Source organism: Amaranthus tricolor, chromosome 15 (assembly GCF_026212465.1).
Source record: "Amaranthus tricolor cultivar Red isolate AtriRed21 chromosome 15, ASM2621246v1, whole genome shotgun sequence".
In the NCBI taxonomy this organism is placed as follows: domain Eukaryota; kingdom Viridiplantae; phylum Streptophyta; class Magnoliopsida; order Caryophyllales; family Amaranthaceae; genus Amaranthus; species Amaranthus tricolor.
In genome coordinates this window covers 10,236,088-10,300,294 of record NC_080061.1, presented here as the reverse complement: position 1 = coordinate 10,300,294, position 64,207 = coordinate 10,236,088, and the positions used below count along the sequence as shown (strand labels likewise).

The 64,207-nt window shown below is 33.3% G+C and overlaps 2 protein-coding genes across 11 annotated transcripts in view; one reads left to right on the top strand and one right to left on the bottom strand.

Moving 5' to 3' along the window:
- Positions 1 to 4,030: 4,030 nt before the first annotated feature.
- On the bottom strand, positions 4,031 to 16,794 carry LOC130801952 (APO protein 2, chloroplastic). Of its 6 annotated transcripts, none has more exons than XM_057665926.1 (8): positions 16,584 to 16,780; positions 13,050 to 13,112; positions 11,975 to 12,093; positions 9,037 to 9,389; positions 7,364 to 8,225; positions 6,518 to 6,604; positions 5,645 to 5,759; positions 4,031 to 4,261 (listed from the first exon to the last, which is right to left on the bottom strand). In XM_057665926.1, the coding sequence occupies exons 2-5, from the start codon at positions 13,096 to 13,098 to the stop codon at positions 7,394 to 7,396; spliced, it is 1,353 nt and encodes a 450-aa protein (XP_057521909.1). In that variant the 5' UTR covers positions 13,099 to 13,112; positions 16,584 to 16,780; the 3' UTR covers positions 4,031 to 4,261; positions 5,645 to 5,759; positions 6,518 to 6,604; positions 7,364 to 7,393. The 6 variants fall into 6 exon arrangements, with proteins under 6 accessions (XP_057521909.1, XP_057521912.1, XP_057521910.1 ...); XM_057665929.1 differs by lacking the exon at positions 4,031 to 4,261 and adding an exon at positions 9,390 to 9,481 and having other exon boundaries at positions 5,392 to 5,759; positions 9,037 to 9,261; positions 16,584 to 16,781; XM_057665927.1 differs by lacking the exon at positions 4,031 to 4,261 and adding an exon at positions 15,186 to 15,417 and having other exon boundaries at positions 5,392 to 5,759.
- Positions 16,795 to 53,668: 36,874 nt separating this feature from the next.
- Positions 53,669 to 64,207, top strand: part of LOC130801951 (crossover junction endonuclease MUS81) — a 28,611-nt gene continuing 18,072 nt past the window's right edge. For 4 of the 5 annotated variants that reach the window (XR_009039685.1, XM_057665919.1, XM_057665920.1 and 1 more), the window contains exons 1-5: positions 53,669 to 53,977; positions 61,315 to 61,403; positions 61,594 to 61,672; positions 61,964 to 62,050; positions 62,258 to 62,383. Coding sequence is in view for 4 of the 5 variants with exons in the window: in XM_057665919.1 (XP_057521902.1) it covers positions 53,781 to 53,977; positions 61,315 to 61,403; positions 61,594 to 61,672; positions 61,964 to 62,050; positions 62,258 to 62,383 (578 nt within the window). In the remaining variant the exon portion in view is untranslated. The remainder of the gene's footprint in view (positions 53,978 to 61,314; positions 61,404 to 61,593; positions 61,673 to 61,963; positions 62,051 to 62,257; positions 62,384 to 64,207) is intronic. The other variant, XM_057665921.1, reaches the window with a different exon arrangement.

The following is a 64,207-nucleotide window of genomic DNA, read 5'->3' as shown; positions in this document are numbered from 1 at the left end:
GCAAATAAAAGTATACACATGCCTTGAGATAAGTTATACGTCTAACTTCATCAAAGACCTGACATCAAGGAGGAGATCGCAATGACAGCAAAACAAATACTATGTAAAATGACATCTCTTTGAGATATTTCATCAAACACTTCCTATGCATGACTTTGCTCCATTTTTCTTTGGTAAAGTATATGACTCCATTAATAATTTTCAAGCAAGAAATTAAAGATTAAAAAGTTTAAAAGGATGAAAGAAAGTATATGACTCCATTATCATTTCTTATAAGCCTTCCTATGTGGTCCATGCTTAAATCAATTTTGTTTTCCTCCCTTCCTACCATGAACATTATTTTTCTCTAACCCATAAATATTCCAAATATATCAAATTTTATTCCTATTAGTATTTTTATTTATTATCATCTCCCAAAACATATTTTGGTTTTATTAGTTCTAAAATCTTGGTTGGGTGATATAAAAACAGAAGTTTTTGTGGTCAAAAATGTATATTTTTATGTGTGCATGATAATTACAAGTTTGTTGTATACGAATGTTTTTTTATCATCATCATCAACTCAATATTCCGGTCAAAAATAGGACTTGTGTGAGGGAGGGTGACAGACAATTCGCCCGTACTCTCTTCAAAGAAAGGCCAGATGACTGTAGTCAATATTACCTCTAAAAAGTGAGAACTCTACATAGAGAGAAATATGAGTGACATTGTTGCCTCAAAGATAAAACTATATGCAGTATAACAATCATGGTTATTAGAATCTCGATCTTAATTAATGATTTTACGTCTTACGATCCAAAAATAGTCAACCTATCTAGATCATAGGTAATATCTTAATGTTGGTAGAATTATATAATCATACTTAGCTTAAGAATTTAGGTTGCAGGTTATGATCCAACTATCCAACAAATCGATTCTACATGGGTCTAAAAGGTTAGTTTTATTCGTAAAAAAGTTCATATAATCCTTATTTATTCACTTATGCATAAATATATATATATATATATATATATATATATATATATATATATATATATATATATATATATATATATATATATATCAAAAAAATTATGTCAATACCACTATAAAATTCAAGTTTTTTTCTGATTGGCAGTCATAAAATAATTATTAGAATATTTTATTTCAAAACATGAAGTTAAATAAGTTTTTATATATACCATAAAACTTATAAAAAAAACAAATATAATTAATAATTTATTATCCAAAGCACACTAATATATATTTGTAGGATCACACGATCTTACGATTCAATTCTATTGATTTCGAGCCTATCTCCACAATAATTCTAACGGTAGAAATGGATCCTAACAACCTTGATAACAATATTAGCAAAACTATTAAAACAATACAATAAATATGTTGAGTAAATAAATTAACAAAAAGGAGCATGTAAAAGCAACTAGACACTTAAAATATTTAAGATATATATACTTGTATATATGAAATACACACATACAAGTTTCTATTCTATTTTGTTTTTAATTATGCAAATATATGATTCTATTATTAATTTGGATGAGAAATCTATATGTTGTAGTGTGGCCGTCTGGCGATGTTGCGTCCTTGTTTGTACATCGAATTTGGTTATCATTTGTTTTTATTTGAGGTTTTTTTTTTTATCATTGACTATATTTAATTTTTTTGGTTTTAAATTATAAAATTTTCGTTCATTAGTTCTTTATTTTGCATTTATCATTCACTATATAAGCATTTAAGTGAGCCTTTTTTTAGGAATGATGCTTCTTGCTTTACTCCAGTTCGACTCTTTTTTCACTTGTTGCCCTTATTTCATCCCGGCTTGGATTCATGCTTCCTCCAAGCCTTCAGGGATTAGTTGGCATTTCTCTAACATGCTTTAAGGCTCGAGAATAGTGGATCAATCTGTAAAAATAAGGAACAAACATGTACTCTACAAACGGCATATATCCAACCAAAAGCAATTGAAATGCAAAAAAAATGAAGAATAATCAATCAATGTTTAGCTTAAATAATTGGTAATAACAAGGGCAATCAGTAAATAGTTTAAATTAATGCGCCTAATGTGGAACTCATAGTTTAAAACTTGCAACTTTAGGAATATTTCATTTGTGAACAACAATTAAATAAGCTAAAACTTGCATAAGCATAATTATAATGCAATATTTAAAGCAAAAATAAAACACAAAACAAATTATAAAGTATGGTCCAATCTAATCCTAAATATTACATAGGATTACAATAAAATTCATATTTGAGCTTTTACTCGGATCTTTAACTATCTTTGGGTATTACTTTTTGATCTCCATCTACTTTCGACCACCATAATGGAGTTAGTCTTCTTTGAATATATATATATATATATATATATATATATATATATATATATATATATATATATATATATATATATATATATATATATATATATATATATATAGTTACAATAAAACGCATTCAATTGTCATTAACCACAAGTGCTCGTTCGAGCACTATGTAAACACCCAGTCTTTGGTCACTATTTTGTTTTCTTTGATACTTTATCACAATGACAAAAATCATTATTATGATAAAATGGTTAAAAGAATAGTTAGAATCATTATGATAATATTGTTGAAAAATTACTCATATTTGCATTAAAAAGTATGTAATAATAGTACTTAATTACCAACCTAATTTTCTTTCATTAAAAGTACAAAATATTTCAAAATACTCTATCTATTTTATAGAAAATACTATAATTTTATACCTATTATCCTATTACATATAATTACATTTTTAATTTAAAATTTATTTTATTTGTAATTTTTATACTCATCTGCGTGCATTGCAAAGATTCTATGCTAGTTGCTAATAGTTTTAGTGGTTTTTTTAGCAACGTCACACACTTGATTCTACAACAACTAGAATTCTTAACTCCTAAGAATTAATTTTCTTTGTCAAATTCGCAAGAATTTACAAAATTATTTGTTTGACATCAAGTAACGTTGAATTTGTATATATAATACTAATTACCAAGGAGTGGACAAAATAATTATTAAAATATATAAAATTCAAATTTATATGGTTTTAGGACTTGTTTGATTAATATAGAAATACACTAGTTCACTTGACGAATCATTGAAATAAATAAGATTAATTAGCATTTTAATTTCAAGTATAAGATTGGGATAAACTTATGTCCCAAAATAAGCTTCCGTACGTCCAAGCCTAGTCTCGGATAAGTCGCTGTTAGTAACAGCGACTTAAGGGAAAAAAAAAATAATAAAAAGTTGAAAGTCGCTGTTAGTAACAGCGACTTATAGCTTTATTTTTTTTTTTTTTAAATTTAAAAACTAAACTAGCCGTTGTTAATTAGAAAAATAGCCGTTAGAATGTGAAAATAGCGTTGTAATGTTGTTGTATAAATAGGTCCATCATTTCTTATACTTCATTTTATCCATTCTAGATCATTCTTATTCTTTTCCATCAATTGTTAAAGTTAACATAAGGTATTTTGTTAGTTTTATTATTGTAAATGTAAACATTATTTTTGAAAGTTCACTAACGTTAATATATTATTTTGGGTTTCTTGGGTAGGGAAGGGCGTATGAGAAGGAGCAGAAGGAATTATATTCATAAATACGTTTGTTTCCACTACGTTCACATCTTCGTTCCCTAGGGATACCTCTTCTACATATAACTCTAAAGAAGGACTAGGGGTAGACCTTGAATACTCCCACATTGCATCTATAGCCTCCTCATCCTCAACCGGAAAAGCTAACAAATCTCCACTCAGATTGTATTTAAAACTTAAATTAATAGTACTTCTTGTAGTGTCAATGCCAATCCTAGAGCATATAAAATGTTTAAATTCATTCAAATCCATGTATGAGTTGCATGTAAACAGTTTACGTTTTCCCCCAACATACTTAACATTATTACTAGTTGATCGAATTGAACCATTCCAAAAGCATACAACGGTGACACGAAATGAAGCCATTTCTACAACAACACATAAAAAATCAACATCACCATCAACTTCATAAATATATGTCCACTATACGTTTTACATTCAACTAATAATTCTGGAACAAACTTTTAAAAGTGAGGATCAATGTAAATAACAACTACATTTGACATAATCGTAGAGCTCAAGTGTAAATGCCCACTACACATGACATACATTTTAAATTCACCACCAAATGAAAAAATTTATAATAAAAACGAACCTCAATTAGCTGTAGATCAAGAAGAATTACGTAATTGGAAGCTTGTCAACCTACATTAATGTGAAAATTGATTAAAACACAACAAACCCTAATTTTTCGAATATTGAAAAAAAAACCAAAAAAAATTACCTTAGATCGATCTAAGAAGACTACAGCACTAATTACTGGTACAAACTTGAAACTTGATGACCTTAGTTGAAGGAATGAAGATCCTTACAAGGTTGGAATGAAGAAGGAGAAAGTAGAGAATTGCGGGAGAAAAGTAAATCGCGAAATGAAGTGAGGAAGAAGAAGGATTCTGGAAAATTATAAAGCTATAAGTCGCTGTTACTAACAGCGACTTTCAACTTTTTATTTATTTTTTTTTTCCCTTAAGTCGCTGTTACTAACAGCGACTTACCCGAGGCTAGGCTTGGACGTACGGAAGCTTATTTTGGGACATAAGTTTATCCCAATCTTATACTTGGAATTAAAATGCTAATTAATCTTATTTATTTCAATCTTTCTTCACTTGACAGAAAAATTACTTTTTATGGGAATAAGTTCCTTTGTAAAACGTTGGATAAAATAACAATTAACACAAGAATTTCAAGTTACCAAGGGTACCATAATAAATAAATTCCTATTAATTGTAGGAATCAACTTGGCTTGAAATTTTAAATTCCTATGTTAGTTGCTAACTTAACACAATTTATTTTGATAATTTCTTAAAAGTTTAAATTCCTAAACTATTTGCGGCCTGTTTAGTTGTTGATATCAAATGATGGTAAAGAAAGTAGTATAACATTTCATGAAATGTACCGTGTTATTCTCATGATAATGAAACTTTAATTATAAAAATATTTTTTTATTCACAATTTTCTATTACCACCTAATACTACATTTTTATATGATAATACAATAGAATAATTTTATAAAGAAAAAGAGATGATATAACTGTTTAACAGTAAATTAATTTAACTTGTCAAAAAATTTTCCTATAAATATTATCATAGTTTTCTGTTAGCCTTACCACAATGGCACCATTTAATAAATATTTCCAAACATAACATTAGTTTTAACTACCTTTTAGTTTATACTTTCTCCATTCCATTATACTTGCTATATTTGACTTTTTACGCAATTCAATGTGTTATTTTTTTAATCATTTATATATTAAACTATCCATATCTAAAGATTATAAAAAGTTAATATTATAAAAACATGTCATAAGACGATTCAAACAAGATTCCACTTGACTATATTTTTATTTACACATTAAAAAAAATTGATGTAATCAAACTGACTTACAAGATGCTTTTACAAGCCAAAATTTGACACATACTACTATGATTCTTGGAAAATTAAGATAATTGAAATTGTATTCATTTTGGTTGAAGGATAACCGATAAGCACAAAATTTTAAATAAAGAAGTCCATGAAATCTAAGGTACCTCCAATATCTTCCATCGTCTGATTCTGTATAACTCGATGATGATTCATCGAAAGACGAGTGATCTTCTAAGTCGCTCCACGACATTTTCTTTTCATGACGCACAAGCAAATAGTCTAAAAAACAAAACCGAAAACTTGGTTAAAGAGTTCATAAATATTGTTACTTGTAAGTTGTACTGATAGTTTTTGGAGCAAAGGAGACGAACAAGTCAAAAATAAAAAAAAAAATTACATTCTACCTCAGAATATATTTTTTTAATCATTTAACTCAATCCTTAAATTTAAAGTTGTGCACTAAGTCCATATAGACTAATCAATCTTCTGTAACATTTGTTAAACAATCACTTAAAAATTACTTCCCCAAACTTATTAAGACTAAACTTAACTTACTAAGACTTGACTGAGGTTAGTAACTATTTAGTGAAAGTGCGAGTAAAAAATGTTTTAGCACTGAACAACCGCAGCTTATTCTAACATAGATAAGGCTGTGAACAAGTCCTTGGATAGTCAAGTAACTATTTCTAATTAGGGGGGCAAGAGAGGGAGGGGAATTCATTTTTCTCTAGTGAGTATCAAACCCTTTTCGCAAGAGTGGAAGGGAAACTAGGTTGATTCATGATTCTCGACTAATAAGGCAGTTAGCCAGTTATAAGGATAGCACAAGCAAGCCCTTAATAAACAGTTCCTGTTAAATTAGTCTGGTTTTGAGCGATCCCAAACACAAGGAAACTACGCACAAGGTAAATAATTTTCTTTCCAAATATGACGTTAAGTATAACATTTACAGTGCTATTGACTACTACTAGCAAGTAGCAACATTGCCTAGTAAAGCAAGTAGATGAGCAAAGGGAAAAGGACAGCTTGTACCATACCATTGTAGGAAATTTGGATATAACTGATGCAGACACCTTCACTTTAATTATTTCATCATCTCGGAATATTCTCAATCTTTTACTCTTCTGCAATATTAGAAACAACCTAACAATGAGAGCAAATAATTTGGGCATCAGCAAAATTTGTACTTGTAAAACTTGGTCATCAGCTTTATATTGTCTCTACTTATGTCACATGTGCTAAACTAACACATGGACCCAATATATTTGAGACATTCATTTGGAACGGTTTCTTTCTCTTCCACTCTTTTCATTAAAGTAAGAATAGCAAAATTACTTTCAATTTTGTCCTATCTATTCAGCAACAAACCGAAAACAAGTAGAAGAAAAAAACCTGCACTTCATTAGCAATTAGAATGACTATGAAAGCCAGCACCACATGTCATTTGAGGATGTTTACTAGTAACTAATCACTCTTGAAGTTTGCAAAGCGATAACCCTTTTTTTTTATTTATCTCGTTTCTCTAATTCGGTTTAATTAACATATTCAAAGTTCAATGGAATTGTTGTTTTTCAATAACACGGTTTGGATAGAGAGAAATGGTGAGAAAGGAGAGAGATTTAGAAGGATGGATGATACAAATTTTTTAAAAAATACAATCTCTCCTGTAGTGGAAAGATTCAGAGGGAAAACACTCATTTTCCTTTCCCTTCCCTTCCCTTCCCTTCTAAACAAACAAGATGCACTCTCCTTCCTTATCCCTTCCCTTCCGTTCCCTTCCCCTTCCCTGCCTTTCTTTTCTCTCCTAATTTTCTATCCAAACATAGTGTAAGGGAGCACTAGATAAGCAAGTTCTTGATAATATTCAGACATCTAAATGTTACCTTTTTGGTTTTTGAGATTGCAATTTCACTTTAGATCACCTTTTCAGCTTCCTCAATGCTTCCAGGAATTCCTATATCCAATCTCATGGTTGGTGCATATAGTTCAGGAATTGCAGCTCCAGCTTGTACACACAATTCTACCACGGCAGGTGCCTGACCATAAAAGCTACGAAGTTCTCTCTTCATTGGACGACCATTGATATCAGGAACATGCCACACATATCTTGGGGGTATCAAGTCATCAAGAACTGCCCTCTGCCAGCCATGCTGCCCATTTCGTTGCTGATGCTTGTGAGCTCCACAGTTCTGCGCCTTGTGCCCGGAAGAACCCACATGCACCTCAGGGCAATACCCACAAACCCTAACTGGGTACATTTTCATCAACTTGTTGGCTCCTTGTCTCATCCTGTCCCATGCTTGGAGAGTTTCTTCAGCAAGTAAGACAATTTCCTCTGTACTAGATGCTGGTACTATTTCTGATTCAGGTATTTCTGATAAAATTGGAAGTGTGGGGCTTTCTGGATCAGGATCTGGCAGCTCACTTTCATCTGCATCAATAAATTCATTTTTCCCAATACGAATAATGGCTTTCCTCCGTCTCTTTGCAGGGTATTCCGGAAGATTAACTCCAGCTTGAATGCAAAGCTCAACTACAGCAGGAATTCGGGGAATCGAAAATCTTTCGTCATGAGCAATACGTTTCCTCAGACGATCATACAAATGATAAGCATCCGGCTCGACCAAAATGTCTTCCACCACAGCAGCTCCCCAGTCGTGAAGACCATGCCGACTCGATGTTCCTGGGCCCCTACAAGACTTGAATGGGTGCCCTACAGGTCCCACATGGATCTCATTGCAGTACCTGCTCGACCAAGAACAATTAATTACAAAATAACAAACATCACTTCGATTCATTGAACAGAACATGATTTCATAAGATACTCCTTTTATTTTCTTTTTATGGGCAGTGAAGAAGGTGGGCACAGTTTGCATTCAGATTCTATCTCAGCAAATGCTTAACCAACCAAGAAACCTATATAGCCTAGTTCAACTGATGCAGAACAAATAGTTGTACTATAGCTCGATCTTAACATTCAACAAGCAACTGTTAGTTTCTCTGTTTCTGTACAACTGCAGAAGTACAAAATCCAAGTAAAACCATAAGTTAAGATAAGTTTTCAAACTTTTTTGTCAGGAAACCATCAGGTGTTAAGACTAAGAATTAAAGATATGTATTATATCTAAATAAAGACAACCAGATGACGAACATCAGAATTTTTTCTAGAATGTATCATGGAAGTGCAAGCAACAGTGAATAGATGGTGTTCATGAACTCTTATCAAGTTGGACTCCTAAAGATGTCAAGGAAAATCAAGGGTTACAGTTGAACCACTGAAAATAACAGTCCAAAAGCATATCAGATTGACATCACTAGACAAAATTTAGCAGCGTGAGCAGATACTTATAGATACTAAATTATAAAGTAAAGAAATATTTGCAAATTACGATCTTAAAGTTTAGACATTTTGTGAATAGTCTCAATATTTTTTTTTTACAAATTATGACCACCAAAGTATCGATGTCTACGGCGTTCAGGCCAAATCACAGGATTCCGACCATTTTAAGGTTCGTAAATTATTCTAAACTAAATAAAGTTTAAAAAGATATCTTACTTGCAAGCATGGACGTTGACAACCTTCAAAAGCTTTTTCAGATTGTTTATCAATAATATCCTCGCATTTAGGACATCATAAGCAACTGGTATCAGGCTCTTAACCAACAATCCATTTCTAGGTGGTGGCACAGGTCTCCTACGCTGGCCTCTGCTATTTTTTAATCTTTCTCTGGCTGCTCGCCTCAGCTCTACTATAGGTACTGGAAAAGGTTTCTTTTCCTTCCTAGAGTAATATTTTGGCAAATCCGCATTTTGGGGATAATCATTGTTAACAACCAAAGGAGAAGTACGACTAGAAGTTTGCGGCAAAACTCTATATTTCAACAAAAACTTGGATAGATTACCACATACCTACAGATAAGATAAGACATTACACAATGGTTAGCCCAGAAATCTGCAGCTAGCTTCGTGTAATGGATACTAGTAGACATTCGAATTTCAGACTGCAAAGCAAGAGTGCCACAATATTAATATAAAGATTACTGTAGTAAAGACTGCCCCGGGTTGTTCTAATGATTACAGCTACCAATCATAGGTTATGATAGAATGAAAACAAGGTAATGATACATATAACAATTACAATAAAACACTGCCTCGGGTTGTTTTTAAGTGTAATACAATCATTAGAGCATGGTAATTATCAAAGCAAGAGTGCCACGATATCGAAATCTGCCACAATGGGATCAATCGAAGAAGCAAAGAAATGAATTACAATAAAAAGATACCGAAAAATCTGCCATTCATGTTCTAGCATCCTCCTTTGTACCTTAAAATAAATCCAAAACCTAAACCATAGAACAAGGCGTGACGGCCTCTGTAAATAAAAGTCCATGCTGTATCGACATAAATCAGACACAGGCCAAAAACAAGAGAAATCAAATTAAGGGAGAAAACAAACATTAAAAGGCAGCTTTTCTCTCCAAAAATTCTGTTCCCAGGGGCAAAATTGAGACACTAGTAGAAACTCGAGCATCCACACACATTTTGACTCAAACCAATTTGCTATACAGCAAGATATCTGATTTCTGAGACAAATGCCACGACCTTTTTCCCAGGAAGAATCATATCTAGATACCACATTCCTAAACCCTAAACCTCATTCAGCCATTTGACAACACATTCAGGTTCAACTCACAAGACAATCTTTCACATCACTGACAACACTCCACAAAAAATGTCTTATTCAATCTTATGTAACAAATCAAAAACTGTGGATATCAGCATACTAGTTGGTTCCGAGTAGCTGAAGAAGATAATTAGAAGGTGAGAGAGAGATAGAGAACAAAAAAAAAGTTATAAAAAGAAAACAGGACACGGAGGAGGGTCATCAGATTATTGTTGAGTATTTTGAATGAGAGATAGAGAACACTTTTTCCTTGGTAATCCATGGAAGCATGGTTTTCACCTTGCTTCTTGTATTGGTAAATTAATCATTGATATTATGTAATTCCTGTATTATTCAATCACTATGATAATCATCTTTGTTTATATTACATCCTTCGTCAGTTCATTACATCTTACTTGTAGAAGCAACAATTACTTAAGAGGCAGAGATAATAGTGAAGGTAATCAGTTCACCAACAGAACTAAGAACCTCCCATCCACTGTCTCCTTAAATTCCGCTACATAATTGGATCTCAAAAACATTTCCGAACTCTGAATTCATCATAGAGTAGAGCCAAACTAAGACCATAAGAAAACAACTTTCAACTCAAAACCCAAGACCAAACCAAAAAGGAGAATAGCTAATTTTTGCTAGAGACGTTTAGAGTAGATACTGATCTTCAAATCTGAAACCACCTCAAAGATCTAAAAGAAACCTTTTGAGATTGTCAAAGTCAGCTTCCTTAAATTAAAATAGGATTATCAACATTGTGAATGGGACACCATGACTTCGCTCCTCACTGGAAAGAGAATAACCCTCAATTAAACTGTAGAAAACTCTCCTATCCAACAATCTCCTAGAACATCAAAACTGAAGTGAAAGGAAAGGCCTACTAGGTGAAATCCTTGAGTGGAAGTGAACCAAATTTCTAAGGATACCATTCAATTTTTTTAAACAAATATCATTACGCTTCCATCAAACCAGATATATCTTTTTTAAGAACATCAATAAAATCCCAACTCACACTATAAAAAGGCTACTCAAAAACTAGCTCGAAAACCACCCCAAAAATTACTTTCTGTTGCGCCTCATCTGAAGTCTCGTTTCAGAAAGTGGGTACCTAACTTCCAATGAATGATCTCTCCAATGCCACATCTTCCTTGAGACCATCTTGATCAGAAATCAGAGGTCAACAACATAAAAACTTTGATTTTGTGATCAGAATGGCAAAACTTACGTAACCTATCACCATTTAAAAAACCCCCACGCCCCACCCCCACCCCACCCCCTGAATCAAAACTGCATACTAAACAGAAGCCAAGCTTAAGAAGTGACCCCTCGTCATGGACTAGAGGATTTGATATCTCCACAACAATTTACGCTTACCAGCATACAGATAAATTTTTCTTTTCAATGTGAGTGAGGCTACAGACAATGTTACCAAAATTGCTACTCCCACCAGCATAATATGAGACAAGAGAATTAAGGTCAAGTTGCCCTTTTTGGGCAGATTGTGAATTCAAAAGGCGAATTACTCGCTCCGTCCCACTCAATTTGTGCCATTTTTATTTTAGTCTGTCCCAATGATTTTTTCTCATTTCTAGTTTGGAACATGACCCCACCACTTTAACCCACCATAACCAAGTCTTTGATTTTTGTGCCATTTGCAAATAGGGAAAAATGACTTGCATGAAGGAATAGGTAACGATTCTAGATAACAGGCTATGGCAATTCCATCCAATAAAACAGTGAAGAGATATGGGTCAACGGGATTTGTTATGCAAGCATAGGAGTAAGCATAACACATATAACCAAAAAGGGTAAATCGTACCTTCAAATGGTCAATAAATCCAAATTTAGAGTAGACATTGAGCTTCACAAACTCTGATTTTCTGATATAAGAAACATTGGGTAGAGTATGCAAAAGGCATGCTTGTAAACAAGAAGTCCCTGTCAAACCAAACGGATCTTTACAATGCACGAAATATTCACTGAATAAAAAGCTGCGATATTGCCAATTTCAATATGAAGGTAGAAGCTAGATTAGAAAATACAGGCACATAAAGATCTTTTTATCTAGTGGTGGATCCAAACATTATATTGAGTAGGTTCAAAAAGTCAAAAGTCAATAAAAAAAGTCAATATTGTATAAATGAAAATTTTGTACTTAGTAACGTACACAATTTCATTTGTAAATTTATATCCAACTGCCATAAATAAATAAGATGAATATATAAAGCTTAGAAATAGCAAACAGTTGTTCGCCTAAGAATTACTAGTATAAGTTTGGGCCAAATTTTTTCTAAAAATAATAGCAATTTATATTTGCTTATAAACCATAAGCTATCTCATACAAAAAAACATAGCTTATTATACATTTTCACTCATTCAAATTGATTAATATACTAATTTCAATTTTGGATACTTTTTATGTCAACTAGTTTAAATACAAAAGCCTTAATTTATTTTTCTTTTACTATACATAGAAAATACATAAATTTATAAAGAGATCGAGGAGTCAAGTGGGGTCAAATGACCCCATAAGACAATAGGTGCCTCCACCCCTATCCTTATCCAAGGATGTGATGAAACAAGCAACGACAACCATATAAACTACTAAAATAGCTAAAAAGCTCAAGTTGTAAGGACGAAAATGAGATATAGAACAAAAACTAAAGTTGAATGTAAGATGAAAACAAGATAATAGTGCGTGATCTAATGAAGGTTTTATGCTTGGCAAGGGACTTGGAAGACTGAGATGCAGGTTGAGGAGTAAAGCACGATGAATTTGACACTCCTCAAAGTATTTTTTTACAAACTTGGGAAGCATTATGGAGAATAAGTAAATGAATCAGTGTGATTTTGATCCATCATAAGTTCAAAAATAATAAAAAGTAAACAGGTACCTCCAATAACCCGAGTCACCAAACTTGGCTGGAGAGTCCCCAAAGGCATCACCAGAGAATGCACTGTGTTAAAACAATTACCATAAAAGTAAGAGGAAAGGCTTTGCAATAGAAGGACAACATTTATCATAGTATACAACCATTTCCATCAGCATAAAAACTTAATTCAAAATTAACTTTGTTAGTCAAGTACTGTTACATTCCAAGATATGTGTAAACACAAAATCAAGAGATAAAGACAAAGCTACTAGTTCAAAGTAAAAGCTTTTTACTAGAGGTGGTTTAGCTCTTAACAATAGTGATTGATAGACAATAATGGCTGCATGTCCAACACACTTCTAATTCATCAACAAATTCCTACACATGTTAGGAGGCTCCACTAGGTTGTAGACTAAAAGATAATAAACTTCAGCTGTACATTTTCTCACTTTGATACAATTACAATCATGAACGAGCGTTACTTTTATTTATTTTTCATTCAACGGCCAATTTCACATTAAAGTTCTAAAAAAAGTCACGTATCACATGATGTAGTAAATCAGACAACTAATTGATTCACCAAAATGCACACACTTTTTGAATTCTTCTCTCACTAACAAATGAGACATTGCTACCCTAAAACTCCCTTATAAATGAAACTTCATGGAAGAAGTCAACAACTTGTTTTTCTAAACCCCTCAATCCCATTCTATAGCGAAAAAAGAGCACCGACATTATAAGGTATTCAAGAATAGATTGTTTGGCGTCAATACCAACCGATATTATAGTGGAGACATTCACAAAGCCGAAGATAGTTGAACCCTCTAGAGCATACAAACTCCCGTTCATCTTCCCCTTCATCACAACTGACCCTCTAATGACTTTCATCACTCCATCTTGACAACTAATCCTACAACCATTCTTGTCCAAGGTACCCAATGAGATCAAATTTTTCTTTAACCCAGGAACATGCCTAGCATCGACCAAAGTCCTCACCATACCATCTAACATCTTCATTTGAACACTCACAACACCAACAACCTTGCAAGTTGCATTGTTGGATGTCATATGGAAGTCTTTGTTGGATGTCATATGGAAGGAACACCCGGAGTTTGCAATAGTTGCAAGTCTTGTTCTTGTTCGGTACTCTAGACTTGGACCTACTTTTTCCCTTGTTACCATTACCATATGTAGAACCCTTTTCATTAGTTCTACCCCTCACAAACAAGCCATCATTTGAGGTGCTAGACGATTTACTTGACAATTGGGTATCAATCACGTCCCTTTGAGTCAATGCATTTTTTACATCATCACTACTCAAATTATCTCCACCATAGAGCAAGGTTTCCCTAAAATGCTTGTAAGATTGTGGCAATGAACACAACAAATATATAGTCAAATTTTCATCATCAAGTTTTACATCAATATTTTGTGAATCCATGATGATATAATAAAATTCATAAAGGTGAGGTTTTAAGGGTTTACCTTCCTCCAAACGAAGATCGTAGAGTCTACTATTCAAAAGTAGCAGGTCAGTTACACTCTTGCCAAGTAAAGAGACTCCAACTTCTCCCATATCCCCTTAGAGGTGACCTCCTTCAAAACTTCTCTCTAAACTTCATTTGAAAGAGAAAGTTGAATAGCCGACAATACCTTTGTATCCATCTCTTCCCATTTTCCTTCACTCAATCCAATGGGTTTCTTCTCTTCACTATCAAGAGCCTTATGCACCCCATTTTGTATCAACATTGCTTTCATTTTGACTTGCCACAAACCAAAATTTACACTCCTATCGAACTTTTCAATGTCTAGCTTCATTGAAGACATGTTTCAACAAGTTTACACTCTCAAACACTCCCAAACACCACCAAATACCTTAGGCTTTGATACCAATTGAAATAAGAAGCGCTATAGGGATAAAGATTCAATCTTTATCCCTACAACACCCAAGAACAATGGTAGGGGTGTAATGTGTAAAGAAACAAACACTTATATGAACTAGGATGAAAAACAATAAGAAATAATGCAATAAACAAAGACAGAAAGATTTACGAGGTTCACCCAATGTAGGCTACGTCCTCGATGGTGGTTAGCTTAATTGTATTAAAGAGAATTACAATGGAGTTCTCAAAGAACTCTAAAGATGGAGAGTATTACAATCGGTCGAGCAAGCTGAGGTCTTGGTCGAGCAGCTTGGTCAAACTGCTACTGATCTTCAGAAGTCTTGTTGCTATTGTTGCTGCCTGCTCTAGACTTCACTTGGAGTCTTCTCATTTCCCATACTAACATATCATGGCTCATCACATACACACACACTAACCACGCATTGAAAATCATCCCAATCACATGTCATTGGTGCACTCAAAGTCACACCAACTCCAACATCTTTCTAATAATGGAAATGGGGACGACAAGGGTTTAGAAGTTGATTTTCGTAAACAAGGAACTAATATTTGCAGATATTGTAAAAGTAGGAATTGATTTGATAAAACAGAAAAAAAATTAAATTAAATTAAATTAAATTAAATTAAATTAAAATTATGTGTAATGATCAAACTAAATGGCTTAGTTTTTTTTTTGAAATGCTGAATGGCTTAGTTAAAACACAAAGTAACTCATTATCTATTAAAAAAACAGTTACTCTTGTGAGCAATCGTCTCTCGGTGAGACGACCGCAAAATAAGGAGATCATATGCTAGTAATTGTATTAGTAGGCTTTTTAGCCCATGTATGAAAAGCATCTCACGAAGAGACTATTTTTCACAAGAATTTGTGTAAAAAAATAAGGGTGAAAGTTCGGTCTACAGTTTGGACTTTTATCAAAACCTAATCAGACCATATTTAATTCGATTTTCAATTTTTCAGTCCAAATCCAAACCTAATCTATTTTTAAACCGAACTGCAATTTAATATATCAAACCGAACCCAAACCGCCTAGACCGAATTTGTAAGCGAAAATGTTGTAGACCGAATTTTCGCTTCGAACCGAATCAAGTAAAGGTCAAATTTTTTGTTTTTGAATTATTTTTGATTAAACTAAAGGGTAACACTAAAGAGTAAAGAGTAACACTGAACAAGAACAAAAAATCAAAAACAAATAATACTGAACAACAGTAACACTGAACAAAGAATCAAAACCAAATAAGGTACTGATTTTTTGTTTATGAATTTGCTTCGATTGTGCTTCAATTAAAGGTCTGAATTTCATCATGATTATCTTGCTTCAATCAAACTAAAGAGTAACACCAAACAAGAACAATAAACAAAAAAACATAGATAAAACTATCATCTCAATTATATGTTTTTCATTTGTTTTCCAATTACACTAAAGAGAAATACAAAACAAGAACAAATAATCGAAAAAACAGAAAACAACACTGATTAACCTAAAAAAATTAAAAAAAAACGTTGAAAGAATGAAAATTACTAAATGAGAACAAAAACAAGATCAAAACAATGAAGATGAAACATAAGAACAAAGAAAAACTAAATGAAAAACTTAATTTCAATCGAAGAAAACAAACTAAACAACAAATAAAAAATCAATGGACTAACCTTGAAGAGTAGATGGACTACCAAAGTTGAAGATGAAGATGAAGAAAATACAAGATGAATGAGGAAGGATACGGGCTTCCGGCGCTAGAATTATGCGGAATATTGAATAAGGTTAGGGTCTTAGGGAAGAGAGAATGAAAGGGGATCAGGGGATGAAGACAGGAATGAGTAGGGGAATACGGCGTTGGGTGAGAAATAATTAGCACAATTTCTTATTTGGGACCGTCTCTACAAGGGACTTTTCGAGTTTGGGTCGGCGTAAATTTTAAATTTAAAAACAAAAATTATCAATGATACTTTAAGTTTTTGCATTTTATTAATAGTATTTTTAAGTTTTTTTAATTATTAATAATATTTTTTGTTATTGAGCGTTTTACAACCGTAAATGATGTCCCCTCGGGTTAAGAATTGGGGCCTCACAATCAGTAGCTAATATGCATTTTTCTCATGTCTTTTTTAGTTCGTGGTTTGATATTTTGGTGTCTTAGGCGTAGAGGAACCATACCAATCCATCCCGAACTTGGTGGTTGAACTCTACTGCGGTGACAATAACTTCCTTTTTTTAGTTTTAATTTTAACAAAAACCAACGAGTCACACACTAAGCATAGCAATTATATCAAAAGGCAAATTTTATTTTTATTAAACATTATGGGATTAAAAATTGGAATTGACTGAATGGAAAAAAGAATCAAAAAGAGTTGTCATTTTTTTGTTCCATCGTTCCATCGAAACCTTTTTTAATTTTTTCGTCCAAAACCGTTAACTTTTCTTTTACTTTTTTATGTTTTAAATATGTTGGGTTATTCCCTCCCACTTGGAGGAAGGCCCAATTAATATATTAATTATGGGTTTAATAATAATGGGCTAATAATTATAATATTATTTATTAATTAAAAGAAAAAAAAAAGTGGAAAACTATAAATACCAAGAATAGGGCAGCAGCATATTGGCATTGCAATTAAAACACATATACACGCACAAATCAGAAACTGCGGCAGAGAAAGAAAAAGGTGCGACGCGAGTTTTTCGGCGATCCGATCGAAGGCCATTCGTACTCTGTTTTTCGTCAAATTTTGACATGGTGTTCCTGTCTACCCAACCTACATATTCAACGGTTGGATTGTCGTTTTGTGCATTGTAAGTGGGTAATTTGTATTTTGCCCTAATTTTACCCTAATTGTTATTTTACCACTTTTAAGTGATGTTTTAGGGTTGTTTGGTGTTTGTATTACCTCTAGTATTGTCTAGAGAGGATTTTGGTTGTACCCATTAATTTTATTGGTGATTAGTGGAAGAGTGTGGTACCACTTACGGTCCCGTGGTTTTTTCCCGCATTGGGTTTTCCACGTAAATATCGTGTGTGTGCTTTATATTCGCATTTTTACTTGATTGTGCTTGATTGTGGGATTATTATTGTTTGTTTGATTGGATTGGTTATTTTTGCTCATCTAACAACACAAAGGGAGAAAGTGTGTGTATTATATCGCCACTTTTCTCAACATAGTGGTATCAAGAGCTTGGTTTATATTTTCTTGGATGATACTCTTGTGTTGGTTTATGATGGATGATAAATCTAGTATGCACGGTATGATTTATTTGGACTCTGCCAATTACGCTGTGTGGAAAACTAAGATGGAAGATATTCTTTATGTGAAAGATTTGTATGAACCAATCTTAAATGAGTCTATGCCCACTGGTCAAGATAGAAGTAAATGGAAAATTTTGAATCGGAAAGCGGTAGGAACCATTAGACAATTTGTCGATGTTAGTGTGCTCCAACATATTTCCAATGACACGAATGCTTATGAATTGTGGATGAAACTTGAGGCTATGTATGAGAGGAAGAACACCTTAAGTAAAGCGTCATTGATGAGAAAATTGGTAAAGTTAGAATTTCACGATGGTAATAGCATGGTAGTACATTTAAATGATTTTCAAGGTTTGATTAATCAATTGTCTGCAGTGAAAATGTCCTTAGATGATGAGTTGCAGGCACTATTACTACTTTCCTCATTGCCAGAGAGTTGGGACACACTATTTGTATCACTTAGCAATTCTACTCCTGATGGTAAGTTGACAATGGAGAGTGTCAAAGCTAGTCTACTGAATGAAGAGACTAGGAGAAAGGAGATGGGTTCCTCCAATCATTCTGAAGCTCATTATGTTGCACAAGAGTCTAATAGGGGAAGAAGCAAAAATCGACCTTCTCGAGGTAGAGACAATTCCAGAGACAAGTCTAAATCCAAGGGTAGAATTATTTGTCATTACTGCGACAAGCCGGGACATATTAAGAGGTTCTGCAGAAAGATGAAAAGAGACAAGTCAAAAGATAGAAAGGGTGATTCATCTGAGTCGAAGTCTGAAGAGAAAAATACTACAGCTCTAGCAATCAGTGATGATGATTTGCTCTTCATTGGTGATAAAGAGTGTTTGAATGTAGCTGGTGATGACTGCAATTGGGTGATTGATTCGGGTGCTTCGTATCATCTTACTTCGCATCAAGACTATTTCTCGTCCTACACTAGTGGTGATTTTGGTAGTGTTATAATGGGGAATGATGGGTCATCCAAGGTTGTCGGCAAAGGCACTATTTACTTGGAGAGTTCCACCGGTTGTAAGCTGATTTTGAGAAATGTTAGACACGTTCCTGATATCAGATTGAATCTCATTTCTATGGGTAGACTTGATGAAGAGGGTTACTTCAGCCACTTCAATGATGGTAAGTGGAAGCTCTGCAAGGGGAATCTCATAGCAGCCCGAGGTAAGAAGCAAGGTTCTCTTTATATGATGCAAGCGAAGGTTTGCGCGGGTGAGGTAAATGTTGCAGATGAATGTTCTAGTGAGTTATGGCATAAGAGACTTGGCCATATGAGTGAGAAAGGTATGCAGATGCTCTCTGAGAAGCAATATCTCCCTGATGTCTCAGGTATGTCCCTTAGATCCTGTTTTGATTGTTTAGCTGGTAAACAACATAGGGTTGCTTTTCATTCTCGCCCCCCATCTAGGAGAAAGTATCCTCTTGATCTTGTCCACACTGATGTATGTTCTATGGATGCTAAATCCCATAGTGGTGCTCTTTACTTTGTTTCTTTTATTGATGATTATTCTCGAAAAGTGTGGGTTACTGTGTTGAAAACCAAGGATCAGGTACTTTCTGCTTTCAAAGAGTTTCAGGCTAGAGTTGAGCGAGAAACTGGTAGAAAGCTCAAGGTCGTGAGAGCTGATAATGGTGGTGAGTACAGAGGCCCATTTGAAAGCTACTGCAAGGGTCAAGGCATCAAGCTTGAGAAAACAGTTCCAAAGACACCTCAATTGAACGGAGTTGCAGAGAGGATGAACAGAACAATTGAAGAAAGAATCCGATGTATGCTCTCTCATGCAAAGTTGTCCAAGTCTTTCTGGGCAGAGGCATTGGTTACAGCTGTGTACTTGATTAACCTTTCACCTTCAAATCCTCTTGATGGTGATGTTCCTCAGAAAGTTTGGACCGGTAAAGATGTCTCCTACAAGCACTTGAGGGTATTTGGATGTCGTGCTTTTGTTCACATTCCTAGAGATGAGAGATCCAAGTTAAATAAGAAGACAAAGCAGTGTATATTTTTGGGGTACTCTGAAGATGCTCTTGGGTACAAGTTATGGGATCCAGTAGATAGGAAAGTTCTCAGAAGTAGAGATGTTGTGTTCTTTGAAGATCAGACTATTGAAGATATTGAAAAGCCAAAGCAACAAACATCCTCTCATACTCCAATCAATTTTGATCCAGTCTTACCGCAGATGACTCCTAGAGTTGAAGGGGGAGATATTCAGGATGATGATGACAATATTGGTGATGATGGTCATGATGATCAACCTGAAGTTGAGCCTCCAGTTGTTGAACCGCAACCACAGCCTGATGATGTGAGAAGATCTACTAGAGGACCACGTCCTTCTATGAGGTATCCTACTACAGAGTTTGTGTTACTAACTGATGGGGGAGAGCCAGAAGACTTTCAAGAGGCTATGTCACATGAGAAAAGTAAGGAGTGGTATAATGCCATGCAAGATGAGATGAATTCCTTGCATGAGAATCACACTTATGGTCTGGTAAAGTTGCCTAACGGCAAACGAGCACTCAAGAATAAATGGGTGTTTAAGTTGAAGCACGGAGAAGATGGTCAACCACCTAGGTTCAAGGCTAGGATTGTTGTGCGAGGCTATGAACAGAAGAAGGGGATTGATTTTGATGAAATTTTCTCTCCAGTGGTGAAGATGTCTTCAATCAGAGTTGTACTTAGTTTGGCTGCCAGCATGAATTTGGAGATTAAGCAACTTGATGTGAAGACTGCTTTCCTCCATGGTGACCTAAAGGAGGAAATTTACATGGAGCAACCTGAAGGCTTCGAGGTCAAGGGAAAGGAGAAACTTGTGTGTCGCTTAAAGAAGAGTTTGTATGGTCTTAAGCAAGCGCCTCGGCAATGGTACAAGAAATTTGAGTCATTCATGGCTGATAATGACTTCCACAAGACATATGCTGATCATTGCGTGTTTGTGAAGAATTTTGCTGAAGGTGACTTTCTCATTCTCTTGTTATATGTTGATGATATGTTGATTGTTGGTCGTGATTCCAATAAGATTGTTGACTTAAAGGCTAGTTTGAGCAAGTCCTTTGCTATGAAGGACCTTGGCCCTGCAAAACAAATTTTAGGCATGCGTATTTCTCGTGATAGGAAAAATAAGAAATTGTGGATATCACAAGAGAAATACATTGAAAAGGTGCTGAAAAGGTTCAATATGAACAATGCTAAGCCTGTGTGTTCTCCACTGCCAGTGCATATGAAACTGAGTTCCAAACAATGTCCTACAACAGATGAAGATAAGAAGAAGATGAAAAATGTGCCTTATTCATCCGCTGTAGGTAGTTTGATGTATACTATGGTATGTACTAGGCCTGATATAGCTCATGCTGTTGGGGTAGTTAGCAGGTTTATGTCTAATCCTGAAAAGGAGCATTGGGCAGCAGTTAAGTGGATTCTAAGGTATCTCAGCGGTACTTCTAGAGTAAGTTTATGTTTTGGTCCTGGCGAACCTGTGTTGGATGGTTACACAGATGCTGATATGTCGGGTGATATTGATTCTAGTAAGTTTACTTCTGGTTACATGATGACGTTTGCAGGGGGAGCTGTTTCTTGGCAATCTAAATTGAAAAAATGTGTTGCTCTATCGACTACTGAGTCAGAGTATGCGGCAGCTGTTGAAGCTGGTAAAGAGTTAGTGTGGATGAGGGACTTCCTTGAGGAGTTGGGTTTGGAGCAAGACGATTATTTGTTACATTGTGATTGTCAGAGTGCCATTCACCTAGCTAAAAATGCTACCTATCATGGTCGAACGAAACATAGACGAAGGAGGTATCATTGGATTCGAGATCAGATAGAAGAAAAAATATTTGAGCTTGTGAATATCAGTACTCATGAAAATGGATCGGATATGTTGACGAAGATCCTTCCAAGAAACAAGTTAGAGGTGTGTCGTTTGAAAGCGGGACTTGTCATACCCCCCAAGTTGGAGTGAGGGGGAGATTTGTTGGGTTATTCCCTCCCACTTGGAGGAAGGCCCAATTAATATATTAATTATTGGCTTAATAATAATAGGCTAATAATTATAATATTATTTATTAATTAAAAGAAAAAAAAAAGTGGAAAACTATAAATACCAATAATAGGGCAGCAGCATATTGGCATTGCAATTAAAACACATATACACGCACAAATCAAAAACTGCGGCAGAGAAAGAAAAAGGTGTGACGCGAGTTTTTCGGCGATCCGATCGAAGGCCATTCGTACTCCGTTTTTTGTCAAATTTTGACATGGTGTTCCTGTCTACCCAACCTACATATTCAACGGTTGGATTGTCGTTTTGTGCATTGTAAGTGGGTAATTTGTATTTTGCCCTAATTTTACCCTAATTGTTATTATACCACTTTTAAGTGATGTTTTAGGGTTGTTTGATGTTTGTATTACCTCTAGTATTGTCTAGAGAGGATTTTGGTTGTACCCATTAATTTTATTGGTGATTAGTGGAAGAGTGTGGTACCACTTGCGGTCCCGTGGTTTTTTCCCGCATTGGGTTTTCCACGTAAATATCGTGTGTGTGCTTTATATTCGCATTTTTACTTGATTGTGCTTGATTGTGGGATTATTATTGTTTGTTTGATTGGATTGGTTATTTTTGCTCATCTAACAACACAAAGGGAGAAAGTGTGTGTATTATATCGCCACTTTTCTCAACAAAATAAAATAAAATAAAATAAAAAATTAACGCTTTTAAACAATTTTAGAATTGTCTTGATGTTGTTGTTCTACAATAGATTTACCTTATTCATCTCAAAAATCAATTTACCTGTTGCAAAATGATAAACTTTTGCAACACCTCAGCCAAATGTAATCGTTTGAAACAAATAACTAATCAAATGGCTAATGTTGATGTGCTAATTAACAATGTTTGTTTAGTCTAAAAATAATATGTGGCGTTTCAAAATATCACTACATTATGACCCATTACCACCCTTAGAAACCGCAAAATTAAAGTTAGTGTTAGTTGAAACAACTTTTTCAATATGATGTCCCGTGATGAGGGTTCAATTTAAACAAATAAGGCAAAGAAATTACACAAATTTTTATGAGAAACGATCTCTTTGAGAAATCATTTTTAATTTGGTCAATTCAATATATTTTTTAAAATATTGTAAGTATGCATTAAAAATTATGTAAGTAGACATTTAAGATATGAAAGTAGGTATTGAGGATACGGTAAATAAGCATTAAGTATAATGTGAATAGACATTAAGAATACAGTAAGTAAGCATTAATCTTTAATGAGTTGGGCTTGAGATACGTCTCTTAAAGAGATAGTCTCTCACTAGCTGATTAGCACAAATTCTTACTTGAGACCGTCTCTACAAGAGACTTCTCAAGTATGGGTCGGTGCAAATTTTTAAATTTAAAAAAAGGAAATTATCAATGATACCTTAAGTTTTTGCACTTTATCAATGGTATCCCTAAGTTTTTCAATTATCAATGGTACTCTCGTGTTATTGAACGTCTTACAACCGTAATCTTTTTTAATTTTTTTCATCCAAAACCGTTAAATTTTTCTTTTTCTTTTTTTATTTTTAAATTGAATAATAAAAAAAAAAGAAAAAGTTAACGGTTTTGAACAATTTTGAACGGAAAAAAATTCGAAAAAATTACGATTGTAAGACACTTAATAACACGAGGATACCATTGATAATCGAAAAAATTTAGGGGTATCATTGATAAAGTGCGAAAAACTTAGGGGTACTATTGATAATTTCCCTTAAAAAAATAATCAAACTATTCTAAACAAGCGCGTAACAGAGATCACCCCTCTCTTAACTTTTCAGCTTTCATTTGTGGTTTTTCTTTTACTCTTTCCTGACAAAATCATTCATCTTCCTAAACAACTTTCTCTCTCAAACTCGTTTCTTTCAATCTCCATCTGCGATTCTCAAGGTTCCATTTCGGTGTGTTTATGTCCCTCATTGTCGTTGTTCATTCTATAATTTTCTTCTTCAACATTTGCGATTTCATCAAAGGTATGTATTCATTCTTCATCTTCACCATTTTTGTTTTTAAAGCTTTCATTTTTGTTTTTTTGGGGTTAAATTTGTTTGATTTTCGATTTTACTTGTTCTTGATTTAGGGTTTCAAAAATGGAAAAGATAAGTGACGATATTGTGTTAGCTTCTTTATTCTCAAAGGAGAACAAAAAGGTTTCTTCTAAGGATCAAAATGACAACCCTCAAAAGTCTGAGGTGGCTAATAAAGTACCCAAACAAAGACTCCTAGACTACAAACGTCGTTGGTAAAGATTAAGACTGATGAGGGAATGTAAGTCCATCTTTTTGACCTAATTTATGATTATTGCATGACTCCTTTTGAATTATTGCGTTACTTATTTGGGATTATAATGTTGTTGTGTTTGTTAGAAATACTAAGTATTGTTAAATTTATATTCAGGATTATGTTCTATAGTAATTAGAATTATAATAATGTATGGTTGAGCTTATAAAATTGTTTAGTTAGGCATTATAAAGCAACAATTTGATTTTGTTGATTGTGGTTATGACGTGTTATAATTGTGTTAATAATATTGTGTATTTTGGTTTATAATAGTTTGTATTTGTGGTTATAACTGTGTTAAACTTTTTTATTTGGGTTTATAGCATTATTTATTTGGTGTTATACTTTTTTGTAATTGGAATTATAACAACGTATAGTTAGAGGTGATAACATTACTAGGTTAAGATTGTGTATGAGATTATAATATTATGTAGTTGGGATTATAGTGGTCTTGTTTTGTGGTTATAATAGTATACAGTTGAGGTAATATTCTGTGTTTGATTTGATATTATAATGGTGTGTAGTTGGGATTATAATGTTGTGTAGTTGGAGTTATAGTGATACTTTTGTGGTTATAATATTATTGGATTGGTATAATAACCCTTTATTTATTCGGGGCTATATTATTAATTATTTGGTGTTATAATAATATGTAGTTGGAATTATAATAATGTACAATTGAGGTAATATTCTGTTTGAATGGGATTATAATATTCTGCTGTTGGGATTTCGGTGTTTTATATTTGGGATTATTGCATTATTTAATTGGATATATAGCATTATTTAATTGTGGTTATATCATTGCTAATATTTAGCTATTACATAGTTTTATATTTTGTGTTTAAATATATTTGCAACTATTTTTTTTTCAGTGTTGATAAAAACATTTATATCAACTACAAACCCCATTTAATTCTCATAAATGGCAAAGAGCAAGTGAAGCTCACCGCTAGGCAGGTGGAGGACGTTCATGACATTGGCTTCAGAGGACTGCTTAGAATGAAGCCTTTTAAGTTTCCCGCCGGTATAATTGCTTTCCTGGTGGCCCATTTTGACGCAGTTAACCGCATTCAGTGTCTGCCAAATCAGCCAAACTACAACATCACGACTGATGATATTTATGACAATTTTGGGTTTCCTTTGAACCCCTCTAAACAGCTAACTACTCGATCAAAGAGAGTTGATAACGACGTTGATACCTGGCTAGGGAAGTTTGGCTTCCCTAAGCCTGAGTCAGTTTAGGCGAAGGAGATTCCTTCATTTTACAAGTTCCCCGAAGGCGGCGATGATTTGTAAACTATTTGTTTTGTACTCAGTGGCTATTTTGTTGCCCCCCCCCCCCCCCCCCACCAAATTTTAAATTGAAGAGGTATATACATCCTTGTATTGTTGATGCCTCAGCAATAAAGAAGTTTGATTGGTATTCTTCTATTTTAGACAATTTGTGTGAAGCGGTAGAACGATCAGCCAAGTTTGTTAATGGTTGTGTTTTAATTTTGTTTATTTGTTACTGTTATTGGTTCCCTCATCAAGGAAAACAGTACCCCAATTCCCTCCACTTAATTAAGCATATGTTTGATGATCAGCTCAAACAGAGGTTTGACTTGGAGAGGTCAAGGGGGTTTGGATGTAGAGGTATTATCGTTTCATAAGGATTTCCTATCAGGCTATCACCAGTCAATGTATTAACTGTTGTAGAAAAGGTGTTTATTTTCTTGAAGAACTTATTAATGAGGTTGAAAAGGATCAACCGGCTGATGAACCAACTATTTTGTTTGATGATCCCTCTATACATACTGATGACCCCAATGATAAGGTTCATATGGATCATCAAACACAAGAGAGATTGTTTACTTATTCTTTTGACGAAAGATTGGCAACGAACATAGAGCTTGCTTGCAAAGGATACAATGTAAGTTACAAAATCAATTTAACTTTTTGAAATTGTGCATTATATTGTCTTAAAATTGGTGTAAATATATTTCATTGAAATTGGTATTACACTTGTTTATATTTGGTATCATAATAGTCTATAATTGGTATTACAATAGTCTATAGTTGGTATTATAATGTCTTTAAGTTGGTATTATTTTCTCCATGATTGCTACTTTATTTACTGGTTTACATTGGGTATTATATATTAACATTGGTATTATAATTGCTTTTTTAATTGGTATTATAATATTTTATAGTAGATATTATAATGTCTTTAAGTTGGCATTATAATCGATTAGATTTGCAAATATATTACCTTATAATTGATATTACACTGGTTTACATTTAGTATTATATTAGACTTGATTTTGTATTATAAATGTTTTTAGTTGGTATTATATTTTCTTTTAAATTGGTATTATAATGTATTAGAGTTCTATTGACCCAGGATCTAAAGATGGCCGAGGTTGTTTTCAAAAGAGATTTGGAAGTTATAACACATGACTACTGTCAGAGAGTAGCTGCATACAATTTAAGGGCTGGGAGAGGAGACGAAGCTGTTACCAGTGACGAAGTTGTGTTGCAGAATTAACAAATATGGCAGAATAATGATTGGCTGGCGTCCATTGTTGTATTCTATAAGATTTTAATAAACAAGAATAATCTTATTCCCAGCTTGCCGCCAAAAATGTTTCAATGAAGCATCAACCCCAACCCACATCGTTGATTTGAACAATCCACCATCTATGCCAACCAACCCACCCAATGTTTCATTTATTGAAACTCTGATTCACACAGCTCTCACTACAAATAACTATCGAATTGGCGACAACGCTTTTCGTCGCTATTTGATAGCTAAACGGTCAAAAAGTAGGCGGGGCGACGGCCGGGCGACGGGATCCAAGGTGGTCGCTATATCTTTCGTCGCTAATCTAAAAGTGGTCGCCTTCTCCTCGCCTTTTTTTTAAACAGTTGGCGACTAGTTGGCGACCAAATTTTGGTAGCTATTTCATCGCCAGCCTGGCGACCCCATTTTCCTAGCTACTTGGTCGCGCAGTTGGCGAACACATTTCGTAGCTGTTTCGTCGCCAGCCTGGCGACCCCATTTTCCTACCTCTTGATGGCGACCAGCTTTCCGTCGCCAGGCTGTCGCCTATTTAATTAATTAATATATATATATATATATATACACATTTATATATTATCAATTATATTTATATATTTTATATTTTTTGTAATATTAAGATAAATATATATACACACATAAAACAAATAAATAAAAATAAAGTGCTGAAATATATAATATATATAAAATTAAAGTTTATTTACAAAGTCACAAAAAGTACATATATTTAATCATTCATAGGCAGTCTTGAACATTTTCCATTCGCACCGCTTCCTATAATTGATTATCGAACTCCATTTGCCGTGCTTCTTGTAAATATTTCGTATGCTGTGGGTCTTTGACATTTTGATTGTTCTTGAAATATTAAAAACAATGATTTAAAACTAAATATGGAAAAAAGAAAAAACTGGAAAATCATAGCACTAAACATGTTTCAAAAATGCCATTATTCAAAAATACATAAAAAAAACATAAAAATATGTCGAAAATAACATAAAACAAAATCTAGGCAAAAAATTAACAATAAACATGCTCAAATGATACCATAATTCGGAATTAATAAAAAAAACATCATGAATAAAAAACTGGGCATAAAAATAATATTAAACAAAATAATATTAAGCTGCTCAAAATATATACCATAATTCGAAAATATAAAAAAAAGATAAAAAAAACTTTCAACCATAATTTATCATCATAATCATCAAGAACATTGAAAAAATACAAAAAAATATATAATAAACCCCCTTCTCATTAGATGTTCTCTTATTTCATCTAGTTCCTTATAACAACAATTTTTACACTTTTTACAATGACATCTAATCTTAAAACTCATGCTTTGTATACGAGCAAAATCAAAAAACTCTTTCAACTCTCTCATGAAAATAATATAATTATATAATTATTCAACTGATTAGTAAAGCAAGTTAATGACAATAAAAATATACAAAACAATTCATGAAAATAACAATATATGATAATAATATAATTATTCTAATAACAATTGTTAAGGAAAATTAATGACAATATAAATAAGATATAAAATAATAAAAAAATATAAAAAACTCAAGTAAATAACAAACGAAATAAAATATGTACTAATTAAATAATAAAAATAAATCAAATTAAAGACAATAAAAATAAAATATAACAATACACAACAATCCTGCATTTTATTTATAAAAAATATGGCGATAATACGGCGATGAAAAACACATTGCCATCTTTTTAAATTCAAATTGAAAAAGTGGTGGCGACCAAATAGCTTCCAAGCCACCGTCGTCTATATTTATTTAAATAAAAAAATAAAAATTACGGTCTACTATTATAATTCCAAACTTATATTGAAAAGTGATTTCATTAACATTTTATTATACTAATATTATTTTTGACACAATGAGATATTATGTACATATAAAACACTCATTTTTCGAGATCGAACGGATGCCTAAACTATGTCCAACCAAACAGAAATTGCCACAATTATTCATGATTGTTGGGCGATGTATTTGAATGCTTTGGAGCAAAATCAAGTTGCTACCAAATTCTATAATGGCTTAGAGTATATTTTTGTTTTGAATTAGTTCTGGCGCACTAACTTCCTCAACAAGAATATTAAGAACACAACCCATGAGGATAAGAGGACTCAAGCTGTTGGTGGATGGAAACATTGGGTAGAAGTTATTGCCCTGCAGACTTTAAGAATTGCAATATGTTGTATACCAGGGGTGTTTAAAAATATCTGATTTTAAAAACCCGACCCGAATAATTCGGTATCCGAATTAAAAAACCGGATAATTTACCCATTTAACAAATTCCAGGTAATCCGGGTCGGGTACTAGGTTTTAAATCGGGTAATCGGGTCAGATACAGGTCATGTTTTTTAACAATCCGGGTATCCGGTATCCGATTTATATACGTGTGTGTCTATATATATATATAAATATGTATATATGTATATATATATATATATATATATATATGTATATATGTATATATATATATATATATGTATATATGTATATATATATATATATATATATATATATATATATGTATATTTATATATATATATATATATATATATATATATATATATATATTTATATATATATATATATATATATATATATATATATATATACACACACACGTGTGTGTGTGTGTATATATATATATATATATATATATATATTTATATATTTATATATATATATATATATATATATATATATATATATATATATATATATATATATATATATTTTGATGAAACAAAAATCTGTGTTGATTTTGAAATTAGGGACTTAAAGTTTGACTAGACTGTGAACGATGACAGTGTAGATTTTGGCAACTACATGTCATACTTCATGGAACAGTACCAGGGGACATTGAACATTGACCCTCTTTATGAGGTTAGTCATCTTTAATAGGTTTACCAACTTGTATTTAATATAATATTAGTTGTTAATATAAATTGACTATGAATTTGGAATGCATTTCATCAATCTATTATTAACTTACATTGGTGTATCAGCTTGCAGACAGGAGGCTTTATAGGGCAACAATATGAATGAGAATTCTCTTAAGCGATTTAAATTAGGATCAGGGCTGTAACACCCCGTAATTTATCGGGTTTAAAAAGAAAATATAATAAAATAAAATAAATAAGTATTATTAAATTATATTATTTACATAGATAAATATAAGAAATAAAGTAAGTTAAATTTTAACGGTAACGAGTTTTATCGCGTACGATGTTATCGCGTGGCGTTTGTTTTCTGTTTTAACAATAATATAATAATTACTTAATTAATTAATTAATTAAAAAATTAGGGGAAGAGGAAAGAGGTGGCCGGTTGTCTTGGAGTAGGTGAGGAGTCTTGTAATTCCTCTCATAAGTGTGTATTATGGCACATTAAAATCATTGTTTTAATTGCCTATTAATCCTTAAGCTTCATTTGAATTCCTCACCATTCTAGCTTTTCAAGTGAACACAAAAATTCAGAAAAATTCTCCCTTTTTCCCACTTGTTTCGGCTCACTTCAAAGAAAAAAAAAAAATTGTTGTTCCATCCAATCTTTTGATCAAAGGGGTAAGTTTAGTTGAATTATTAATTATAGATTTTATATACAAGATTTCTAAGATGAATTATATTTTATGTATGATGATATCCTATGACTTTTAGGAAGATTGAGTATTTTTTCTTTTATATATGTAATTTTCTCTAATAATCTTTTAATAAACTTTAATTTGTTAAAAGGATTAAGTTATGTTTCTTTTATAAAAAAACAAAAAAAAAACCCTTCTTGATTTATATTCTTTAACAAAGTTTAAATTTGTTATAAGAATTAAGTTTATATTGATATTTAAATAAATTTCTTTTATGATTTACATTAGTCTAACAAAATTTCAATTTATTAGAAGAAATTTAAATGGTATGGATCAAGTAATGTAGTCATCCAAGAATTTATAAATCCTTTAACAAAATTTTATTTTCTTGAAGGATTGTGTTTATATATATGTCTTGGTTTAAAAGGGTGATTTGGTTTTAGGATTCTCTACTAAATTTTAATTTGTTAAGAGAATTAAGTATTTAATTTAATTATCATAATTTATGAGATTTTAAGTTTCTTGAAGGATTTTGTGGAAGGGCATGATTCTTTTTATTTGATGACTTATATGCTTTGTTGATGGGGTTTTGTGTATTAATATATGTGTGGAAATGTTAAGTGGTTGTGTGATAGAAAAATAGGTCTTGTTTGTTTTATCTTAGTAGTTGTGAATGTGGCCTTGTTAGAATTATTTTGGTCATGAGATTTAAAGGGTTAATAATTTGAATAATGTATATATAAAAATAATAATAATAATAAAATAATAAGAATTACTTTTTGGGGCAGCAACAGTTTCTGCCTCGGTAATGGTGCCGATCCGGAAACGTTAGTCGTGTTCCGTTGTTGTTTTATGTACCGATGCGTTAAAAATCTGTTAAACGCTTAAAATAATTAAAAATAGTAATTGGATGTTAGAAATTATGAAATTTGGTACCCAAGGTAATTGACGCGTTCTGGACGTTGTGGCAAAGTCGGATTTTCCATTTGAATTTTTTAAACTTTCCGAATTGTCCGTTTGAATTTCTGGTTAAAATTTAAAGTTTGGAACTATTGGGTATTGGATGAAAACATTTAAAATTATCAAGTCTTAGTAATATCTTAGTAGTATAGAGTGGATTAAATGTGTAAACACTATCTAATACGTGATCGTTTTGTGTGTGTGTTATTTAGGACCTCGATTCATAAGAGGGCGAAATTTCTATCGTGATTAGACTTCGTTTGTTGACAGCGCTTAAAGGTACACGCTTAGACCATACTTTTTATGTGGTTTGTTACCCAAAGGGGTTAACGTTTTGGCTGTATTATGTTACCCAAAGGGGTTAGCATTTTGGTTTGGATTATTACAATTATTGTTCCCATGGCAATTTTGGATCATTATGGTCACCATGGGGGTATGCATACTTTTGCCTTTGACCACCCGAACAGGACGGACAACGTCTTAGGTCAGTGGTTGTCTTGGGATTAGCTCTCCCAAGTGTATTCCTCCAAAAGGATTGGATTTATACTTGAACGACCCGAACAAGATGGGCTACTTTACAAGTTGGAAATATCTAATAATGAATGTATTAGAGCCTATGCATGCTAGGATAAACACATTGCTTGTATTCAATCTAGTTGACATTTGTATTAAGTCTCTGACGTGTATTGGATTGTTCTTTGGAACCTACTACGTGTTGTCACACGCCGACTAGTAGGTTGATTGTAGGTGGGGACTGGAGTGAGGTCTCGACTTAGAACCCGTAATCATGAAGACTATGCTTCTTTGTTTTGTAATTAGATTATGAGTATAAATAACTCCGAATTATGTGATAAGAGATGGTGTTGCTTTCTTTTCGTTTTCGCCTATTTTGTTTAGTTTATCTAGAGGCCTTTAGGCTCTCGAGTTGTACGTAAGAATTTCCGTCGACTTATTTCTTTCATGTTGGTACTGTTTTTTGTTTTAATTATATTTCTTTATCGACGGAACATTGACGATTCTAAAGAAGACTTTTCACTAGAGTCTAAAGAGTGTACCAAAAATCGTATTTTTCATATGAATTTCCGAGTCACTTAAACCGGTCCGTTACAAGGGCAAATTGATCACTTTGGCGAATATATTTGCAGATAACAAACCAAAAAGAATGCCAACAATCATTGTTGAGAGGACACCAACTGTGGTGAAAGATAAAAAAAGAAGAGAGCGCTAAAGTAAAATGCTCCAAAGACAGCGCCAAAACAAGGTGTTCCAAAGTGACAAGAAAAACAAAGTGTCCCAACGAAAAAGATTAGGTAGTTGTTATTGATCAAACATTAAATTTTTAATTGGGTGTGTGAACAATTATTTTAATTGTATGCTTCTAACAATCTAAACTGTTGTGTGTATATATAATATTTTAATTGGGTTTTATATCGTCATTTATTCTGAGTTATAACATGTTTTATTTGTGGTTATGCAATAGCTTAATTGGGGCTATAACATATTTTATTTAATGTTATATAACATAATTTAGCTGAGGTCATAACATGTATGGTTGGTGTTATAATGCTATATGATTGGTATTATACAATAGTTTAGTTTAGGTTATAAGATAAGTTAGTTGGGTTTATAAAATATTATAGTTTAGAAGATAACATTATTTAGTTGGGTTTTTAATGTAGTTTAGTTGAGATTATAAATATTTTGATCGGGGTTATAACATCATTTATGTTGGGTTATAAAATATTTTATTTATGGTTATATAATAGTTTAGTCGGGATTACAATGTTATATGATTGGTGTTATAATGCAATACGATTGGTATTATAATACTCTATAATTGCTATTATATAAGAATAATAGTCTAAAAATGTTAAACCATTAAAGTTTGAATATTTACAATGTACACTATATAATGTGTTTGTTTGGGGTTGTAGAACCGAACTCTTTATTTTTTATATTCATTTTTTTTTTCTCAAAATGACCTTTTATCCTCTTTTTACGTCCCTCAGTTACAGATTTATCCGGGTCTAGCACCACGAATTTTGTACTTGACACAAACAATTTTGATGGCTGTTCTTGCACTGATTTTTCTTGAAACTTTTGAAGCTCTTTGTATGCTTTATGATATAGATCCTCAAAAATCCTCTGAGCATCATAATTATGTTGTGCTTTCAAAACTAAATTGTACATTTTATGCCCCATGTCGTGCCTCCACTGTAATGACAATAACCTCTTATGCTTGTCATTGTCTTTGATACAAGGGTTGTGTTGTGTAACCTCCGACACAAAACATGATATAGCTGTCTTGAACTCCTTTTCAAAATCTCGAAATAAAATTGTACTGTAAACCTCAGCTGCATGTTTTAGCAACCCAACAGTTCGTAGAATCAACGATGGCGTTGTCCTTGAATAGTAAAATTCTGCTTCAATCTCTCTTTTTCTCAATCTTTCTATGGTGTTTTGAAAAATCTTATAAAACTGCGTTAAACTTGTGGTTTTTGTTGCCTCAAATCCAATGGCACTGTTTGTTAATTCACTACTTTGAGGAGATAGAATTCTGGCTGAGAAGAAATATCTACATAATCTTATACACCACTTGTGTCGTATCTTGTATAGTCGATCAAACCAAATGTAGAATTCTTCTTTCTCTTTTATATTATATGTTTTTACCATATTATCCCAACACTAATTGAATTCCTCCTCACTATTACATCCCATCAAGTATTTATGGAAAACATTTCTTGAATTCAGCATTTGACTTTAGTGATCCAAAATGTACTGCATTTTTTTAACAAGTGCCACAAGCATAGCCTACGCTTTGCATCTGAAAATACATATATGATAAAAGTCTATTTATTATAATATCAACTATAATGTGATATAAACCCAATTATATTATAAGAAAACACAATGTAATATAATACTAACTTTATTATATATATATCCTCAAATGTATTATTATATAAAACAAAATGTAATATTGTATAATACCAAATACCATATTGTATAGTACCAACTGTATGATAAGATATCACCAAATATATGATAATATAAGTCCAACTGTTATCGAGCAGAATTAAAACTAAAATGTAAGTTTATTTATTATCTTTTCAACTGCCCTTTGACATCGCAAAGTCTTGATTAATGAAGATTGCCACTGGGGATTTATTGTTCATAACCTTCTTAAATTGTCCAAGAACCCATTCAAATGATTCGATTTTCTCGATATATGAACACTCAAACGTAACAGCGTTCTAATGATTATTTATCCCCACTGTTGGACCATAAATGAGATTATAACGACTAGTGTGATAAGTCGTATCAAATATGACCACATCTCTGTATATTTTGAAGTCTTCCTTCATCATATTGCCACTCCAAAATAAAGCTATAAGTTGCCCTTCTTCATTTAATTTTACGCAATAGTAAAAATCAGGATCCTCTTCCGACTCTTTTATTAACTTGTCAATCACGATTTGAGCATCACTCCCTTCTATTTCTTTCATCCTTAATCTGGAAAAAAAAAATAATATCAAATATTTATTACTAAAAGACCAAATGTTATAATATATAACACCAAATATATATTCTTATAACACCTAATATACAATATTACGAAGTCAACTCTTACACAAAATAAAATCAAATATTTATGTTTATAATACCATATATATGTTATTATAACACTAATATAAAAATTGAAATTCAACAAGTTCAACAATATAACATGATTTTTAAATATTACCTATTGATATAATTGATATGATTAGATAGTGTATGCCCAACAAACTCGTCACCTCCAACATCTTGAGGCCAATATCTATAAGCAGTAGTTGGTCTAATGCTTGCTTCTTCAAACGAATTAATTATATCAATCTTTCCTAGGATTGATACATGCCTATTAGATCGATGTAGATGCTGTCATTCAACTCATTCAACCCTTGTTGGCTCATGTGTATGCAAAATTATGTGTTTTTTTAATATAGTATAACACACTCTCATTGTCCAACTTTATTCTTATCCTTGCCTTACAATCATATCCCGTTGTTGGTATGAGCTTCATATTTTTTGACTTGCTAGGATGTTCTTGTTGTTGGCTGGAAGGATTTATATGATGTGTCTTCCCGTCACACGAACATACTAAGTACTTCTCCACGACTCTATTTTTACGTGTTCTTTGAGTCCATTTTTTTAATACTAAAACTTGTTACTCTTGCATGTGAAAGGTATAATTGTTCAAGGTCTTGTATGTTTTGAGTTGTAACTCCTTCAAGCGAACCAAAGATATTGACTTTTGATAACTCTGTAACGGCCCGGTTTAAGTGACCCGGAAAATCATATGAAAACATGATTCCGGTTCACAAACGGACACAAAAGAAAATTCACTTTTACTCGGATCGTCAACGTTCCAACGGTAAAAGGAATATGGTCAACACAGGAAACAACGCCAAGCAAAATAAAACAAGTCAGCGGAAGTCTTTACATACAACTCAAGAGCCCACCGGCCTCTAGACTAGCTAAAAGTTGTACGAGATAAAAAGAAAACGTCAAAAACTTTGGTTACATAAACTGAGTTATTTCGACTCATTACAAAGTATGTCTAGATTTGATGGTTACGGGTTCTAAGCTGAATCCTCACTCCAGCCCCCTCCTGCAGTCAACCTGCTGCACTTCGTATGATAACACGTAGCAGGTTCCAAAGAACAACCAATATACGTCAGAGACTTCACACATATATTAAACAGGTTGAATACAAGCATTGTGTTTACCGTAGCATGCAAAGGCTCTAATACATATTCTTTATTCAATATTTCAAATCTTGTAACGTTGCCCGTCCTGTTCGGGTCGTACAAGTATAATTTCAAATTTGTTTTGGTGGAATACACTTGGGAGAGCTAATCCCAAGGCAACCACCTACCTATGACGTTGCCCGTCCTGTTCGAGTCGCCAAAAGCTAAAGTATGCATACCCCCATGGTGACCGTAACGATCCACAACTGCCATGGGAAAAATAATTTATAATATTCCAAACCATTTGTTAACCCTTTTGGGTAACATAACCAAACGTCAACCCTTCTGGGTGACAAACACATAAATTCTCAATTTACACTTAGTTATTTCATATTATTTGAGGTGTCTAATCCTTATGTGATTACAAATGCCTCGATTAGGAATAAAACAACATTACTTGCACAACCATATAAACAGTATGGTCTAAGCGTGTACCTTTGAACGCTGCAAACACACGTTGTTCAAGCACAATTAGAATTTCGCCTTCTTATGAAACGAGGTCATAAATAACACACACACAAAACGATCACGTATTGGACCGTGTTTAAACATTTAATCCACTCAATACCATTAAAATATCACTAAGACTTGATAATTTCAAATGTTTTCATCAAACTCCCAATAGTTCGAAATTTTTACATTCTGACCAGAAACTTTTATGGCCATTTCGGACAGTTTAGAAAATTCAAATTAAAAATCCGACTTCACCGCTGCGTCCGGAATGTATCAATTACCTTGGGTACCAAATTTCATAATTTCTAGCATCCAATTACTATTTTTAATTATTTTAAGCGTTTTAACGAGTTTTAAAACGCATCGGTTAAATAAAACAACAACGAAACACACCCAACGCTCGGATCGGGGCGCCACTATTGAGGCAGCAGCTGCTGTCCAAAATTCCTTTTACTTTAATTATTTTTATTTTATATATTTTTTTCTATTTAAATTATTTAATCCTTTTTAAATCTCATTACCAAGATACACGTAACCGAAACCGAATTTACATTCTACTAAAATAAAACAAACAAAACCAATTCTCCTATCACACAACCACTTGATATTTCCACACATCTAACAATACACAAAATCCCATCAACAATCTAAACCATCATCAAAAACATAAAGCTAGCAACTTAAGACATTCTCATGCACAAGATCATTCAAGAGCACTTAAAATTTCATAAACCATGATAATAAAATTAAATACTTGATTCTCTTATCAAATTAAAATTTTGTAGAAAATCATATATCATCATTTTTGAATCAAAACATATATATAAGGACAATCCTTTAAACAAATCAAATTTTGTTAAAGGATTTATAAACTCTTGGATACCTACATTACTTAATTCATACACTTAAAATTTCTTCTAACAAACTAAAATCTTGCTAGAGAAATATAAATCGTAAAATAAATCCATTTTAACCTTTGAATAGACTTTATTCTTATAACAAATTTAAACTTTGTTAAAGAATGCAAATCAAGGAAAATTTTATATAATAGAAATAGGATTTAATCCTTTTAACAAACCAATTTTATCAAATGATTATTAAAAAAAACTTATATAAAATACTCAATCCTCCTAATAAGTCATAGGATATCATCATAAAAAGAAAAAAGATTATGTAATCCCATACTAAAATTTCTTATAAATAAAAATAGTAATTAACAACTTAACTTACCCTTTGATTAGAAAATTGGATTGAGCAAAGAAAATGTTTTTTTTTTTTTCTTCTTGAGTGCCGAAACCAAGAACACAAAGGAAAAAAATTTCTGAATTTTTTTCTCACTAAGAAGATTAAAAATGTGATTAGGAATGTGAGGAATTCAAATTGAAGCTTAAGGATTAATAGGGAAATTAAGGACCAACTTAATTACTCCTAATTACACCATTATGAGAGGAGTTACAAGACTCCTCCCATACTCACCCAAACCGGCAGCCCTTCACCTCCCTTCCATAATTTTTTTTTTATTAATTGAGTAATTATTATACTTTTGTTAAAACAGCAAGAAACGTTACGCGATAACATCGTACGCGATAAAACTTGTTACCGTTAAAATTAAACCTACTTAATTTCTTGTAATTAACTATGTAAAATAATATAATTTAATATTACTTATTTATTTTATTTTATTATATTTTATTTATTTTTAAACCCGATAAATTACGGGGTGTTACAGACTACCTCCCTTAAAAGAAGTTACGTCCCCGTAACTTGTGTGGCAACGGAAAACATAGAACACACATGCTATCATAACTATAACTCCACATCATAACTCATGAGTAAAACACAACTACCAAATCAAAGATTTAACATTCCTCGCGCGAAATTTCTATCGCCCTCTACCCCCCTTAAGAAGTTACGTCCCCGTAACGCTACTGACCTGAAAAAGGTGAGGGTACTTTTCTCGCATAGCGTCTTCTGTTTCCCAAGTAGCCGCTTCACGCTCGTGATTTGACCACAGGACTTTTACCATAATTATATCCTTCCGTCGAGTGCTACGGACCTTCTTGTCCAAGATTCGAACCGGTTGCTCAGGGTAAGACAAAGATGCATCCAAATCTAAAGGTTCAGGATCTAATACATGAGTGGCTGCGGCATGATACCGCTTTAGTTGAGACACATGAAATACATCATGTAACTTCTCTAAAGAGTTTGGAAGAGCTAACCGATAAGCCACTTTACCCACACGTTCCAAAACTTCATATGGCCCTATGAATCGAGGGCTCAACTTTCCCCGAGCACCAAAACGTATTACTCCGCGCATGGGTGATACGCGAAGTAACACCTGTTCTCCCACGGTGAACTCCTTTGGCCGTCGTTTCAAATCAGCATACGACTTCTGGCGATCCTGTGCCGCTTTCAAACGATCCCTTATCAATCGTACCTTCTCATTCATCTGAAACAACAATTCAGGTCCTAAGGTCACCGCTTCAGTGAAATCGTCCCAATAAACCGGGCTACGACAACGACGCCCATACAAAGCCTCGAATGGGGCCATCTGTATAGAAGCCTGATAACTGTTGTTGTAAGAAAACTCAACTAGATCCAAATGTTCATCCCATGACCCTTGCCACTCCATGGCAATAGCGCGTAACATATCTTCCAAAACCTGATTTATTCGTTCTGTCTGTCCATCCGTCTGCGGCTGAAACGACGTACTATAGAGCAACGTTGTACCCATTGCCTGTTGCAAGGTTTGCCAAAACTGTGACAGATATCGTGTGCCTCTATCGGACACAATAGTACGGGGTACACCGTGGAAACGTACGACATACTTAATGTAGGCTCGTGCCAATTGTTCTATTTCCCAGCGACAGTTCATAGGGATGAAACGTGCCGATTTAGACAAACGATCAACTATAACTCATAACGCATCATTACCTGCTTTCGTTCGAGGTAAACCCACAACGAAATCCATAGAGATATCATCCCACTTCCATACTGGTATCTCTAACGGTTGTAATAACCCTCCTGGTCTCTTATGCTCACTTTTAACCTTCTGACAGGTCAGACAGCGTGAGACATATTCTGCAATATCCTTCTTCATTCCCGACCACCAAAACATTAACTTGAGATCTTGGTACATCTTGTCACCACCCGGATGCACTGAAAATTTCGTACAATGTGCTTCATCCAGGATACGTTCCTTTAAAGATTCCTCCCCCGTCGGTAAACACCAACGACCCTTGAACCTCAAGCTTCCATCTTCATGGACAAGGAATCCCTCTGCTGTTCCTTCCCGTGCTTGGTCCTTTAATTTCAAGAGTTTCGGGTCTTTATCTTAGGAATTCAAAATTTCCTGAAAGAACGAAGGTTGAATAGCCAAGGCATTCAGACATCCCTGTAGTTCACCTTTACGTACCACTTCTAAGTTCAGTCTAGCAAAATCCCGATGCAACTCTTCAACTCCGCCCAAGGCAGACAGCGAGTGACTATACTTCCTACTCAAAGCATCGGCCACCAAGTTCGCTCGCCCCTCATGATATATGAACTCTAGATCATAATCTATCATCAACTCTAACCACCGACGTTGTCGCATGTTTAAGTCAGGTTGTGTATAGAGATATTTCAGACTCTGGTTATCAGTGTAAATCCTACACTTAACGCCATACAAGTAATGCCGCCATATCTTGAGAGCGAATACTATAGCGGCTAACTCCAGATCATGGGTCGGATAATTAACTTCATGTACTTTCAGTTGTCGTGATGCATAAGCAATCACCTTACGGTCCTGCATCAGAACACAACCCAACCCTTTCTTCGATGCGTCACTGTAAACAGTATAATCCAACTTAGGGTCAGGTAGAGTAAGAACAGGGGCCGTAGTTAACTTTTCCTTCAAAGTCATGAAGGCCTATTCACATTCTGCAGTCCATTCGAACTTCTTCTCTTTCTTCATTAACGAGGTCATGGGACGAGCAATACGCGAGAAATCCTTAACAAAATGACGGTAATACCCGGCCAAACCTAGGAAACTTCGTACCTCCGTGACGTTCTTGGGTGACGGCCAACTTCGAACTGCCTCCACCTTTACCGGATCCACCGAAATACCTTCCTTAGAGACAAAATGACCCAAAAATGATACCTTGTCCAACCAAAATTCACACTTTGACAATTTTGCGTACAACTTATTTTCTCGCAGGGTTTGCAGGACAAATCGTAGATGTTCCTGATGTTCTTCTCGGTCCTTCGAATAGACCAATATGTCATCGATAAAGATAACGACGAATTTATCCAAGTACGCACTAAACACTTGGTTCATTAAGCACATGAACGCGGCTGGAGCATTTGTCAACCCAAACGGCATCACGGTGAACTCATAGTGTCCATAACGTGTTCTGAAAGCGGTTTTATGTATATCCCCTTCAGCTATTCTTAGCTGATGATAACCCGATCTTAAGTCAATCTTCGAAAAGATCCCGGCTCCTCTCAATTGATCAAATAAGTCATCTATCCGGGGCAACGGGAATTTATTCTTAGTTGTTACCTTGTTTAACTCTCTGTAATCAATGCATAACCTCAAACTACCATCTTTCTTTCTCACAAACAGAACTGGAGCGCCCCAAGGTGAAACACTAGGTCGAATATAACCCTTATCCAACAATTCTTCAAGTTGAGACTTTAATTCCTCCATCTCCTATGGAGCCATCCGATAAGGGGCCTTAGAAATCGGTCCAGTCCCTGGTACCAAGTCAATCGTGAAGTCAATTTCCCGTTGAGGTGGCATTTCGGAAATCTCGTCAGGAAAAACATCCAAAAATTCTTTCACTACAGCAATATCCTGGGGATCCCCCTCTTTCTTTTCCCCCTGGCTGATATGACATAAATACAAAGGGTGCCCTTGCCTCACAAGCCTTTGCAACTCTAAGGTCGACACCAAATTCGTTCTGGGCCCCTTGGGAAACTTCCTATATCTAACGCTTTCCCCTCGTGGTCCTTCCAACAAAAATCTCTGCTCTCTGCATTCAATAGTGGCCTTATACCTTCCCAGCCAATCCATCCCCAAAATTACTTCTAAACCTTCCATATCTAACACATACAAGTCGCTAGGAAAGACAACCTTTCCTATCCTTAAGGGTACATCCCTATACAGTTTTTCACAACTGTACAATTTTCCCGATGGTACAGCCACCGTATAAGAAACTTTTTCAAAGGTCCCCAAATTCAATTCGTTTACTTTACTCTTTGCAAGAAATGAACATGTAGCTCCCGAATCAAACAATACATTCACAGCTATAGAATGAATGGCGAACGTACCTGTAACCACATCTGTTGCCTGGTCAGCTTCTCTTGCACTGACCGCAGATACCCTTCCGCTCGCCGGCTGTACATTATTTCCTCCCACCTGACTTCCCCCGCGCTGCATTTCTGACCCTTCCACTCGGTTTCCATCTACCCGGCCTTGTCCACCATAAAAAGGTCGCTGGAATCTCTGACCAGCATTACCACGATTTCCATTCTCGTACTGTTGGCTGGCTTGACTACCAGCGTTGTTTTAATTTTGTTGCCGGTGTTGTCCACTCGGATGTTGACTTCTACCCCCTTTCTTTATGTAGCATTCAAACTCTCTATGCCCCCTTTTGTGGCAAAAGTTACATTCGATCAGATTCCCTTCACAATCTTTTACCGGATGATTTTTCTTGCACCTCCTACAGAAATACTTCCTCTCATTGCCGTCTCGGTCCAATAATGGCTTAGCAGGCTTCGCGTCGTTCCTAATCTCTAAATTCGAATTAGGCCTGCCTCCCTGAAAATTTCCAAAATTCCTTGCTTTCTTCTGATAAAAGCCCGACATATTCTCCAATGCCTAGCCAGAAACTTCTTTCCTCTTCTCAGGGACATTACCCTTCTCTTTTTCCTTTTCTTTCCTTAAAATATTCCCTATTTGTGACGCTCGCTTATACATCTGCTCCAGTGTGTTATATCGGTCACTCTCAATATGTTTTTGAATATCGAAAGATAAACCTAGCTCAAAACGTTGCATCTTTTTCTCCTCAGTGGGTACGTCATCAGGACAATACTTGAGGTACTCCATAAATTTGCGGTAATATTCGTCAACAGTCATACTACCCATTTCTAATCGCGCAAACTCGTTCGATTTATCTTTCCTTACATGCAGCGGATAAAATTTCTCTCGCATGGCCCTTTTGAACAACTCCCAACCAAAATCCTCCTCAACTTGCTCTGATAACCCCGGTCTACTGTTTGCCCACCAGTAGTCCGCTTCTCCAACCAAATAAAAGGCAGCTTGATTGACTTTTAATTCTTCTGGGCACTCTACTACATCGAAAAGTTTATCAAATTCTCTTAACCAAAGTTCCAATTCTGACGGATCCCCCTTACCATCGAAGGTCGAGGGTTTGCTCTGGCTAATCCTTTTGCTCATTTCAGAGGCTAACTCCGACAAAGACTTCTCTCGGGGTGCACTTATATTTGTTAACGCTTTCACTAGATTTCTTATCGTACGGTTAGCATCACTTCTAGACAGTCTCTTCCTAGAAATTAGAGGCATCTTCTGCAAGCGTAAGAAAGGTACAAATCAAAAGAATGTCCTAAGATTCGTAACCTTTGGAGAAAGAACAAGGTTTTGCTGGTTAAACCTAACAGTCGTTTACTTGTTTGTTTATATCCCTAAATATATATAAATATATATATATATATATATATATATATATATATATATATATATATATATATATATATATATATATATATATATAAGTATTATTATTATCATTATTAACGTTATTTTTACTATTATTATATATATATATATATATATATATATATATATATATATATATATATATATATTTTGAGTTGAAATGCTTACAAAAGGAAATTACGTATACAATGCATAAACTTACAACACCAAAAGAAACAGCAAGCACACTTCAATATTTTATAGATATCTTTTGATACATCAACAATTGCCTCATGCAAGAGTTTACATTATTACTTTATTATTCATTTGATTAAAAAGATACAACTTAAAAATAACTCAAGGAAAGATGCGAAAACAAAAAGAACATCTAGCGCCAAGCATCCCAAGCGTCAGCACCCTCATCGTAACTTGCTATATCGAAGTCCTCATCATCCCCGTCTTCTCCAGAATCAGAGCTGGAATTCGAATACGACTCTTCTGATTCACTACCACTATCTCTGGGGCTGCTTAATTGTAAATCCTCTACCTCCTATTCAGGATCTTCCTCATCAGACCACCTCCTATCAAACCCAACCTCAAAGCCATACAAGTCGTAATGCGATCCCCAGTTCTCTCTCTCATCATCGCTGGAAATTTCTATATAAGTAGGCGGTTCACGACTAGGCTCCCACATCTCAATATCACTCTCTGCCTGAGCCTCGGTTTCCACCAGTGAGGAATCAGGAAGGACCCGCTCCCTTAAAGGTTCCAAGGTCACATCGGTGCCGCCCAATATTGGAGGCTCGCCCTTCCTCTCTGGTTCTACACTCTTCCTAGATTCAGACAAACGGTGTAACCTATTTAGGTCTAAATCTAAATCGTAACATACTCTATCGGCTTTTTCCTTAACCATAAGCATCCTCTCCCTATAATCTAGGATACTTTCACCACTCCTTATTTTCCATATGTCAGCATTGGAGACTTCCCTCCAGACAGTTTCTGGGTCAAACATCGGTACCTCTCTCGATTCACTGGGGGTGTGTGAGTCCATAGGTGTCTTTCCCGTATTCATATTCCTGAACATATACACATAACGAAAAAGAATCAAGTAAGAAAATTGATAACTGAGGACACCTAGAACACTATATAACCCTAATGGTCCAAAACCAGCTACATCACAACAAACACATTCAACGTTTTTTTTTTTAACAAATTCGACCATTCCCCATCTCTCATTCCTAAGGTCTGATATTCCTTTAGCTCCTAGGGAACGTTGGCTCTGATACCAATTGTAACGACCCGGTTTAAGTGACTCGGAAATTCATATGAAAACATGATCCGGTTCACAAACGTACACAAAAGAATATTCACTTTTACTCGGATCGTCAACGTTCCAACGGTAAAAGGAATATGGTCAACACAGGAAACAACGCCAAGCAAAATAAAACAAGTCAGCGGAAGTCTTTACATACAACTCAAGAGCCCACCGGCCTCTAGACTAGCTAAAAGTTGTACGAGATAAAAAGAAAACGTCAAAAACTTTGGTTACATAAACTGAGTTATTTCGACTCATTACAAAGTATGTCTAGATTTGATGGTTACGGGTTCTAAGCTGAATCCTCACTCCAGCCCCCTCCTGCAGTCAACCTGCTGCACTTCGTATGATAACACGTAGCAGGTTCCAAAGAACAACCAATATACGTCAGAGACTTCACACATATATTAAACAGGTTGAATACAAGCATTGTGTTTACCGTAGCATGCAAAGGCTCTAATACATATTCTTTATTCAATATTTCAAATCTTGTAACGTTGCCCGTCCTGTTCGGGTCGTACAAGTATAATTTCAAATTTGTTTTGGTGGAATACACTTGGGAGAGCTAATCCCAAGGCAACCACCTACCTATGACGTTGCCCGTCCTGTTCGAGTCGCCAAAAGCTAAAGTATGCATACCCCCATGGTGACCGTAACGATCCACAACTGCCATGGGAAAAATAATTTATAATATTCCAAACCATTTGTTAACCCTTTTGGGTAACATAACCAAACGTCAACCCTTCTGGGTGACAAACACATAAATTCTCAATTTACACTTAGTTATTTCATATTATTTGAGGTGTCTAATCCTTATGTGATTACAAATGCCTCGATTAGGAATAAAACAACATTACTTGCACAACCATATAAACAGTATGGTCTAAGCGTGTACCTTTGAACGCTGCAAACACACGTTGTTCAAGCACAATTAGAATTTCGCCTTCTTATGAAACGAGGTCATAAATAACACACACACAAAACGATCACGTATTGGACCGTGTTTAAACATTTAATCCACTCAATACCATTAAAATATCACTAAGACTTGATAATTTCAAATGTTTTCATCAAACTCCCAATAGTTCGAAATTTTTACATTCTGACCAGAAACTTTTATGGCCATTTCGGACAGTTTAGAAAATTCAAATTAAAAATCCGACTTCACCGCTGCGTCCGGAATGTATCAATTACCTTGGGTACCAAATTTCATAATTTCTAGCATCCAATTACTATTTTTAATTATTTTAAGCGTTTTAACGAGTTTTAAAACGCATCGGTTAAATAAAACAACAACGAAACACACCCAACGCTCGGATCGGGGCGCCACTATTGAGGCAGCAGCTGCTGTCCAAAATTCCTTTTACTTTAATTATTTTTATTTTATATATTTTTTTCTATTTAAATTATTTAATCCTTTTTAAATCTCATTACCAAGATACACGTAACCGAAACCGAATTTACATTCTACTAAAATAAAACAAACAAAACCAATTCTCCTATCACACAACCACTTGATATTTCCACACATCTAACAATACACAAAATCCCATCAACAATCTAAACCATCATCAAAAACATAAAGCTAGCAACTTAAGACATACTCATCCACAAGATCCTTCAAGAGCACTTAAAATTTCATAAACCATGATAATAAAATTAAATACTTGATTCTCTTATCAAATTAAAATTTTGTAGAAAATCATATATCATCATCTTTGAATCAAAACATATATATAAGGACAATCCTTTAAACAAATAAAATTTTGTTAAAGGATTTATAAACTCTTGGATACCTACATTACTTAATTCATACACTTAAAATTTCTTCTAACAAACTAAAATCTTGCTAGAGAAATATAAATCGTAAAATAAATCCATTTTAACCTTTGAATAGACTTTATTCTTATAACAAATTTAAACTTTGTTAAAGAATGCAAATCAAGGAAAATTTTATATAATAGAAATAGGATTTAATCCTTTTAACAAACCAATTTTATCAAATGATTATTAAAGAAAACTTATATAAAATACTCAATCCTCCTAATAAGTCATAGGATATCATCATAAAAAGAAAAAAGATTATGTAATCCCATACTAAAATTTCTTATAAATAAAAATAGTAATTAACAACTTAACTTACCCTTTGATTAGAAGATTGGATTGAGCAAAGAAAATGTTTTTTTTTTTTTCTTCTTGAGTGCCGAAACCAAGAACACAAAGGAAAAAAATTTCTGAATTTTTTTCTCACTAAGAATATTAAAAATGTGATTAGGAATGTGAGGAATTCAAATTGAAGCTTAAGGATTAATAGGGAAATTAAGGACCAACTTAATTACTCCTAATTACACCATTATGAGAGGAGTTACAAAACTCCTCCCATACTCACCCAAACCGGCAGCCCTTCACCTCCCTTCCATAATTTTTTTTTTATTAATTGAGTAATTATTATACTTTTGTTAAAACGGCAAGAAACGTCACGCGATAACATCGTACGCGATAAAACTTGTTACCGTTAAAATTAAACCTACTTTATTTCTTGTAATTAACTATGTAAAATAATATAATTTAATATTACTTATTTATTTTATTTTATTATATTTTATTTATTTTTAAACCCGACAAATTACGGGGTGTTACAAACTCAGTTATGAATTTTGTTGCATTCGGCATTGCATTAATAATCAACAATTGTTCATTTTGATCGCCTGTATTGTAACAATTATTATAGTTATGTTATCAATTACTCATATTTATATTGCCAAAATGTTTTTATATTTATCTCCAAATCACATGCATGTAAATACCAAATGCTTTCGGGTATAATTCCAACTGTAATATAATATAATACCAATTATAATATAATATAGTACCAAATACTTACGGGTATATTTCCAACTATCTGTAGTTATATAACGTTATTTTTAACACAGAAGGTTTGTTTACTCAACATATATTGTAATCCTAATTAATCATGGTCATATAAACAAATATATGTATTGATACAATTACATATATGAATTAATTACCAACTACAGTCTTTAAGTTTAGTTATTTTAGAATAAAAGCCTCAAATTTTTTTTTTTATTTTTTTATTTTTTTTGCAAACAACAACCTTCAAATTATCAAACACGACATCGATATAACCAGTTCATCGGATGACCTGCTAAATAACCTTCGACTTTCAATCAAATTTATTAATCTAACATAATTACCCATTTCGCCCCAATTAAACTCTTTTTCCTCAACCTCTCTCTACTTCTTTCTAATCACCACCATTTCCTCCACCCCATCACCACCACCACCATTAAGCCCCTCCTTTACTAACAACCCTATCAAAAGCCCCTTTTCTTCTCTTACTAACAACCTCTTTATACTTCTAGTAATACTAAACAATCAATTTCTTCCAAGATCAAGAATTAAAAGGGGAAGAAAATCCAAATTGATTCCTCTTCTAAACCCAATTCCAATTCCTTCTTCAAAACCCAATTTTAATATATCTTTAACATCGAGTTTATTAACTATTACTTGTTCTGAACAAAAAAGAAGATTGAAGTGTAACATTCGGGAAAATTAATATTTTAAGACGAGTAAGTTTAAGAGAATTATCAGTGCGAGAATGATCCTAAATACACATGACATAAAATATTCTTAATTTAACTTCTTCTTTTCTTTTCCTTTTCTTAAAAAAAATTAATTATGAAATTAGAAAATAGTTTCACGCATTTAACTATTCATCATCTTCTTCATTTCTCCTCTTTTCTCAAATCATAAACCCTTTCTCCCTCTCTCACGTCGACAACCCAGAAGTCAAGAACATCTTCCCCTTCCATAACATTCCTCTTTGAACCTTCAAAATAAGTTTTTCCCTAAATTTTCTTTGAAGAAAACGTCAATGGCTGCGAGGGCATGACCCGTTCTTCTTCCCTCTGATCTTCGAAGGACCTGCGTGCGAAATCAGTAAGTCCTTGTTCTTTCCTTCGTGATTTTCAAGATAGATTATCTATACTTCTACATTCTTGATTGTTTTGTGTAAATTATGGCTATTGATCTTTCTTGCTCCTTTCCCTCTGAATTCGAACCACAATGGGTATAGAATCATCTGGAATTTCCCTTCCTTGACCTTGAATTCTGCCGATTTGGGGAAGGAATAAGTGACTTTTGGTCCTGTTGATTAAACATCAAATTCAAGCCAAAAACAAGCATTGAATCTATTCTTTCTCGTTTCTTGTTATTGCTAACAGAAGGTAATCCTTCTTGATCTCTTTGTTTTGCTTTTCCTTAATAATCATGCTCTCGTTCATATACTTTCCCTTGTATATTCTTTTATTTATGTATTAAACCTAAATGTTGTTAAATCTTGGAATGTGTATGAGTTAGTAGACGAGTCATTAAATTGGAAATTCATGGAAAATGTGTTGATTATTGCTAGACTCTTGGAGTATTGTGGATTGTAAGTTAGAGTACCTATCTTTGAGGCAAATGAAAATCTCTATTTGAGAATAAAGATGGTAGATTCAATTTGAAGAGATAGGACACATGACATTAAGATATGAGTTTTTGTTGAAAAATGTGGTATATTGGTGAAATATTAAGTATTTTGATATTCATGATTGAATTAGGAGCTTCTTGTGAAAATCATTAATGGTGGGATAAATATTGGTTGTGTTGTTGAATAGTTTGATATTCTTGAAGGGATTACCAGATTCTTTGAGGATTTTTGAGGGTTGGTTTTGAATGTACTCGTTAAGTTTAATTAAAAATTATAAAGAATGCTGAAGGTGAGTAATCTTTACAAAATATGTAAACAAGTTAGAGAGCGATTATAATATTTTGATGACATGTAGAGTGTTCAAGCTTGGAGTGCACAATCCTTGTATGATTAGAAATATTAGAATATAATCCATGAGTAAGTTACGGTCTTAAGAGGAGATGCAATAAGCTATATGAACCTAGTTTATAGTATCAAATGCTTTGTTGTGATGTTATGTTTGTTATGCTTCAGGAGGCGACGTCATCGAGGAACCTTTCTAGTTGATAGTTGCAAATCGATCACGGCTCTTTGAAGCGTCTTGTTGGTGAGTAGTAACAGTCCCTAAAAGGGGTCTGGCCAAACTACTTTCTTGAAAATAAACTTTTTACTAAAGCTCTTTGAATTGGAAATTGTTGAGACAAATGTTGTTGTGGATGTTTATGCTGATATTATGATATGGTCAATGGATCGGGCTTGCGAGTTGGTCATTGACGAAGTTGAGGAACATTGTTCCCTGCTCCCTGTTTTGAAGCGAATTGTCATTGAGATATTGACTAGCTTCACCTGAGAGCGACATAGCCTTAGAGCTATGGGGCACCTCTCAAACTAGACTCCCTGTGCGCACATAGATCTAGGAAACTGATGTTGCTTTAAAACCCTTATTTGGAAAGTATTGTGTTTGTTGTTTTGGATTGTTACTTCTCATTGAGTTTAATCTGACCCTCTGTTGTTTCCATCTTTTAGTTTGATTACAGATCGGAACCGTTCAAGAACGATGGGTTAGCGGTGATTGAATAGCGTTCCAAGGTTGTATTTTGAGCTGAGCACGTGGGAATTTGTAGTTTTGTATTAGGTTTTTGGATAAATGTATATTAGATTTGGTTGTGTTGGTTATATTGGACTTGTAGGGAATTGTATGATTATCTTGTGTTTTAGTTAGATGTTTGGTTTGAGAATTAGCTGAGTTAGTTACGTTAAAGAGCTGGTGACCCCTTTGCTCAAGTTTTGAAAGTGTGATTTCAATTTCTTGGGAAACGAACCCAGTGATGATCCTATTTACTCAATCAACGGTAAGTCGGGTTGTTACATGAAGAGTTGAAGAAATTTGTTTGCTCTTTCTCGATTATGTAGGAATCAAAACCCAGTACCATTAAATAGGTGGATATTGTGCATTAAGAATTGCAAGTTGGAGTTTACATAAGCTTATTTAAAAAGTCATCCTTTCATTTTTATGTTGGCTTTATCACAAGTTTCATATAATATGCCATCTCATACCAGATTAAAAAAAATTAAAGAATTAATTTATATCTCTATTTTGCTTTTTATTTCTGCTCTCACAAAACCCAAACTCTAGCCAAATTACCCACCTACCAGCCACGACTATCAAGGTCTACCACCCAAACCACCACCCATCCAAACTACTTCCACCCACATTTTTCAAACTACCCACCTCCAGCGAACCTAGTTGGCGGCCCATCTTATTTCCTCTCACTTTACTCACAATTTCTCAAAAACTGATTTCTTCATTTTTTAGGGATAGGTATACGTGCATGGGGAAGAGAAAGTTAGGAAGTTAACACTACCTTTCACCTTCCTATCACGCGACTCTTGTTTAAAATTTCAATAACAATTTTTTAATTTTTTTTGATTTTTTTTGATTTTTAATATTAAAAATGTTATGAACTGGGCTTTTGAGAGTCGTCTCAGAAGAGACGGTTTCTCAAGAGAGGAGCTGTTACTTTAATTCTAATAAAGTACTAGCTATTTTGGTTTGGTGTACTCTCTCTATCTCTTTGAGTTTGCACCTTAAAATTAAATTATGTGAGAGCATTTTGAGTTTTAAGGTGCAAAAATCAAAGTGAAAAATGAAATATTACTTAATCTCAATAGTCATGCAGCAGCAACTAAGCCAGCAAAATATTTTTCTTAAACAAATTTCTCTTGTATATCGGGTCAGCAGGTACCCGATAATATTTAATTTGCGGCCCATGACCCTACTCGGTTAAGGCTGGTTGGATACCCGACCCGCAACATATATATTTTTTTAAAATAGCCATTTAAGATGCGGGTCGACGGGTTGGCGAGTCGAGTAGAGTCAAGCGGGTTGAGTGTTTTTCAATAGCTCTAATAGTACCCATAACTGTAAAGTAGTAAGTATTTCGGAACAGATGAAGTATTATCGAACGAACAAACAAAATTCAATTCATTTTGATAAGAATTTTAATTTCGTAATAGAATTAGATAATGCCCGTGTGATGCACAACTTTATTAAAATTTCTGACATATTTGTTTAAACAAAAAAATAAAAAATTTACGGCTTTATGTTTTAAACATCTCAAAATATCATATACTCATTTAATAAAAAACTATCAAGATTTTATAAAAAGACTTGAAAAAAAAAATACTTCTATGACTTTCTAATACATAAAATAATACTTCATAACCTAAAAAATAAAAATCAATTAATATGGATAATATTATAACTATTTAGAAAGCAGTTTAGTCAAAGATATTAACAATAATCATTATAACAATGACATTATCATTAACTAGAGGAAAATTTCTTATTGAGAAAGTGACACGTAAGTAATTTTGAAAAGTAATGACATCAACAGTGTTTTGTTTTAGTAATAAAATAAAATATATTTCTATGACTATCTAATACATTAAATGATGTGACCTAAAAAATAAAAATCAATTAATATGGATAATATTATAGTCATATTTAGAATGTAGTAAAGTTAAAGATATTAACAATAGTCATTAAAATAGTGACATCATCATTAAATTTTAATGGAAAATTTTTTATTGAGAAAATAACACCTAGGCAATTTAAAAAAGTATGGACATAATTATATTTTGTTTTAATAATAAGGATTATTTGCAAAGAAACACCTTTTAAAATCCCTTTTTTTGTAAAGAAACACCTTTTATAATTTTTTTTTGTAAAAAAAACCTTTTAAGAGACTTTTTAAAAAAAAACAACTTAAATCAGTTTCCGGTGACTTTTATCAAATTTCCGGCGTTGACTTTTATTTTTATTTTTATTTTTATTATTAATATTATTTTTTTAAAAAATTTTTATTTTTATTATTATTTTAAAAAAATTTTTTAAAAAATAAATAATAATAATAATAATAATAATAATAAAAATAAAAATAAAAAAAAAATAAAAAAATAATAATTTTTTTTTTAAATTTAATTTTTTTTTATTATTATTTTTTTATTTTTCCTTTTGTTTTTATTTTTATTTTATTTTTAATTTTTATTATTATTATTTTTTTTATTATTATTATTATTATTATTATTAATTTTTTTTAAATTTTTTTTAAAATAATAATAAAAATTAAAATTAAAAAAAAATATTAATAATAAAAAAAATAAAAATAAAAAGAAAACTAAAAAAAATTAAAAAAAAAATTTTAAAAAAATTAATAATAATAATAAAAATAAAAAGTACAAAAAATATAAAAAACAATAATAATAATAAAAAAAATTAATAATAATAATAATAATAATAAAATTAAAATTAAAAATAATAATAATAATAATAATAAAAATTAAAAATAAAATAAAAATAAAAACAAAAGGAAAAATAAAAAAAAATAATAAAAAAAAAATTTGTTAAAAACTTTAAAAAAAATTATTATTTTTTTTTATTTTTGTTTTTATTTTTATTATTATTATTATTATTAATTTTTTTAAAAATTTTTTTGAAATAATAAGAAAAATAAAATTTTTTTAAAAAAATAATATTAATAATAAAAATAAAAATAAAAATAAAAATAAAAGTCAACGCCGGAAAGTTGACAAATGGCATAGTCAACGCCGGAAAGTTGACAAAAGTCACCGGAAACTGATTTAAGGTGTTTTTTTAAAAAAAATCTATTAAAAGGTGTTTTTTACAAAAAAATATTATAAAAGGTGTTTCTTTACAAAAAAAAAAAAAAAGGGTTTTAAAAGGTGTTTTTTTGCAAATAATCCGATAAAAATTTTATAATAGGATCCTAGTAGGTTAGCGGTGCATTTGAATGTAGAAAGCTAGATAAAGAGGCGGCTTTCCTCTACAACTCTGCTTCATTCAACGAAAAATCAAAACAAAAAACAATCGGTTCATGCACAACTCATAAAAACCCTAAAGTTGATCGAATTTCGAAAATGGAGATCGAGCAGAGGGCAGCATGTCCAGAGAACGACGCACTGGTAGAATACATGCAAAAATGGTGGACGGAAATGTCCAAAAATAATCCCAAAACTTATACCCACAACACTGAGAAGACCATTCAGAAAGCTCTCAACAATGTCTGTAAACATAAGACTCCAATTACAACTCTCAAGGAATTCAAAGACATCAAGTGAGTTTCCTATTGGTTTTCATTATTTTATATATTTGATTTCTTTATTTTTGTTTCATCTTCAGCCTGGTAGTAGTTTCATAGAAGGAATCTTGGTAAGGAAAGGAAGCGATGAGCAACCCAAAAAAATTGAGTTGAATAATATGAATATTGTGGATGTATTAATAAACTTGACATTTATGCAAGTGCTAAGATGCAATGCAATAAAATTAACAAACAAGAACACCAAATTAAACGAGGTTCACCAATGTGGCTGCATACGAAGGTATTACATGAAAGAGATACTCCCAAAAGCTAGTGCTTGTGTTAGTGCGTTTAAAGGATGTGTGGAGCTACTAGTTTAATCAAGATACATAGGCATTACAAATAAAGATACTAATGGAGTGAGAAAAAAAGAAGAGGGAGAAAGATTAAATAAGAGCATGAAGATTAGAGAGAGAATGTGAAGCACAAGCATGAGCTTGGCTTAACTTACAAAACATACAAATGCCTAAAGATGTAGACAAAAGATTATGGAGTAGACTTCCAAAGCATTCTTGAACTATGTGTACCAAATCGCAAAGCCAAGAGCATCTTTACACCTTCCCTTGTTTGACAACAACTCTACTAGAGTCGTGGATACCCTTATGAAGATCAACATCTCCGTGCTTCATCAAATAGGTTTTTGTCGATGAAACCATATTTTAACACTTGACTCTGTATCACATGTTCAAGAAAACCAATAGTGACTTTGATCTAAATAGTACTCTGTTATACAAGCATGAGAATTCTCCCATGGACAAATTTCCAAAAAAAATGAGCCAAAAACATTTGATTCAAGTCACATTTTGTAACATATAGGGCTGCACATTTTTTTTGATTTGGTTGTGTTATGGTTTATTGGTTGTGGTGAAGTATACACAACACCTTTGGATTTCCAGAATTTGGTGTATGCATGATTAGTGCCTTGCATTGATTGAAATGTTTAAAAAGGTGGTGGACTTTCGAGTTCTTAAGAGTGTGGCATCAAGTGTAAAGAATTGTTTATGCAAGTCGGCTCGAAAGGGAAAGGGTTTGATTAGATTAGTGTGGATAGGAGATTTCAATTGTCACCAAATGATAAAGAGTTTGAAAATTGGGTCTGAAATGCTTCTTGGCTATGGCTAATGAATGGTTAATTTCTTGTATCCAACAATTTAGGGTTCAAACTTAATGATATTAGGGTAATGAATCTTGTTGAAATGTTGTAATAGTTTGGCATAAGAAGAGTTGTGCAAGTCATGTGAAAGTTTAAGAAATTAGGGTGGGTTGTAAGATCCTAAATGCCTCTTATTATACTGAAGAGTTTGTGTAATTAGGTTCAAAATGCTCAAAATGGTTCGAATAAGGGCTCAAAATGGGAGCTCGACCCGTTGAACACCCCTAGTCACAATCCAAATCAAACCAAACCAATTTAATTCAGTTAAAACTTTTTTCAGTCCAATACAAACCAAATTTACAACTTAAAGACAAATCTAAATTGCAAATCGAATAACAACGAAAGTAAAAAATCAAAAAAAAATTAAAAGTTAAAGTAGCAAAAGTTAGGATGAAATAATAAACCAATAAGATACATGCTAAGAAAAAGAAATCATCTTCAGTACGAAGCTTAAGGCACAAATATTTGGAGTTCTTCTTGCTTGGGGATTGGGACTAAATCATGTTACTACTATCAAATTGAAAACAACACACTTATTAATCCAATCTTAATATCTAAACTATCATATTATAATTACCCACAAAAAAAAAAAATTGAAAAAAAAAAACTTGTTAAGTTTTCTATTTTGACATATTCAATATGTGAGCATTCAATGTTATACATCTTCATCTTAAAAAATGAAATAACATTTAAGAATAAGCAATAAAATAAATACGCAATAAGATCTAACAATAAGGAAATAAGATATAATGAGAAATCTTATAAGATCTAACAATATGCAATAAAATTAGTAAACAAATGAGAAAATATTCAAAAACAGTGCTCAAATGAGATAGAAAAATAGATTTAAAATTAATAGATGTACGCAATAAAAAAAGAGATAAAAATAGAAAAGAGAAGAAAATACCTCTTATAATCAAAGAAAAACAAAACTAATTGATGATGAAGATTGAAGTGCAACTATACGAGATGGAGAAAGGAGATAGAAATAAAATTAATAATTGTACCAAAAAAAAGATAAAAAACTAAAGAGGAGAAAATACTTGTAATAATTGAAGAAGAAGAACAGAAAAAATTGAAGATGAAGATTGAAGCGCAGCTATACAACATTGTTGCACGGAGAAAATTAAAAAGAAGGGCAGAAGGTGAAGAGGGTTTGAACTATAAAACCCTATTGAAAGCTTATTTACTTATTTGATTTGGGCGGATATTACTGACGTTATTTTAGGCGGATGTTACTGACATTGGGCTGAAATGTATTTATTTAAAATAAATTTTGGACTTTTAAAATCTACCAATATAAATAGTATTATTTGAAATTTATTTTTTTATTAATTATGTAATATGGGTAAGAGACGGGTGGATATGGGACGGGGCTAGTGGATGTGAGGCAGGCCGGATGGATATGGGGTGGTGTAGATCTCATACCCACCACCTACCCACCACCCATGGTGGGTATAACTTTTCATACCCATACTCACACTCTAACCACCAACCTCATACCAATACACACCCCAAGTAGGGCGGATACGGTGTGAAATCCACGAAATTGTACCCGTTTGCCGTCCCAAGGAATGATATGAACCTTGGAAGAGTAGGCTTTTGGACCAAAAGAGATTTAATGAAAAAGTATAGGCTGTGATGTGATGTAATGTAATAGTTAGGCCCGCATTCTAGAGACTCTGCTAACTTTCTCTTTAACTATCCAAAACCCTACTTTTCCACCCATATGACCCCAACAATTTAGAGAATTCAAGTCAAAGAAACTTCTGACTTCATCTTCCCCTTAGCTATTGCCAACTTCAAAATCATAAGAAATGGCGTTAACCATTCTTAATTCAGTATATCCTATGCTTCCAACAAATGTTTTCTTCTTCCCCAAAAACAATTTGGAAACCCTTCATCACAATCGTGGGTTGAGCTCCACAAATTCTTTTCCTCTGTCCATCTTTTTTCCAGAAAATTCGCCTACTTGCTAACCTCTTTCTTTCCTGTCTTCATCTCCATCTTCCATTTCCTTTGGATGATGTTGTCACTGTCTTCTCTGACATCTTCATCAACAAACTCACTTGTACACCAGTCATAGACACCGTTGATTAGTCCTCCATGTTTCTTCTTCAGTTTTGGGTTGCCATCGTCACCACAGGTCCCTCCAACACCAAGTTTCCTTGCCTCACCTACAACAGAGGAGGCTATCAACATTTACTTTTTCACCATCCGTCATCAATTTTCCTGAACACTTCCATCACTCTGTAACAACAATTATCTGCTTTCTTTAACTTTCTGTCTTTCCTCTTCCACTTCCTTCTTTCCTTCTTATTTCTCCACTTTTTCCGACTAGTGGGATTTTCAAGATTTTGGAATTTTCGTGGTCCCCAACCACCACCGCCATAACCACCACGGTAAACGCCATCTTCCCTCAATAATTTCCCTCCCACTTCTTTTCTTTCATAGCAGTTTCAAGACATAATGTGCGTGAGTTTTGTGTTTGGGTGGAAAGCTTTGGAGTTGATAATTCTGGGTGGGTTTTGAAAATTCTTTGGATAATTTTATTTTGTGATTTTGGTTCTAGTAAGTGAAATTTTTAGGTTATGGGTTGAGTCGATTTGAGATTGGGTTGAGTGGTTATCCATTTAGGTTGAGAGGTCAAGTTTTTTTGGTGTTTAGTTTGTTGAATGAACTTGTTTGGGTGTTGAGACTTGAGAGATAGGTTCTTGGATGGTTTCGATTTTAGTTTGGGGTAATGATGGGTTGTTGAGGTAGAAGGATATGGGCTGCACCATGGCCAATAACTCATCTTCTTCCTACATTAAAGATGAAAGAAAATCTGCATGATCTATTTCTTTACATTTATGCCTAGAATACCTGTATTTGCGAAAATCTTTCTCTCACCATTCACATAAACCTTTTCTCCATTTCCCATAATTTTTTGAACAAATTGGGACTTTAGTGAGTGAAGAATCTTGTTTTTTACAACTTCTTGGAGTTTCTTGAATGGAGGAACACTGCTGCCATGTTTCTCAAGAAAATCATCTACAAAATCCGTTTTTGAGTGTCTGTGAGGTTGTTGAAACGAATGACTGTGATACGAGTTGTTAATTAGTGGTGTTATGGCCTAAGGTGGCCATGAAATCGAACAAATATGAAAGTACAAAAAAAGGGATAGCACAGGGTAAGCAAATTAACAGTGTGAGAAAATGTATAAGCTTTTGAAAGGCTTGTTCACTCCAAAAGAGTATAAACTCTACAATAATTCTATACCCTTTTTCTCCTACACTCCTTTCTTATTTATAGGCTAACTAAAACAACATTCTAACGAACTCTAACGACATCCTATTATTATGCTAATATTCTCTTTCTATATCATTACGTTTCTCTTATGATTACGATGCTCTTTTCCACTTGTGTAAGGTAATGCCAGTCATAACATAGTCATTCGACATTAAGTGTTCTACTCCTCAAAAAGAGAATTAAAAAATGTATATATTTTTTGTCCAATAAAATGCATACATTTTACAATAAATTAAATCATATTTTTCATTTTGGAATTACAAAAAAAGTTAAAGAAAGAATTAAATTATTACTTACTCCACTTTATTATACCACCACGCAGACTCCCAATAAAAGCAATTTTTAAAAAGTAACAAGAAGCAGACAACTCGTTTCCAATATTAAATTACTAGGAGTATTTTAGTTGAAACTAGTTACACGCATGATAGGGTAAGTACTTAACTATGTCAGTAGTAAAACACTTTAAAAAGTAGTGCAAGTTTCAAGGTAGATTTCATGAAAACGCTGGACGTACAAAACGAGCGACATGAAAATTTTTTTCCTTGGAAAAACAAAAAAAATTCAAACAATTATCATGAAGAAGAAATAAGAAAGAAGAGAGAAGAAAAAAGATGAAGAAATAAGAAAATTGAAGTAGTAAAAAGAAAAGACATAAAGTGATACATGGATATGGAAGAATGGGAATAGAGAAGATGAAGAGTTTTCCTTCTGTTCATGTTTGCTCATGCTTTCTTAATATTTTTCTTTGAAAAAGCTAGGTCTAATGATATTTGAGGTCACCTTTGTTCTATAAATCTCAACTTTGATCGCAAACAGAAAAACACATAAGGCGCATAAGGCACTTGAAGCATAAGTCGCATGAGGAGTCAAAAAAGCGTGCCTCTAAAGATCCTCGTGTATCGCACTGCACCTAGACTCGTGGAGGCGTTGCCTCTTAGCGCCTTTCGCGTAGGTGCATGTCGGTTGTGTTATCAAACCACAACTTGGACTATTGCATACCACATACATGCAATTAAGGGTGTTTAGAAAAACTTGACATGATAATCCGACGACCTGATCTCTTGATGACGAGTCAAACTGGGAGAAAACCTTGAAGGTGCAGAACCCGCATATTTATTGGGGGACGAGTCATGGGCTATTTGGTAAAAGAGGTGAATACATGATAGTGTTATATTTGTTGTTGCTTCTTCCAAATTCTATATATTGAAGATGGGGATCGACAACTCTAATAACAATTTTGATTTTGTATTTCAAAAGAAAATGATAAAATTTAAGAGTAATGTATGCAACCAACAAAGATTTATCATTGCTTAGATGATTGAAGGGGGTTTTTTTAAAAAGTATTCATGCTTGGTTTTCTTAAATTGATTAGTTTGTAGGTATGGAGAGACAACAAATGATGGTGCAGTGGTGGGAAATAGAGGTGGAGTGTTATGGGTTCTCTTCTTTCTCTTCATCCCCGGCCTCTTTATCATCTTGTTGCAACTTCTAACATTGGTGGTGTGATAGTTGCAAATGGTGCGATAGTGACACTAGGATTTACCGAATTTTTGTGTAATTTGTATGATTAGTGCCTTATGTTGATCGAAGTGTTCAAAAACTTGTTGCAATTTTGAGTATATCACAGTGACATAGAGTGTATAGTAGTGTTTGTGTAAGTTAACTCGAAAGTGTAAGGTATTGAAGAGATTAAGGTGGGTTGGAGGTTTTAAATTTCAGTGTGTGGTGTTGAAGAGTTTGAAACTTGGGTTTGAAATGCTCATTAAGTTATGGATAATGAATGGTTTTCCTTGGTATATTTAACAGTGGCCTAGAGTGTAAAAAAGAGTTGTTGAACTTGAAGTCTAAATGATGAAGAGATTAGTGTGAGTTTGAGATCTTAAATCCCTTTTTATGATATTGAAGGGTTTGTCTAATTGGGTTCAAAATGCTTCTCGGCTATGGTTGATGAACAATTACATAAAATTGTGGCATAGAGTGCAAGAGTTTGTGCAAGTTGTGCTCAATATTGTACAATGCTCAAGAAATTAGGTTCGTTGCTACTTTATGATATTGAAGAGTTTGTTTAATTGGACTCGAAATACTTGTTGGATATGTTGATGAATGTTTACTTTATCTAGCTATATGTTGATAATGTTAAAATTTCTCCCATGTTTGGAGTAAATTCCTAACTTTGAATTTTTAATTTATTATTATTAGCTTATTCAAAGATTTGAATCTCATTTCTTATCTTTTCATTTGATAACGACATATGGTTTATATAATTCATTTTATGCCTTTATATAATTCATTTTATGCCTTTTTGAGGTTGTTGAACTGGTAGATTAAAGAGGATTAGGATAGCATGAGTGAAGAATAACATCAAAAAATGAAAATTATCTGATTATATGAGAATAGTTAAGAATTAGTGGAGGATGAAAATGTAAGTGGATGAGTAGATGTCACTAAAGTTGATTTTGCTAGTTTTTGACTAATTTTAGATATAGTTGAATAGTGTATAATCTTTATTGGCCACTATTTCCTACGTTTATTTGTTTTGCTTCGTGTTTGATTAAGGATTTGGCATTGTTCCATTGTTGTATCATTTACATCTTCTGTGTCATTAGGAAGAAATTTACTTTTTGTTATAACGACTAAGGTTAAATGCTTAATTAAGGGTGGCGCCATCTTTGAATTGCACGTTTAGCCTTTTTTCTAGTATAAACTAGTGTTTTTAGTGCATATTGGTGCTGTAGTATAAAATCTTAAAAGTGCCCTTATGAGGATTGACGCGAAATTTTAGTCATACCCATGTGAAAAGTTGTCACTTTACTTCATTTGATTTTTTTTGCCTGTTACCTATTTGATAACTTGGTCAATTTTTTGATAGGGGTATTGGAAAATGGTTTGTGACAAATATGCGAGAATTTTTCAACAGTAACTCTTTTACTTCTCAAGATGATGATTTGGAAAAAGAAGGTATTGGTGCATCTATGACAGCTTTGTGTTAGGATTTGAGTAACATCAAGTGTAATGTTTTATATTTTTTTGCTTAAAAGATCTCAAATTCCCATTTTTCTAGCAACTAAAATGGATTGAACATAAATGGTATCAATAACACGTTACATGACTCTACAACATTTATATTTATGAAGAGCAATTGATTCAGGTAAGAAGGCTCGAGGATCAAAGAGCTATCTCCCACAGAAAAATTCTGTTGCCTATGCATTGTTGATTTCCTTATATAGGTGCGAATAAACTTTTGGTACTTGCAGATTTATATTTTGCTTAAATGGTACCTTGTTGGTTATGTGCCCAAATCTACCCCCTCTCCCCCTTTTTCCTTTTTCTTTTTTTTTTTCTTTTTTTAAGATTCTTGCCAAAAACTATCATTTTATGGCAAGGTTTATACTAGTGAATTATATTCACATTCATTTTATTTAGTTTTTATTTTACTCAAGAAGAAAAAGAAAGAAGTGGAATCAGTTAATCCTTGTGGAAATGTAAACAAGGCTTTTATATCTTGTTTTCATCATTAGGGGGACTACCAACGGAATCGAATTTATGCATAAGCAGGAACTGATTGATGCAGCTGAAGCAAGTGGTCTTGCTCGAGTTCCAATAGTGTATGATAACCTGACTAACCCTATTTATGCTTAATTTTTTTCTAAACTATTGGTACACCCTTACTTTGATAGTCTTTGCTGACATATGGTGCTCTTGAATAAAATTAATTCAATATCTTTGGAACGTGTTGTCTTCCACTCTTGAATAAAATTAATTCAAATGACAAAAAGACATTTGTTGTTATTATATATTTGTTATGTACTTAGGCCAGAAAAGGGCAGAGGCAAACCAGGGGCATTTGGGAGTTCCCCCAAGGAATGGTACAGTGGATGGAGTGCAATGGGTAAACTGATTGACAAAGGTCTCGTTTATAAGACAAGTTGTCCTGCAAAGTATGGCTCCTACTCTTTGCTTCATAGTATTTGCTCTAATGTATAGGCTATGTTTTTTTTAAAAAAACTATGATTACAATTTTGCAAGTCTTATTTTATGGTCTTATTCAGTTCTGCATTATTGAGCTCATAAGCCTAGTAGTAGCTTCTTTCAAAAATTGTTGGCTGTACATGATTATTTTTTCAAATTATTTCTAATAGCTGTACACTTGTATTTACAAATCAGCTGATCATGGGGACGAGGTATTACATGTTAGTACAAGTCATAGGTATTATATATCGTTATCAATCCTTTTTGGCGCCCGTCTAGCTTTTTGCAAAATGTACAATTTTATTTTTACTAAAAACAACTTAGAGTTGATTTGTATCTTGATACAATTAAAATTTAGTACCCCAATACCAAAGTGGCTCCCACCTAGGCGACTATCGAGGCAAGGTTTGGGCTGGGGTGTGGGGAAAAAGTACACAATATTCCCATATGATGATTGAGAGTTTATTTATGATTGACCCTTGAAAGCAGATATTATCCGCAACTTCACATAAGAGGTGCACATGATTTAAGTCAAGAGTCAACTTCACATAAGAGGTGTTATTGAGATTCACTGCAAGAAGCTTTATGGGCATTGATGGGTAGTTGGTAGGTTATATGGAGCGTTTAATGTGCTAAAATAGGTTCCTAATCATGAGCAACGATGCACGTAACACAAAACGTTGCATCGTACCGTGTGTCAAATCGTTTATACGTAAACGGAATGAAAATCTAATGGTTTAAAATCGTGATTTTAAACACTAAATTAACGTTTCTCGTTTGCATCAAGATGGAAAAACATGCCATTTCTTTTTTTGTTGTACCGCTATGGTTAATGTTATTTTTACACTTTTGATCTATTATCTGTGTCATGTACGTTCAACATCATGACCCTATCTTAGCTTCCATTGGACAAAATTTTGTTTCCTAAGTTTTGAAACACTAAGTTATTGCTTCTCGTTTCTTTTCTTGTATCTAATTAAATTTTATTTTGTGTAACATTAGTCATGAGGGAGGATTGTTAAAGAACTAAGTTAGGGAGACTGAATGTGTTGACGACACCAATGCGAGGCTGTTCCATGTTGTTCATTCTTCCAAATATCCCTTTTTATGATGATATCACTATTTAGATGGGTAATTATTACATGGAGCTTGAATGATGAACACTTGGAACTCTTGGTCTCTAAGCCAACATATAAGGTTGATACTCATTTGGCAAATGGTGATTCGAAGACACGAAATGGAAGTAGAGTTAACCTGTACTTTGCTAGACATGTATTGCTCTCTCGCTTTTTAGGATAAAACAAGCATGATAAACTTGATTCCTTATTCACAAGGATTCTTTCTGAGCCTCTTACGATATATTTAGTATGCTGAGATAGTGTAGTGGTGATAAATGTATGTGTGAGTTGCAACTTTGTGTTATGAATCAATGAATGGTACATGCCTTTGGTGTATGTCAAAAGATGGCAAAGGGCAACATAGTCAATGTATTGTAATAAACTTCTAAAAGTGAACAATATATGTTATGGGCTTATGTATAGTTTGTTATTACTAGTAATTTGATAGATAGGAATCTTTTGGCTATACTACCATTTGATTTCTTACTACCAAAATTGCTTGTTTCTTATAGGTGCGAGGGAGATTTTTTTTTATATAAAGAAATTTTTTTATCAATGAAGAAGCTAAGAGATACAGTCATGGGATGAGAGGTTTCCGGATACAAATTAGAATTGTCTAAAATACAACTCTTCATTTGCTTCTACATGTATCAATAAGAGTACAATGTTTAAATA

Bases quoted from the DNA above. Each gene is read 5' to 3' on its own strand.
- LOC130801952 (XM_057665925.1), bottom strand. From the start codon at position 13,098: ATGCCTTTGGGGACTCTCCAGCCAAGTTTGGTGACTCGGGTTATTGGA. The intron at 12,094-13,049 runs GTACCTGTTTAC...TTGGTTTGACAG, and splicing joins GGTGACTCGGGTTATTGGAG to GGACTTCTTGTTTACAAGCA. The intron at 8,226-9,036 runs GTAAGATATCTT...TTGGTCGAGCAG, and splicing joins GTCAACGTCCATGCTTGCAA to GTACTGCAATGAGATCCATG.